Source organism: Pantherophis guttatus, chromosome 1 (assembly GCF_059756535.1).
Source record: "Pantherophis guttatus breed Tessera chromosome 1, ASM5975653v1, whole genome shotgun sequence".
NCBI lineage: Eukaryota > Metazoa > Chordata > Lepidosauria > Squamata > Colubridae > Pantherophis > Pantherophis guttatus.
In genome coordinates, this window is record NC_142063.1 from 249,099,476 (window position 1) to 249,171,564 (window position 72,089).

Below are 72,089 nucleotides of genomic sequence, written 5' to 3' on the forward strand. Positions count from 1 at the left end.
ACCATCACTCAGAGACCTAAGGGTCTCTGAACACATTCTAGCAGAAATAACTGGAATCTTCACTAAATATTCCTCCTAAGACCCAACACAGCCAACTGATGGTACCAAAAACCATTGAGCTGTCCAAGAGAACTTGCTTGGTTACATTCCCATTTAAGTTCCAGTAAGGGTCATCTACTATGACTTTCTACTTCCAGTGAAGGTCATCTACTATGATAACCCAAAGCTATCTTAGTACCATATCCCTCATAAAATCCTAATTCTGGTGTGGGATCAGAAAATCAGTCAGATGCAATCAAGTCTCTCTCTCTCTCTCTCTCTCTCTCTCTCTCTCTCTCTCTCTCTCTCTCTCTCTCTCTCTCTCTCCCTCCCTCCCTCCCTCCCTCCCTCCCTCCCTCCCTCCCTCCCCCTCTCCCTCTCCCTCTCCCTCTCTCTGGACATGCATGCATGCATATCTGTGTGCATGCTAACCAACTTGCCAACCAACTTGCTGGAATACTATAAATGCCTATAAATAGAAAAATCTACTGACTTAATGAAGGGCTTTTTCACTAAAGGACTCATAGCAACTTCCATAAAGCATGCAGACACATTTTCCACTCAAGGAGACAGTTTTCTATATCCATAAATCTAGTCCCAACCTGCTTGATTTAATCAGCTACAAGAGGCAAATGTGAAACAAATATGTGGTGGCCTTCATCATTCTACTCACCTTATCCATATTCTATAGTTCTACAAACTGAATTAAATTCATATGAAATTACAGTAACAAGTTTATCAAGGTGATCTCTTTATGACCTGCCCCAAAACTGTTTCCCAAATCAAGCCAAATCCTTTCCACTTTACCTGCAAAAAACAAAACAAAACCTATGATTTTTGATTTCATAGTCAGCCCTGTAAATTTTGGCTCCACTCCATCCAGTGTCAGATGATATGGAAAAACATCCTTGGCCTGTTCTGTGTAGATGCAATAGATGCAGAACAATGGCTCTCTGTGCTGCACAAACTGCCATTGAGGCAGTTTTTCCTTCGTGGTTGAATTCATCATGAGTGTGCCTTCATTTTCACTAAGCCCCTTAGTTATCTCCTTCATTGTTTTCAGCAATCAGATGAACTAAAGTGCTGAATGAGGACTTTATTAGATGGAATGGACCACTTTGGAGCAATAATGTGAAATGTTCAGACCATCTCCATCTCCCACAGACCAGGCAGAACTTCAATAACTTGTCTATATGTAGAGTGGGAAATTCTTCAAGATGATTCAGAAGTCCATCAAGATCTCTCAGGCACAGGGGGGGATTTTAATTTTATTTTAATTGCAGAGGTTTAGAGCAATTATTCAAAAACTCATAACTAATTTTCACAATAAAAAGATGGATGATAGCACTTAGCAATAGCACTTATATACCGCTTCATAGTGCTTTTATAGCCCTCTCTAAGCAGTTTACAGAGTCAGCATATTGCCCCCAACAATCTGGGTCCTCATTTTACCGACCTCAGAAGGAGGGAAGGTTGAATCAACCTTGAGCCTGGTGAGATTCGAACTGTTAAATTGCAACCAGCCAGCAGGCAGCAGAAGTAAGCTGCAGTACTGCACTCTAACCAGTGCACCACCACGCAGTGAGATAGAGAGAGGGAGGGAGGGAGGGATAGACAATGACAAACAAAGACAGACAGACAGGTGATAGATATAGTACATGTGTGTGTGCATATGTACAGTATGTATATGTATCTATATGCATGTAGGTATATACATATACATACTACATGGTTTGTTCTCTGTACTGTCTCTTTGAAACCCCTTTGCTGTCTTTTATTTCAGTTCTAGTATGGGTTTCTCTATATTCTTTTTAAATTCTTCATTCCCAATTTGTAAACCAACTCTAAATTTCTTCCCTCCATGTATGATTTGATCACCATACTTTCTATTATTTCAAGTCCACCCTTTAATTTTATTCCATTCTGCTAGTATTTTGTTTTTGTCTTGTCTTTATGCTCTGCTCAGTTGCCTGTATTCTGATTCCAGCAGAGTGCAAATAATTTATCTTCCTTTTCAGGTCAGCCGAACTATTTGAGAGTAAGACAGAGCTTGTAAAATGTGAAATGGCAAAGAGATGTATTATTCATTAGCAATGAACTTGGATGGAAAAAAAGTGTTGTGTGCAGAACGATTAATGACAAATGTTCACGGTAGGATAAATAATGAGAGATACAGAAGAGAAGGTAATTCACAAATGGAAAATGGTGGGAATTTGTAAGGCTCTTAAACAAGACAGCAAACATTTCATTTTAAGTCCCTTTAATTTATTGTTTTTATCCTTACTGCCTGAATGCAAGATAAAGTAATATAGAAACCAGATGCAAAATGTTAACAATGAGCATGAAAATTAATAACACTGAATTATTTAACACAAAGGAGAAAACTTGTTTTAAAGTAATGGAAGTGAAATGCCAGTGGACATGCAAGACCATCAGTTTCACCTGGAAAAAGCATAAAAAGATCTTCAAATTTTCCTGACCTGCAAATTCCACTCAGCCCTTTACAGTAATATCTGGTCAAACAAAATAGATTTCTCTATAAGCACAGTCGTCTTCTTAGTTCAACAATTCCTAAACTCCCAAACTACAAGTTATAATTATCCAGAAATCTTAATTTCATTAAAAAAAACATTGAGCGTTACCTCTTCCTTAATCAGCTCATCAATCAGCCTGCATTTGTGTGTGTGTGTGTGTGTGTGTGTGTGTGTGTAAAGCAGGATGCTCAAAACTTTCTATCTCTCTGTAAACATTTATTGATTCATAAATTAAATAATCAAGCCTGAGTAACAAGATGCAGAAGCAAACTCAAAACAATATTGTATTTTATTTTCCAAAACTCAAAATAAGCTTTTTTGGGAAAATCCAACTATAATCCCAACTAAACCTGAAAAAGAAGTATCAGTGACCTGATTCAAAATTCAATACCCAACCACAATAGTCTTCCCGCCCCCCTTTGAAATGAGCAATGTTATGCATAATGCAGAAAAGGTGTAAGAAATGTTAAGCCAAAAAGATTAAGAAATAAGTTTTAAAATACATCAAATTTTAGTTTATGCAAGCATCTGAGTATATCTCTATATATAACCACCTTGAAAATTATCCTTACAAACACCCTGTTCGTACATCATTTTGTATAATGCCTTTTGTTCATTAAATTTATTTCTCTCCTTTCTTATCTGTCTCTCATCAACTTCATCCAACCATGACTGTCTCAGTGTTTCCCTTCCTCTCAATTCATTCACTCTTCAGTCATTTATTTGTTTTATTTATTTATCCAATTTATATGGCTGCCTATCTCATACAAGTCAATTGTGGGTGGCATACAATAACAACAACAGCTAAAACATATTATAAAACCACTTAAAACACATAAATGAAAACAATATTTTTGTATGCCAAAAATCAATATACTTCTTTTCTACTGGTCACTCAATTTTGTATTCAATCAATATTCTTCTTGATCCTCTCTCTTCTTATTTTACACCCTTACTTAATTATCCTATTCTCATTCCATGCACTGTTGTCTAATATACTAAGTCTCCCTTTCATGTAATGGCTTTTATACAGTCATATTTTCATTTTTTTTCATCAAACATTCCTTCTGTCCAACAGCGCATACTATCCACTATCTTTTTGCCAGGATCTGCATGTCTGAAGATGTCTCCATTCATTTCCCATCTTTTGTAAACCATTCTATCAAAGTTCATAAATTCATTTTCTTACTTCATTTTTCACAATTTATATATCTAGCTGGCAATCATTCACTTCCTTTTTCCTGTCAAGCACATCTACCTGGGTCTTTGATATTTACATTTTCAGATTCACATTCTTTGTTGAATTGTTCAGTCTTTGCAACATTCATTGAAAAATACTCAGATTCACAGTAAACAGCATAGCATCCTCTTCATCAAAAAGTACATGTGTATTGAAAGTCCAGCCTAACATGCCATTAATGACAAGACAAATGTGTTATACATTTATTAATGTATCTGCAGAGAGGAGCGGCATGGTGGCCTAGAGGTGAAGATGCCTGCCTCCCACTCAGAAATTTGAGAGTTCAATCCCAGGCCATGGCAGATGTTTCTCTATCAGGAGTCAAAGAGAAAATATCTGCTGCAAACTCCACATAGGCATCAGAAAGGGCATCTGGCCAGTAAATGTTCAGCTCCATTCAGTCACCCCAAATAAAAGCAATACAGGCTCATAAAAAGGAAAAGAAATGTATCTGCAGAGATATACTAGCTACACTCAACTTTCATAGAAAATGTATAGAAGTGAGAGAGACTTAAGCACAAATGCAAAGGTTTCTAATTCCTAACACAATTTCCCCAATACACTTTGGTGTAGTAGTTAAGGACCAGGCTAGAAAGTGGCAGACTGTGAGTTCAAGTCCAGCCTTAGGCATGAAAGCCAGCTGGATGACTTTGGCCAGTCATTCTCAACCCAGTATACTTCACAGGGTTGTTGTGGGAAGAGCAGTGGTGAAATCCATTTTTTTTACTACCGGTTCTGTGGGCAAGGTTGGGTGGGTGTGGTGTGGCTTGGTAGGCATGGCAGGGGAAGGATACTGCAAAATCTCCATTCCCACCCCACTTCAGGGGAAGGATACTGCAAAATCTCCATTCCCACCCCACTCTGGGGCCAGCCAGAGGTGGTATTTGCTGCCTCTCTGAACTGCTCAAAATTTCCACTACCAGTTCTCCAGAAACTGTCAGAACCTGCTGGATTTCACCCCTGGGGAAGAGAAAGATATGTTGGATATTTTCACCCCTTAAATTATTTGTAAAAATAATAAAAGCAGAAAATAAATAGATAAATAAATAAAATAATAACCCAAGCACTGTAAACAAATATTAGCAGATGATTAAGAAGTCAACTAGACAAATTAAAGTGAAGGATTTTTTTTTTTTAATGTATACTGTTGCTTGGAAAAGAGAAAATAATTTTCTTTAGAAATTGCTAAAATATTAAATTGATTTAAAATAAAGTATTTGAATACCAAAGCTGTTAATACAAAATTTAATAAATAATTTATAAATATTTTTCTTTGGTTGGGAGTGGAAATGAACAAATAAGTAGATATTTGTATTTGTGAAAATATTGTTTCTGAGCAAAGATTAGCTTTGCTCAGGATATAAGTGAAATAGACTTATTTTTTATTATTTGTAAAGAGTAGTTTCATAAATATAATTACTTAAAAGGAAAAAAAATCCACAGATGCGCTGCAAAATGGATTTTATTATTTTTTGGGGTTGACCTGATATCTCTATATCTTCTTTTCCTATATAGTGAGTTTCCTGAATGAAACTCTGTCTTAGAACAGAATTGATTTCCTGAGGACAATAAAATCAAATTAGGTGTCATGATCCTCAATAAATTGATGCTTCATCAGGTGGTGTTCTGCAGTACTTAAGTAGACTCTAACCCTTGGAGAATTCCAAAGAAGATATGAGCTGCACAAAATAGTCTCCTTGCTTTGAAGATTTCCACTTCAATCTAATCAGCAGCGTGATCAGGAGCCGTTATTACGATACAGCAATATTGCAAGACAGTTTAATACATTATAGTGCCAGAGAATTTGCTTTGATATTGAACAACTTCTAGACCTGTGGACATTAACTAAATTATTGAAGGTATGTTTAAAATATAGTCCCAGCATACATATTCTATAAAATCAATATAGACTCGCTATATTGACAGCAGGGTTCCCCATCCTTAAAGTCAACATATCTTGTTTGAAAACACTGTATTATCTTCCCAGCTTTAAAGAAATTCAACAAAATCCTGAATTATTTACATAACACTTGTGCCTTCCTTTGAGGATGAAAAGCTCAAGTGAGTAAATCTTTCAAACCAAGTATTGACCACTCAGATGAAAAGGCATTCTGAAGTTAATCATAAAGCCCAGTGTTTGAGTTGAGAATAATCAATATCTCTTTTTTATTCATGGCATTATGCTTACTTCTATTAAATTCTTGTATTTATTTTTATATCCCCAGCATGTTATAAGCCTGCTGATGAGAGCAATGCTTTGCCAAGTTCATGAGTCTTTGGACTTAAGAGAAGCCTTTCAAATGATAAACTGGGTTTGCTGTCTGGAGATGGCAGATATAATTGATCATATTCTGGTAAGAACAGAGCACTGTGAAGATCAATCTATCCCACTCCAAATTTTCTGTTTCTTTATTAGTGATAAATGTATCCATACATTCTGAGGCACAAGGACAGTATTTCACTGAAGATAACTGATGTAGTTTCGTTTTGATTTAATGTATGGGTAGTATATCAGTTCCTCATAAGTGTCCATTGCAGGGGTAGGGGCCAAAGTAAGGCAAATGACCAAAAAAATGTATTCTGAAATGTATTCATATTCTGACCATTTGGGGTTTACATTATAATGTGACACCCAAGTCTGTAAGGAGGGAGGTTTATCATTTTCACACAACTCTCAGCTTTCTTCTGAAGCCCCTGGAGTTCTTCACAACTTCCTAATTTAAATTCCAACACCTTTTATTGTTCACTAGAGTGGGTAATTTATTCTATAGCCCAACTGAGTCCAATGTACTGTATAGGGGCAGGGTATGGGGAAAGAAACAGAACATGTCAGGCAAAAGTTGCTGTATGGAATATAGATTTATCACTTTGGGGGTCTACAAAAGTTTGTTTTCACCTACAGTGTTCCCAATGTCTGGATACCTATCTTTTCTTCCCTTCTCAATAAAATTCAAATATTAAATCTCAAAGTTACCTTTGGGTCTCCTAAAATCCTACCAAGCTCTAGACAACTCAGTCCCAATTTACTAGGAGATTAAAGTTTCTTCCAGATGGTGTTCCTAACTATAGTCCATATGCTACAAGAAAAGGTATATGCGTTGATCCTCTGGTGGTTGTTTGTACATTCTAACTGGTATATCTCGTGTGATAGCCTGTGTTGAGCCTGCTAATCTCTAGACTAGTATTGATCACAGCTGTTCTCCTGTGGCTTTTGAATGACCAGTGCTTTGATTTCAAGCAACCTCTTCACTGAAAACATCATTTCAAGCAAAATCCTACAAGCCAGGAAAACCCGACTCAGCTTTGGGGGGATATATATAAAAACCCTGGAAATCTTTTATTAGGGCCATGCACAGAAATAAGATACTTTCCCTGTGTTGAAATTTATTTTGTGTATTGAAGGAAGATCAGTTCCATTTCTTCCTTTCCCTATCTTTCTTCTTATCTGCAATTTAAAATGAAACAATTCAGACCAGAAAACATTTTCTGGCAGAATATTTTTTTTTCTCCACTGGTAAAAGTTCAGAAAGCGCTCCAGATCCATTATCTGGACTGATCAATGCAAAATTAATCCTGGAAGTTGGGGGAATTCCAGTTCCAGAATCCAGCTGCTCTCTCTGTTCTGCATAAAAATAGACATCAAAACACTTTGTTTGGGAAGAGAGAAAAAAAAAAGAAGAAATCAGCTAAAGAAGATAATGAACATTCCTGTAAGCAGTGTGAGAACCAACATAAATCCATGTTTTCTGTCCAAAATAATCTATCTGTATTGATCTTCTAAGTTAATTTTCTCTTAGAAATTCTGTTTGGAAATGTTGTAAAGTACAACTTTGTTTCATGTTATTAGATCATGTTCAGAGTTTTTTGGGGTGAAAATGGATATATTTTCCCCTATGTATAGGTAAATATAAATATATATATATATATCCAGGGGTGGGTTCTATTTACCTTTACTACCAGTTCGCAACGGGGCCGCGCAGAAGCATTTTGATGACGTTGGAGTCGGTGGGCGGAGCTTCCCACCAATTTTACTGCTGGTTCTATAGAACCGGTATGAACCAGGGGCAACCCACCACTGTATATATCTAGGATAACTACCTGACTTTTGCCAGTCAGTCTGATCTACTGCAGCCAACTTTTAAAGGTAGTTCAAACTCTCAAGATGCTTACTGGAGGAAAACAGAGTAGTGGAATAGATAGGGAAAATCTTTCAAAACTAGAAGCCTCCCCTTTTTTTGAATGGTTGAAAACAAGCATTGCTTCTTTAACCTAATATATTTCAGTTTGTTTGAACAATATTCTGATAACATTAAAGGAGTCTTCCCTAACTTGATCTTCCCCGTAGCTGGCCTTCTTGATTTCCTAGATAACATGGCCAAGAGTTTTTCTTTTCTCAAAGCATCTAGAGAGCATTAGTTTGGGAAGGGCTAATCTAGTTGGTTAGCTTTGACATGACTTGGAATTTAAGTAGGATCACGCCTGGTAAATATTTTGATAAGACATGAGCAGGGAATCCTAAGGCTGTAGACTAGATTGGGAAGTTATTGTATTCTGAATGAGAATAAGATATAGTATAGTATAGGAAAGTGGTTATGGTGTTGAAACAGGGGTGATTCAAATCAATGTTCACCTGTGTGATATTGCTGTAGAGAAGCTGTATAAAACCCAGATGACTCAGTGAGATCCACCATGACTCAATCAGAAGAAAATACAGATACACTGCTTGGAAAGAAGATATAAGTATATAAGTAGCGGGGGGAAGAGGAGGAGGGGGAAGAGGAGGAGGAGGAGGAGGAGGAGGAGGAGGAGGAGGAGGAGGAGGAGGAGGAGGAAATTGTTGTTGTTAGTTGCAAAGTCATGTCCGACCCATCATGACCCTATGGACAATGTTCCTCCAGGCCTTCCTGTCCTCTACCATCCTCTGGAATCCATTTAAGCTCACGCCTACTGCTTCAGTGACTCCATCCAGCCACCTCATTCTCTGTCATCCTGTTCTTCTTTTGCCCTCAATCTTTCCCAGCATTAGGCTCTTCTCCAATGAGTCCTTCCTTCTCATTAGGTGGCCAAAGTATTTGAGTTTCATCTTCAGGATCTGATCTTCTAAAGAGCAGTCAGAGATGATCTCCTCTAGGACTGACCGGTTTGATCGCCTTGCAGTCCAAGGGACTCACAGGAAACTTCTCCAGCACCATAGTTCAAAGGCCTCAATTCTTTGGCGTTCAGCCTTTCTTATGGTCCAACTTTCACAACCATACATTGCAACTGGGAAACCACTAAATTCCTTACATTCAAGATTTGCAATTTTAATATTGGGGTGGGTTTTTTTTTGTTTTTGTTTTGTGGTGTGCTTATGCATAACAGGGACCACCCTTGCATCATCTAATGCTGTCTTATATAGGCTTGATTAAGAAAGAATTACAGAATTATAATGATTATATAAAATATAGTATAGCTATATAAGGTCATAAACATGTGCTCCATTAGATTCATTGGGATTTTATCTTAATAACATTTTAAAATTTTAATTATTTTCTTTGGAAAACAAATTGAAGATTTGTCATTACTCAACAAATGTATATTTTTACCTCATAGTTTTGTTTTGGAATTGATTGAGGAAAAGAAAGCTATTAAAATATGCTGCAATCCATGAACCTTCTCCCAATAAAAGATTACCATACTTAATAAGTCTAAATGTACATCCGTAATTGTTTCAAGAAATGTTGATTGCTTAGATGTTACCTTCTAACTAATTCTCTTAAATTTAGATTATAAAAGTATAAAAACTCGCCAATTTACCCAGTTCAATTTGTAAATAGATACATTTTATGCCTCATTAGCAATTGCAAAACACTCTTCCCTCTTTCTAAGCCATAAATATTTTATAATAGCAAAAAAGATTTTAAAGTAAACTCAGATGCACCATTCAGTCTTCTTTTTTATGGGGTTTTTAATGGTGCATTTAAACTAATGCTGAAATACACTGGGATTCCTATAGAAGTACGTATGACATCCATATTAATATCAAATTCATTCATTATGATTAACGTTGCTACTGTGAAGAGCAAATGAATTAATTAAATCAGACAATTAAAATAAAGTGCTCTATTTTTATTCAGCTATTTCTCCTATTTTAAGCTGTAATTATTTCTCTTGCAGGATTTAACTAGTTTTCTATCTCCTTCAGTGCCTGACACAAATTTAAGAGCAGGTTGGCCCACGGGGGACAATGTTTTTATTCTCTTGAAGTGTTAGGGAAGAAAAATAATTGGTAATTTGAGTTGTGCAAAACAAGAATGTTAATGCTGGAGGAAAAACAAAAATAACCAATATGCAATGACCATTGAGATAACCGTACCCTCCCCAAAAATTTCACCCGAGAGCAGCTACTGAGCACTAATAACTATCAGTTAAGATGGACATAGAGATGTAAAAGCAGTTGGGTTTCTCGTTCCCAGTAGACCCTTGGAAGGATAGATGCCAGTATAATGAAGACTAGATAAGTCATGTGGTCCTTCATACCAGTTTATTAGCCAAGAAGTAGTGTATGTGCAGAGCTTTATAAACAGTAAAACATCTGTGACATGGGAGTTGACAAAGAAAATGGATTTTCTGTACTTTATTTATAGCCAAAGGATTTATTTTTTAGCATTAGAAAGACAAAATATGGCTCCAACTATTCAGTTGCCTGTAGAATTGATTAATATTATATAGATTAGCTATGAAAGACTGTAACAAATTATGGCTTTCATTTATTGAAGAGTTTACTATTCAACATTATACATGTACACATGATTGTGAATACATATCCTGTATCTTTTTGTTACTTTTAAAGCTGTTTTCTTCTTTTATATTTTTTTCCTTCCTTCCTTCTTTCCCTCTTTCTCTCTTTCTCTTTTTTTTTTAGTGAAACCAGTAAAATATATTAGTCAATTCTGCATGTATTGTTTTTTCCTGAAAGCTTCTCTGCTTGGGAAAAATAATTGATGTGATTTTGTAGAAATTTATTTCAAACTCTACATTACAATACTTAATAATTGCATATTTTCTATGCAACAATTACGAATAACATAATGCTAAGAAATCATTACACACAACTAGCCCAATCTAACCATGGATTTTAAAATAGCATATGATGTTATAAACCAAAATAAATTTTAAAATATGGTTTGTAAAAGATGCAACTTCGATATATTTGGGGATATATTTTAAATTTAGAATATGATACAGTTTCTTCCATAATATTCCATTTTCCTACATAGAGAAGTTGAACCCTTTTTTCTTTTTTCTAATTGGTGGCCATGCTATAAAGCCCAACAGTTCTGGAAGATGATCTGTTATTAAATGAAGCAAATTCTAAAGGTTTGAATCTCTTTCAAAACAGTCAGTTTTCCACCATTCCAAGTTCCTTGAATGTTTCCTTTATTTATGTTGATGCAACTTTTCTGTTGTAAATGAAAATTAAACTGCAGCTTTTAGAAGTTCCACACTTTTTATTAAAATAAAAGCATAATTCAGGAGTGTCAGACACTGCTAATGTGTCAGACTCAAACTGTAAGTTCAAGAGATGTTTCATTTGAATACAGTTTTATAAACAATTTTAGATAATCCAAATTATTTTTGCAAGCATAAATGTTTTAAAAGATTGATTAACACTAAATTGATAAAAATTGCACTGCCACTTTTTGCTAAGGAAATTATTAATAGTTTTCAGGCTCAGATTATTCCATACTGTCAGTGTTTTATGAGAATAAGAAATATATTTCATTTTCCTTCCCAGTAGCATCCGTATGTTGTTCTAAATATTGTAAAGATTAAGAGGTGAAATAGGTACCCATGATGAGTTCCAGTAACATCTTTATGAATGAAGAAAAAATTCTAGGTATGATAACTCTGACTAATTGATTAGAGCAGGGGTGTCAAACTTGATTACATTGAGGGCCACATCAGGGTTGTGTTTGACCTCGGAGGGGGGGCATGTCCAGGGTGGGCATGTCCAGCTCAAAGTCACTTGTGTCTGGGGTGCCTGTGGTGGCCCGAGTTCTCTGCCAGAGAAAACAGGCTCCAGAGCTCCAGTTTTGGCTGCAACAACTCCTACAACCCTCTGCCAGTGAAAACGGAGCTCGAGAAGGCCACACGCAGCACTCCCGAGCTCCATTTTCACTGGCAGAGGCACTAGAGGCCAGTCCTTCGCTGTTTACATGATGGACCTGTGGGCCATCTAAGCACCCCAAGGCCCGATTCCAGCCCACGGGCCATGAGTTTGACATCTCTGGATTAGAGCATTACATTTTAATCCAAACAACAAAAAACCCCATATAATTCATATCCTACCGAAGGTTTCTTCTGCCTCTAGCAAAACAACCACAGTGAGTCTAATTTACCTGAATGTATTAACCATAAACACTAAGAGTCTAATATTATTGAAACTTTTATAAAACCAGATTGTGCAACTATTATAATTTGAAGTCTCTGAACTAAGACCAGAGTCAAGAATTTAGCATCTACAGTATGCTTAACATAGAAATTGAGCAGTGACTAACATGTTCCGCAGGATAACTTTACCCACCTTAGATATTATAATTACAAACCTAATTGCTAAAGGAAAAGAGAAAAGTTTTGTACAAGAAAGCGTAACAATAAACTTCCAAGTCAGAAGGTCAATAAATACCTTACTCTAATCTATAAGGCAGCCATCTGGATTTGGTACCTTACCTAGCTATATTGATTTAATAATGTACATTATTTCTTGCAGAGATAATGGTGCAGCTAAATAAATTATTTGATCCTGATTAATATCTATCTTATTAAAAAGAAATTTTAAGCTTCTACATTTCAAACATTGAATCAACACTATAAAGTTGAAAATAATTAAAAAATTCTGATTATTCAAATTTAAATTATTATTGTATATACATTTTGAAATCATAAATTATAGAGAAAATACTATTTTGTTGATATTGTTTCAGTGTAAAAGTAATTAACCAGATTTTTCTGCTCTCTCCCAGTAATTTTGCATCATACAATTAAATAGATTTTCTTTGTCAAGTGCATAAAAATGATTGAACTACATTTTACAGACGTAAAAGCATTATATAATTCCAGTGAAAGTTGCTTTGATACAATTTTTGAAACATTCCTTAATCCTAACTTTCCAATTTTTTTTATCTACCAATGTATGCCTTTAAAATATCTAAATCTAAAATATATAGGTTCTCATGTCTTAAAAAAAACTTGAAGCCCTTATTTTACTTGTTTTATAAAATGTGATACATTTTAATAATGTACTTAAGTACCATTTTCAGGTTTTTTTTCTTTAAAAAATTGTTAACAGAATCAAAAGCTACATTTAAACATATATTGTAATTTCCTACTTGATGAGATGAAAATTGAAAAGTCAACAAGTAATCCACCTAGAAAGGAGTTTAATGAAGAATAGAAAAAAAAACAGTTTAAACAAAATAATATGGATTCAGAAATAAGCATATATTTATCAAATTAAATGCCAATAAATCATTTGTAGTATCATTTGTAACTTCCATGAGTTAATAGCAATAGCAGTTAGACTTATATACCACTTCATAGTGCTTTACAGCACTCTATGAGGAGTTCATAGTGTCAGCATATGGCCTCCAACAATCTGGATCCTAATTTTATTGACCTTGGAAGGCTGAGTCAACCTTGAACCGGTCAGGATCAAACTCCTGGCAGTGGGCAGAATTAGCCTGCAAAGAAGCTTCTTGGATGAGAAGCGAAACTTCTTCAAAGAAAAAACAGAAAATCCAGTTGCCTCTTCCAAAAGCACGACCTGGATGACTGAAAATCTCCATAGACAGTCAGAGAGAATGTAACTTCATAGTACCTCAGCCAATGGGGAATGAGGAGGGATGGGCAGCCAGTGTAGGGAAGGTATAAAGCTATTGAATTGAGATTATGAACTTTGAAGAGAACCAAACTTTGAAAGTTTCTCTTCTGATTATTGCAATAAATGAAACAAAAAGACCTTCATTGAGTCTTGGCTGGTTATTGGTCAGGCGATCTTACCTCTGGTCACGAAGGAAAGTAGCCAGGAACATATAACAAAATAAATCATAAATGTATTTTTTTACATTTTATGCAAAATGTCTGTGAGTTTCCAATCAGCCATAAATGTAGGTATTGTTTTTTCTCTGATCAAATTTAGCATCCCTTCCCTGATCTAATTTAGCATCCCTTCAATTTCCACCATCTTCACTAAATATTTCTTCATTAAGGTAGTATCAGACTTTTCCACTTTTTGAACATAAAGTAGTCTTGCTGCTGGTCATTCATAAATTGATTGCCGATCTAACAAAGACTTAGAAGTTTAAAAAATGCTGCTTGCTCACTCAGCCACTCTGATCCATGTATCATGGATAGCTAATTTAAATTTCATGTACCAAATTTATACTGCATGTGAAAGGAAGAATTGGTAACCCAAATGAAGTGTCCCTAGGCAGCCAACCCACTGGAATTTTGCAGTTAGGTTAATATTGTGATAACGGATAGTCCTCATTTAGCAACTGCCTTATTTAATAACCATTAATTTACATTGACAATAAAGAATAACTTAATGACCAACTCTTGTGCATATGACCTTTGGAGGTCTGTAAAGCAAAGGAAAGTTGAAGTAAAATCATGAGCAAGTCATAGTTTAATTTAGTGACCGCTTTATTTAATGACTGAATTGTCAGGCTCAAGTGTGGTCACTAAATGAGAACTATTTTAATTGTCATTACATGATTATTATTATTATAGTGGCTGTTGTAATTCTGGCTGTTGTTATAAATCAACAGCAAATTGGTGGGGTAAAATTAATACTGTTAAAATGAATATCACTCTAAAATTAATCTATGTACTAAGAGCTACTTCAGTGTTAATCCCAAATAAATATTTACATTGGTTAGGTAAATTATTGAGGAAAACTGTATGGGAAAACAAACCACTTAGGATTTCATTAGCTAAATTAAGATTATTTATTGAGGATAGCAATTTTATTTTACCAAGTTTTCAAAAATATAATTTACCTTATATTATCAATCTACAATCTGTGGAATGAATATCTAATATAACATCAACCTTTGTGAGCTCTGCTGAAAAGTTTTTATGTACTTCCATTAAGGTTCTGGCAATTACAAAAGCTATTACATAATAGGTAATACATATTATTCCTGGTTTTGGACCTTGGATCATAGATTTTGATGTTGAGGCTCATGAATATTTATGAAAAAACTGTTCTAAAAATTGTAGCCAGGACGTCACCCATTCCCAACCATAATGGTCCAGTCAGGTATACTAATATTAAGTAATCTCTGCTTTTTGTAGAATATCCAAATGGATTCATGGAAAGTTCATTTAAGTTTACCTGTTAATGTTCATTTCTTTTGCTTGAAAAAAACCTGACAGATTTTCACTTCTCTGCTGGATTCAGACAGCAACAAGGCGCCTTGGCCACAAATGTGTCAAAGTCAAATGGACCATCAATTTGAAAGTGTCAAAAGAGCCATTGAAAGCAAATAACATTTCCCCTGCTGAAAGTCCTAGTTATGACCAATGCTAATTTCAAGCTTTATGTTTATTAATGTGCATCTAAAATAGCAATATCTCTCACCAAGTGTCATGAACAAATAACTCAGGTGTAAATTAATGTGTGTGCGTGTGCTTTTTTGCATCCTATTAGATTTGTCTTTTAATGTACATTCAGCCTTTAGGAGAGGATCAAATTCCACTTTTGTCAAAATAGCTTCCCCTCCTACTTTGGGTACATGGACTACCATTCCAATTTAAAAAAAATAAAATATGCATCAAAGGCAAACTGGGAGAAGAAATGTCAATTCGTCTAGGTGAACTGGGCATTCAAGCAATGCCTATCACTCAGCCCAAATTGTTAAGGCAGCAGGCAGCTATTGTGAAACTGTCAGCATGAGATTACATAGGCCAAGAACTGGTAAACAACATAGGGAGCATCCATGAGGCAAGCAACACCTGGCAACCAGATTGCGAACGGAGCAGCAGGAGAGCAAGCCAGGAGCAGGTGGATCAGCTGCAGGACACCACACCAAACAGACCATAATTGAGTGGGCAACAATTAGGCCATATACTACAATTGAGAAGCATAATTGGAACAGTGGGGACTGTGAAGCCACAGAGAAGAGTTTTCAGTCCTTGGAGGGGGACAGGGTGATTTCCCACCCCAAAGCTCAGGAACCTTTGTCCTGTACAATACAAGACCTGGTGTCATTTTAACTTTAGGTAGCCAGTGAAGTACTTTTGTTATCCTCAGCATGGATTTTCCTCTAATGAATTTTAAGGAAAATAGAAAACAAAGAAGAGGACCAGAAGCCCCTGAGATATCAGCATCAAAAAAAAACCCCTCCTTCTCCCTTGTGTGTTTACTCTTTACTAAATAAAATCTGCTTTTGAAAGATGATGGATTTGAGAGTCCCCATTTACAGCGGTATTCCATTAACTAAGCTCTGTGGGTGATTTCAGAAATCTTTATTTAGATATAAGTCTCTGGAGTACCTAATGCATTTAACCCACAATACATAAGAAGATAATTGTTGCTCTGAATCACATCTTTAAATCCATAAAAGAGAATTATGGGTGAAACAAATATAAACAACAACAAAACAGAATACAGGCCTGACTGGAAATGGCATGAATCATAGGAGCTCATAAAGTGTATATTTAATTATCTAGATGTAGCCATATCAGATCTGGATCCAAGCTTGCAATATGTTGTCATTGCATTTTGATGGTACGCAGGAATGATGGATCAAAGGCAGGGAAAAACGGAAATCAAATCCTAGATTATTATTTTTTATTTATTAAATTTCTTTGCTACCCATTTCATTAATACCACAACTCTAGATTTAACAGATCATATAAAGTAAAGGAAAGCCAAGCTGTTATGGCAAGAGGAGAGAGAGTATGGATGTTATTTTCAGACTCCTAGAGAGGCTCTGAAGGCTGGGGACAGCAAAAAATGTCACTTCCTGTCCAACTGGGAGTTGGGAAATGTGCCATTTCAGGCCTCCGGAGGGCCTCTGAGGGGGTGGGGAAGGCTGTTTTTGCCTTCCCCAGATGCATAGAGAGGATCTGGAGTCAGGTGAGAAAGAAAAATGGGCCTACCGGGCCATCATGTGCCAGGAGAGGGGGAGAGAGGGGTTGCGTGCGCATGCGCAGGGCAGGGCGCATAAAATTATGGGTGTGGGCACGCGTGCCTGTGAACCCCCCCACCCCCCCTCCTGGCACATGATGGCAAAAAGGTTAGCCATCACTGGCTTAGAGTGTTCCAGAATAATGCTAGTTTAGAAGATAAGGCATTAAAGGGTGGCTGTTAAAAAGTCTAAGTATTTTAAAGTACAGAACTTCTTTCTAAAACCCTATTCAATGGAGTGCTGGTAGACGAAAAATATCTTAAGAATGTGGAAATGTTGCCATGTGAATTTTTAAAAGGACTAAAACTAAACAATCAGGTGTAAAAGCAGAAAAACCATTATACTGTAATTAAGCTAAGAGTGTAACAAAATCAATCCCATACTTTGAATTGTCGGAAAGTCTATAAAATGTAATCCAAATGCACATCCCAGAGGAGGGAGTTTCCAAGCCAGAAAGTTGCTTCAGAAACCTGAAATATGACTTCTTGAAGATATGGCACAGAGTAGGTCCTTCATTGATACTTTAATAGTGAATAGAATCATGTAGTAGGAGGCAATCTTTTCAATACCTTGTTCAAAAGTAATAAAACATTTATGGTAATGATTTAAATAGCATTTGGAGAGTGTTGTTGTCCAAGCCACAATACTCTGAAGGGTTTTGGAGAAGATGGAGGCTATATTGGAAAGAAAGATGGGAAAGCTTCGCTGTAAAAGCTTCAGCCTCTATTTTTATTTCTGTGATGAATGCTTTTAGTGAACCTGTGAATTTTCAAGGATATTGAAGACAAATTTCAGACATTCAATTCATTCAGAAGTGGGCATAGGTCCAAAATCCATATAATTACTGTTCTTTGAAAGCTATTTTTAAAGCTAAGGACTCAAATGGAATGTACACCACAACTGGAGGAGCAAACAGCTGTTGTTTTGATTGCTATTAAACAATGAATCCTGGTGGGTAGGAGATGAAATGGGAGATGACAGTGTACATCTAGTAATTGTTCTTCATTGACAAATACAGTTTAATCAGAGTTGACTGTAAGATCTGAAGTCAGAATGTTCATTCGAACTTTCCCCTCCCCTACAACTTCCTCTTACTCCACCCTACATCAATGAGTTTTTGGGAGGATGTGCCCCACTAAAATCATTTATGAGGTGCGGGGAAACCTGTGATGGGAAAAAAATGTCCACTTAAATAAAGAAAATGTCCACTTAAATAAGGAAACAAAACATTTTGAGACAGATGCAACAAGTATTTTTTTTATTGGCGTCTGCAACTACAGTGATAACTGGGCTTATTAGATACCAACAGAATGTACCATAAACAGACACAATTATTGTCTCCATATGTAGACTTCTTTCACACCAAAGAAAGACAACACTCTAGCTATGTGATGGTGAACCTATGGCATGCATGCCAGAGGTGGCACGCAGAGCCCTCTCTGTGGGCACATGCGGCATCGCCAGCTGGTCTTCGGGGTTCCGGCACGCACACGCCAGAGGTGCGTTTTAGCAGGTCCTGACCAGTTCTGGAGAAACGGTAGTGGAAATTTTGAGTAGTTCAGAGAACCGGTAGTAAAAATTCTGTTTGGCCCCGCCCCCATCTATTCTCTGCCTCCCAAGTCCCAGCTGATCAGGGGGAAATGGGGATTTTGCAGTAACCTTCCCCTGGATTGAGGAGGGAATGGAGATTTTACAGTATCCTTTCCCTGCCACGCCCACCAAGCCACACCCACCAAGCTGTGCCACGCCTACCAAGCCACGCCCACAGAACCGGTAGTAAAAAAATTTGAAACCCACCACTGGCACACGCTCCATTTTTGGCACTCGATACTGAAAAGGTTAACCATCACTGCTCTAGCTATAACACTAATTATAAACTTTAACCAGTATTCTTTTCAGTATTTTTTTCTGGGGCCTTTATTACTCTCTTAGCTATACGCAAGCACTTCCTACACCAGTGATGGCTAACCTTTTTGCCATCGCATGCCAAAAGTGGGGAGAGCGTGGGGGGTCGTGGGTGCGGGTGCCCACATCCATAATTCAATGTGCCCCACCCTCCCGCGCATGCACATGTGACCCCCCCCCACACACACTTCCCCCTGCTTTTGGCACGCGATGGCACGGTGGCCCCAGTAGGCCTGTTTTTCCTCCTCCCCAGGCTCCAGAGGCTTTCTAGGAGCCTGGGGAGGGCAAAAACAGCCTTCCCCATCTCCTCAGAGGCCTCTCCTCAGAGGCCGGAAACAGCCAGTTTCCTGACTTCCGGTGGAACCGGAAGGCCTGAAAATCAGTTGGCCAGTGTGCACTGGAGCTGAGCTAGGGCACACTTGCGTGCCCACCAATATGGCTCCGTGTGCCACCTGTGGCACCCGTGCCATAGGTTCACCATCACGGTCCTACACTATCAGATAGAAATAAAAAATATAAAATATAAGTATTCTGGCAGTCAGATATGTTTTAGGACAATCACATGGTTCATAATGATGCCAGCTATAAGTTTCTCATTTCTTCACAAGAACATTTGGTGGACTTTTTAATTGTTTCAGATAGTGGGTTGCCTTGAGACACCAACACTAGATATGCACAAATGGAAATTCCGAGATGTACCTTATGTGGTAGCCCAAATCTTTCTGCGTAGCCTCCAGAGTTCCTATAAAAATTGCCATTACATTTTAAGATTTCATGTGACAGAAAACACATATGATTAAATACATTAGGAATAATGGCATCATTTTTTGCAAATTAATTTAATTTTAATGGCGTTCAAATTAAATTAGGAGTCACTTTTGACCAGGCCTTCCCTACTTTTCCAAGTATGACTTTCAGCACTCTGTTCAAGTACAACTCATGCCCACCCCAATTGGGCAATTCCACAAACCTCAAAACTATCCTTTTTTTTTTAATATGTGACAAAAAATGACATTCTTTAAAATCTGATTGGTGCCAAGCTCTTGGCAGACCTTCAAAAGGAAGCAAGGCTCTCAAAGAGCTTTTTCTGAGAGGATTCATTGAAAGATTGTAGAAAAGAGTTAAAGAAATCTCAGCAACTGATCTGCTTTCACTTTAGAAGCCAATTTATCTCTCAGTTATTAAGGCAGAGATCTTTTCAATCTTTTAATAATGGCATTTGTGGCTCATCTGAACAGCAAGGAATTACTAGGTAAGGAGGATGTGACTCTTTTGCTCATTCTGTACAACTGGAGGGTAATTGTACTATATTTAATTGTACTAACAATAATCATAAATCAAATCTGTTTTTTGTTTTGTCCTGAATTTATCCACCACTTCTGGAAGACTACTTCCTGGCATGTCACTGAACAGCCAAATGTGACTCACAGACAGCCAAAATCTGTGCACGTCCATGTTAAAAATACACCTTTACAAAATATGTTAAAAATAATATTTTCATCTAAAATAAAATCAATAAAAGTGTGCCTTTTATTTATTATCATAACATCAAGTAAAGGATAATTTTTCCTTTCCATTTTTTTCTTGTTTAATCAACTCCTTCTTCATTGCTGTTTGTTTAAAATCCATTGTGTTAAATGCATACATACATGCGACATATCGCCCAATTTGCCTTAAAATGGATGAGTGCTTTCCCGACCAAAAGTTGCTTGTCTTTCCAAAACCATGCAATTATAAGCATACTTTATGAGGAAGAAATAAATAAAAACAAGCTTATAATTATTTTCATCAAGAACTAGGGGAATCGCAAAAGAAAGCAAAGAGCATTATACAATTTTTCTCTTGATCCAAACAGATCAGAACAGTGTAGGTTTAAATTATTCTTTTCAAATGCTTTGTTCTCAAGAATAGATCTTTTGTAGACCGTTTCAAGAAAACTGCATAAAACAGGGTAAGACTGGATGTACTTCCATGTATGTGCAAACACATATAAAACGTGAATGCAAGAGCGTGAATGCAAATGGCAAATCCTTCTGAGTGCTTCACGTTAACACATAAGCCATCCTAACTGTAACAGCCAAGACAAGTAATATGGTGGTTTTTTTCTCCGACAACAAAAGAAAGAACATTTAGAGACACAAAACATTATCTTGTGGTTTTTCAGGTATCAAAGTGATAGTTTTTCCTATCGCTGAATATTCATGATGCATCATAAAACTAATGATAAACATAAAAACTGATGTGAACGTTTGACTAATCTGTTCTTATTTGTTTGGAAGAGTTGGAGTAATTGCCTGGTTTGTAAATTAAACATCTGCTATGGGAATAAACAAAAACATAACTGAGCGTATTCAAATAAATTGAATTCACAGTGGTTTCATAAATTTTATTTTATGGGATCATCAGTTTTATTACACCTGAGCATTGTGTAGCCATGAAAGATAGCTTGTCATTTTTTAAGATGTTCTATTTGTAAAAATAAATATTGCTGAGTTCCAATAAAAAAAAAAGTTTAACTAAGAACTATTTAAGTGGGTAAGTATAAAAGCAACTCAAGGAGATAAATGTGGTTTAAGTATTTTTTTTTTTAAAAAAAGTCATATAAAATTATAGAAGATTGCCGTATTCAAAAAATAGTGTTCTCATGAAAAGAAAAGGGTCAGTTTTATAGCTTGAGTGCAAAACAAATACACATACAAATAGATACTGATACAGACACCAAGGAATTCAAACATTTTTATGTTTGTGAAAGCCTCTTTTTTCCCCTCATGGTGCTAATTTTTCTCTAGCTTTTGTTATATCTAGTCAGCATCTTATCCAAATTCTATCTGTCATAGAAGCAAGCCCAAGACTCAGAATAAGCTGGCTTTTCCGACAAATCTTTATCCTGGGTGTAATTCTCTCATCAAGGGCATGTCCTTAGAGAAAAGTACAAATAAGACCATTTGAAAAATCCCAATAAATTATGTATAAATCATTCGGTTGATTTTTTTTCAAAGCCTGTCGAAGAATGAGTCCTCCATTCTGAGCTACATTTAATTTTATGACATGGATGTTGCAAGAGGGTAGAAGGCACAAGGAGCACAAAACGTGTAACAATGACATGAACACGATATGATTTAAGGCTTTCATGAGATATCGGCATGCAAGTTCCTAATAGTGGCATTTTGGCTCATGACATCATCATTCCTATGTTGTCTTTTTTTGGCATCATTGCAGCTTGCAGCAGATGCTCTTCACTTTGTACAGCTAGGTTCTGTGGAGACATAGAATGGTTTGAAAGTTCATTTCATATGCCTAAAGCAAATCAAAAGGTATCAATGGTCCCCTTTTCCATGATGATAGGAGAAGATTGGAAAATCATCTGTAATGATCAGAAGCAAGAATAATGTATTTGCATGTCCCTAATCTTATGAAATTCTACAACCACTCTATTGATGGAAACTTCATTAGATCCTAAAAGTTTGGGGAAAAAAACCCCACATAGTACAGATATCTGGGAACTTTATCAGAACAAGCACAGCTTTTTAAAGTGCTGAAATCAAATGAAAGTTTGAGAGTTTTGTGCTGAGCATTTCCCTGTAAATATACATTGTTTTTATAGCTAATTAGACCACACCAGAATCTTTCTATACCCACACTACACCTAGGAAAGGAAGAGGGAAGCGCTAAACACAAAACAGGACAGCCAGGGAAGCCCACAGAATGGGTCTAGATTGCAGAAATCCAGATGATTATTAGATGTCCATAAGAATGGCTCTTATAAAGTTTTGAGACCCCGTTTTAGGAATAATAATGAGGGGCTAGTGCTGCTTTGGCCTGTTTTTGAAGCATTTAGAGTGTTCCTTTGAGGAGCAGAAAGTCAACTCATTTTCCATATTTTTTTTTTAATGCAAATGTTATTTTAAAATAGGACTTGTCAATTTTTATTTATGGCTGTTCCTGCAGGTTTTCACAGAATTTTTATCAAATGTATTTGTACATCACATAATATAAAATATTATAAAAGTATAACAGGCATGCCCAGTGGTGGGATTCAAAAGTTTTTACTACCAGTTCTGTGGGCATCGCTTGGTGGGCGTGGCTTGGTGAGTATGGCAGGGAAGATTACTGTAAAATCTCCATTCCCTCCCTACTCCAGAGGAAGATTACTGCAAAATCCCCATTTCCTCCAGATCAGCTAGGACTCGCGAGGCAAAGAATAGATGGGGGCGGGGCCAGTCAGAGGTGGTATTTACCGGTTCTCCGAACTACTCAAAATTTCCACTGCTGGTTCTCCAGAACTGGTCAGAGCCTGCTGAATACCACCTCTGAGCACACCCCTTCAATTGCCTGAGTCTAAATGTTTATATTATTGATACCTGTACAATTGGTTTCTGGCCATAGTCATGGAAGCAATCTCTCTTTTTTTTTCTTTTTTGTTCCCTATTGAAAATTCTAGTGATTCTTTCAACAATTTAAACTCAGTGTTATTTGTAATGCCCATATCTTCAAACCTGTTTCCCAAATGTCTTCAAAGAATGCTTAGCTTCAAGTCCATTGAATTATTTAGATTCCATAATTCTAAAGGATATATTTTCTTCTCTTTTTTCGTTTGCAAAATCTGACAGACAAGAAGCTCATGTTATGCTTATTGCAGACCTACAGATCTAAAACAGAATGTTTGCAAGTTTAAGTCTCACAGGCTGAAGAAGTCAAATGCAGATATAGTACCTACCGTATTATAACATTAGTTCATTGAATGAAAAACCTACAAATCCCAAACAGGCAATTATTTTTCTTTTTCTTGGTAGAGTTTAAGTTTGTAAACTATGTTGTCAAATAGCCACATCTCCCAATTCACAGTGTCAGCTGTCTCTGATAGGAGGGCTGATCCACAAAACAACAACGTTGCACTTTTTCTTTCCTCATTTGGACAGTGTGATTTAACAGACTGATCACATTGTAAAATAGTAACCATAACAAGCTCACTAATTTCAGCCAATTCTTGTTTATTTTCATTTGATTCAAGCACAGCAGGATCCAGTTGGAATTAGCCTGTGCTTATGTGCGTGCACATGCTACAATGAAGCAGAACTCAATTGAAGCTGAATTTGGAGGGAGAAGTGATAAACAGGATAAAAATTATGAATTGGGCATATATCTGTTGGCATATGTTTGGTAACCTATGCCCTTTCTGGCCTGGTACTCTTTAGAAATGTTGATGTCAATCTTCAAATGGCGTTTTTACTGTTGTAATTATTATCACTTCTCAGTTTGCCAACGAACTATGGGGGGAGGGAAGGGGTAGATAGAGCTAAGCTCCAGACATCAAGATGCCAACCATGGGAACCAAGGACGTTTCAGCAGGTGGTTACAAGAGCCAAGAAAGACTTTCTCACAACAATACCAGAAGTCTCCATTGGACAACGTGACCTGATGTAATAATGGGAGAGGGAAGACCTGAAATTTAACTATGTGGGTTTGCATGGGAAATGGTTAGAACTGGTTTTGCCCTCATCTTTGCCAATATGATGTACTCAATAAAGTTTTGCATTAAGAGATTGGGATCATCTCAGCACTCAGCTGTGCTTGCTTTGGTTGGGTTTGTCAATCAGAACACTGACAGTTGAGATTATAGTAGAACTCTTATCCTGTTTATCTATTGGAAACCCATCTGGAGGAAAGTATGTAGAAGACTTTTTCTTTCTTAAAGTCATAGCTCAAAAAATACTGCACTGATTTATCCAACAGCCCTTTTGCAAGGATGATTTGTGAATCTGATTTATTTATATGGTATTTTGATTTCTTTTTTCCCCTCTTCACTGATAGGGTGGTTTGCTGTTTCATTATGATGATTGGAACTTTTTGTTCATTTGTTTGTTTGATTGATTGATTTTGTGATGTGTCTTAACTCTGAATTGTCACATTAGTATTATGATTAGGTCACTTATATAGCAAATAGATTATTAAGTAAAAATAAAGAAATATGATGGATGTCAAGAACGGAAGATATTATTTTTTATAGATACCAATTTTACTTTGGAAGACACATTGGCTTTTGTAGATTTAATTTTTTTTTGCTGGGGGGTGGGGGATGCTGACAGTTTGGTACCTGACAAGAGGACAATATAAATATTCTATGCTGTTATGATTGCAGAAAATGTGATGTCTAGTAAGTTATCCATTCTTTATCATACAGTGATCTGGAGAACTAACATCTGGAGAACTAACATTCATTTTACCATCAGAAGGGAGAACAATTTGAAAATTTAGGGTTGTATATGTTTTTTTTAATATGCTTCATGTCTAATTTTTCCCACTGTACAATTTACATACAGACTACTGTATTTTTCACACTATAAGACGCTCCGGACTATAAGACTCACATTAGCTTTAGAGTAGGGAAACAAGAATGCTGGAGCCTTTGCTGCTGAGCAGCTGATTGACCGTTGGATTGGCCTCCTGGAATACTGCCAATCAACTGTTCTAGACAGCAGGGATTGCCACTGCTGCCTATCGCCGCTGCCGCCCCCCATTTGCTGCTTCCCATTTACCGCTGATCGCCACTGCCCATTCACCGCTGCCAATCAGCAGTGAATGGGCAGCACCAAATGGTGGCGGTGACGAACAGTGGCAATGGCGAATGAGCGATGGGAGCGATGGTGAATGGGCGGCAATAGGCAGTGAAAGCTATCCCTGCCACCAAGAACAGCTGATCGGAGGTATTCCGGGGGGCTGGATCCAACCGCCAATCAACTGCTTGGCAGCGAAGGCTCCAGTGTTCCCCGGTGGAATAGGTTGGAACACCAATCCTCTTCCCCCCGCCACAATATTCACTGTATAAAATGCACAGACATTTCCACCCACTTTTTTGGAGGGCAAAGTGCATTTTATAGTGCAAAAAAATGGTAATTGAGTTAATAAATGCATGGTTTTGTATTTTTCTTTTATATTTTTGTATAAAACAATTTGGAGATGAGGTTTGATTTTATGCAAAGCTTATTTAACTGTAACTATTTTGGACTTCTGTTTGGGAGGCAAGATGGCAACAAAGTGAAATAAATAAATAAAAGTTAATAATTACAATCTAACTCCAAACCTCTTTCAGGTTTCATTTTAACAAGTACACCAAATTATATTCATTTCCATTGCTTCAGATCTGAGAACAACTTGTGTATAAACACACACTTCTCAAAATTAACTGGGAAGATATATTTCAATGGTATTGTCTTCCTTATCTGTTTGTACATTACTTTTCTTTGGAACTGTATGTTAAAAACAATCAATTACATGGTTGCCTCAACAGATACCTCTCTAATTATGTTTCTGTTCTGCAGTTTAGCACATGAATTTAAAGGGGGGGAAAGGACAAATAAAGCTTCCTCTGTCTTCTGACTTGCTATTTAACAGTACCCAGAGCCTTGTGAAAGAGGGAGATAGTTGTTGGGGTGCAAATGAGAAGGTAAAGGAAAGAAAATTGCTATCAATATAAGTAGCTGCTAATCTGATGGAGTCTGGAAGTTATATCTTAGATAGAGAATTAAAACTGTAAGTTTCCCTGTATAATAAGGCTTCTGTATGTGATGTAAGGGTTCCTTTTCAACTTTAATATATAAAACAAGACACAGTAGTTGCATTATTACTTTTTACCTGGTTCCTAATTTTGTGTCAGTCATTGGAGATTTAAAACTTTTAGTTCAAATACACATCTTTAACCTGGAATCAGTGAGGTGTAGAAATTAAGGTGTTGGGCAGAAGCTAATTGGCAGGAGTCTGGTAGCCCCTATTCATATTAACACATTTTATTAAAAGACATTTGTTTTCATGAATTGTAGCACTCTTTCTCAGTTTCATGGGCTGGTTCAACTGATGTAGGATTTAAATTGGGAGTGGGGGAAAGGAGGGAAACACAGTATGGCTATTCAGGTTACATGAGACATAAATTCTCAACAATTAGCAATTTATTGTGTGACAAAATTCATCCTTTTTGTTAAAACCTCCTGAAATAGCCTAAAATCCACTGATCTAGGGGAGTGCCACAGTCTCTTACTCAATATTACTGGTCCAGTTTCTTTGTTCCAAAACAACTACCTTGAAATCAAGTACTTGGGAGGTTAAAACATTCTAATGTTACTTTGGTTTTGAGTCTGATGTCAAACTTTCATTAAATCTTTTGTGAAAAACTTGTCCTACAGAGGGGCATAAATGAGGGCATGTACCACATTAGAGGAAAAGCTGAAGAAGTTGTCTCTAACGTTCTGTATGACTTCGTTGGAACATGTGATGATATTGTTGCTGCAAATGTAGGGACAAAAGTAAACATCTACATATCATTAGAGACACAGTCCTATATGCAGTTAGGACATTCTTTCATCAGTTTGCACTTTTTTCTGATAGATTGCTATGGAATCAGAGGATAAGAATTTGTAGAATGTAGTTGTTCTGTTCCCCTTCCTCACACAGGCAAACGTAATACCAAGCACGCCTGCCAATTTTTTATTAGTTAAACAGATTAGAATTCTTGGCAGACCAAGGTTTTGGCAGCAAACTGCCGAATGCCTGCCAAGACAGGTTTCACTCCCATAAATCAGAAGAGGATTTATCTTCAGTTTGTTCCAGGAGCAATGAATTATCCATGAGACAAGAGTTTAGTCAATGTTCAGTCCAAAATATATCCAAGCCGAATTTCAGAGATCACGATGTGACTTTCAGGGTTTAACTTTGTCCGTCACAAAGCCTGAAGAGCAATCCCACCCACTTTTATTCCTGGTGGGCGTGGCTCCGTGACTCAGCTCAATCTCTGGCCCTCCCATGCCTCTTCCGTTGCTGCACATGCTTCTCCCTCCAACGCTGCCTGGGATCAAGCCAGGATTCATCCTCCTCGCTCCCTATCAATTGGTGCTCCGATATGCCTTCCTCCTGGCACATCCCAGGCTGTTCCTCCTGGCCTTCGGATGGAACCTGAGGCATTGCCAGAAAGGAGGGTCCTGGAGAGGGAGGCCTTGTCAGTTCCTCCCCATCACCTTCTGAGTCCTCTTCTTCTGTTAGGACAGGCTCGGGAGTCGGGGTCACAACAGTAGTATAGAATACTTTCTTTCTGGGTTTTTTTTTAACACAAGTCCCCTTATTCTTTGTCAGCTTGTTTGATTATGATCTTGTTGGTCTTAAGATCTTGGATGGTACAAGTGGTTGATTCTGGAACCCCTTCACTTACTTTCAGTGCAAACAATCTCAAATAGATTTGTTTGTAGGAAAGAATGGAAGAAGGAAGTGCTATGTATATCAACTTAAATTCCTGAATTAAAAATCACAATACATATTTAACAAGAAAATAAATGAATAGTAGTAAAAGACAGTAATCTGTTTCTTCTACTTATACTTGTTTACTGACACTTAGAGCAGAAGATATCTTTAAATATACACCAGTTTACAGAAAAAGCTGTCTTAAATCATTGCTAGATTTTTAAGAGCTATAAGGGAGGAAGAAAGTTTTAGATGAACCACACACATTTGTATTCTCGTGAATTGAAGCCTTGGGGCAATCAAAAGGTATAGCTTTATCACATCATGACAACACCTTATGAAAAAATTATTAATTTATGATGTCTGTGCTATTCATAACAATTCATTAAAAAAAAGGCTCTGAGCAATAGTGTAATTATGGAAGCGTTATTCTATCAAATTAGTAAGCTATCAGATAATTTGTGTTTTAAATTACATACTCCACATCTTTATTTTATGAATAAGTAAGGTATGTGATTGTCATGTTCAATTTGAATGAGTTTTTACCTTTTTTAACAGTTTGGGAAATTAGAGATAATGACTGATATACTGTAGTCAGTTACCTGAGTAAGCCTGTACGAATAGGTTAGATTTTGAAGTTCTTGAAGCTGCAGTAATGATTCAGGAGAACTTTCATTGTGTGCAGAGGTGTGCGTAGACTTTTTAGAATGCCTTGTTTCTAGCTAGAAATCTTGTTTTTCCACAATATAAGAGCCGTGTTTGGGAACACCTTATGAAGAATGTAGGTAAAATCAGAGTGAAGAAATTGAGAGAAAAGCATGAAAATTTTGGAGCTTTCAGTCGAAGTTGTCATATTTGAAAACTTGCTAGTGGAACACTAACTATACTATTTAAAGCACAAATTTATATTATGGAAATAGGCAAGAGTGAACATCCAGGTAGTCCTCGACTTAGGACTGTCATGGAGCCCATTACGGTTGCATGTCATGATGGCCATTAAATGAAGCATCTCACTTAATGGTCCCTGTCCCTGGTTTCCAAACAAAAACAATTGTTAAGCGTAGGAGAAATTTATAAATTCTACTAATTAATTTATTTTCTGAATCTAATATACTTTTATCTATTTCTTATTTTTGATTATAAATTTCATATGTTTTTATATGTTCTCTATATTTGGATTGTATTTGACTGTAAGTCCACCAGTCTATTCCTCTGTGTAAATTTATCTCCAATTATTGTTTTGTCTTTAGTTTGCCTTGATAGTCAATTATATCTTTATATCTAATTATTTTTGTCTTATCTGTTAAGTTTGGGTGCCTAATTGATTCAGCCGGTGCTAGCCAATTTGGTATCTTCATATAATGTTGTTTTTTAATTTTAAGCCAAATTTGTAATAGTGAGTTCCTTATTGTATGTGTTTTAAAATATGAATGTGTTTTGTATTTCTCATCCCACATAAAGGAGTGCCAGCCAGTTTGAAGTTCGTGTCCCTCAATTGTTAAAATTCTAGAATCCTTTAATTCTATCCAATCTTTGACCCACGATAGTACTGCTGCTTGGTAGTATATCTCCCAGTCAGGGAGTGCAGCTCCTCCTCTATCTTTTGTATCCTGAAGCAGTTTAAATTTTATTCGTGGCCTTTTCCCTTGCCATATAAATTTAGATGTTATTTTATTCAGCTTTTCAAAAAACGGTTTATCTATTTTAATTGGGGTGACCTGAAACAAATATAAAAATTTAGGTAATATAGTCATTTTGATGGCCGAAATTCTTCCTAGGAATGAAATGTGTAAATTTTCCCATTTTTCTAAGTCTTTCTTTGTTTGTTCTAGTAATTTATCATAATTGTTTTCTTTAATTGCTGATGTTCTTGTAGATAAGTAGATTCCTAGATATTTTATTTTTTTTGTTGTTTGAATTTGTATATTATCTGTCAAATCTTTTGTTTGGATTTCCGTAAGGTTTTTAACAATTAGCTTTGATTTACTTTTATTGATTTTTAGTCCAGCCACTTCTCCAAATTCTTCTATTTTTCTTCTCCTACGCTATAAATTGGAAGAAGAGACAGTCAAAGAAACGATGATCAAGTGGGCTCAAAATATCAAACACATAATACCTTTGGAAAAATGGGAAAAGTTCTAGCAGGTAAACCTAAAGTTAACGAAAGCAACCGCGTACAAGGAAAACCAACTGAAAATGTTTTATCGGTGGCATATGTCTCCAACCAGATTGGCAAAAATACAACCTAAAAATAGCCCAATTTGTTGGAAGTGCAAAAAGGCACAAGGGACTTTCTATCATTTATGGTGGACGTGCCCGGCAGCAAAGAAATTTTGGTCTAACATCAAAAAATGGTTGGAACAAATAACAAAAACACAGATTGAAAAAGAACCAGAAACATTTTTATTAGGAATATTTAACAAATCATACCCTAAGGATATCAAATATCTTACAATCCACATATTAACTGCTGCAAGAATAACCTACGCAAGAAATTGGAAACAAGAAAAAATACCAAGTGAAACAGAAGTAATAGGGAAAATTTTAGAATGCGCTGAAATGGATAGGTTAACCAAAGAATTACAAGAAAAAGAAGAATCAGACTATTATAAAATATGGAATAATTGGTATAATTGGTTAAAAATTAGAAATATACAAAAAATATAGGGGATATATTACCGATCGATACATATATATGTAATGAAAAATATTATTAGATTAAAGAGAGGTGAAGGAATATATTATAAGTAGAATTGTAGAACATCACTCTGAAAAAATGCTTAAGAAGAAATTACACTCTTTTTGTGTATATGTTGTATAAATGTTTGTTGTGTATATGTTATGTATGTCTTTTTTAATATTTATATTCAATAAAAACTATTTTAAAATAAAAAAAACAATTGTTAAATGAATATGTAGGACATTAAGTGGAGTTTAGGGTGCCTCAGGGATGGGAGAGGCCCTTGAAAGTCTAGCACAGGCCTGCTTGCCTGGGCCTTCCAAGGCCTCCCCCACCCACGAGGCACCCAGTGGTCTGCTCCCTGTCCTTTAGTGTTCCCCATGCTTTAGTCTGCTCCCAACCTGGCTATTCGGCCAGGCAAGAGCGCCTAAAGCAAGGCAGCAAAAGCAAACAGCCTCTAGAGAGGCTGGGGACTATTTCTTATCCCAAGGGACTTGCAGGACTTGGCCTGCTTCTCACCCAGTTCCAAGGTCCAGCAACACCCAATTTACCTTTTTGTTTTTTTTACAGAGGAGCCTGGCCAATACAATGCAATGCAAGGCCAGGATTGGTCAGGGAGATAGATAGGAGGGGCACTACAGCATCTCTGTGGTCAGTCATAAGGGTGAACAATGGTGAGGGCACTGTGGCAGCCATTACTTTGAAACTGGGTCATGTTGGCGAAATGTGGTTTCTAGGAAAGTATTGTGGTATGCTGGAACCCAATTATGCTACAGAGACGAGGAAGATCATTTAATTTATGATTTATTTGAAAACATTTCAAATAAAAGAAATCTCTTATAATCTTTTTAATATTACAAGAGAGAGCAAATGATTATACATTTGAATAGAACAAATTAAAATACTTGAAAATCCAGTGCAATAGTACTACAAAACACACATTGCAAGTATTACAAAGACCATCCTATGTGGCCCTCAGCCATAAGTACCTTTGGAGTGGGGTCTATTGTACCTTCAAATGGTAACTAAGCAACCGATCGTAAATCAAGGACTACCTGTATATGGTTTTAATAAGCCAAACATTTATTGTTGTTATTGAGAAAACTGGCTTATTTATTTATTTATTTATTTATTTATTTATTTATTATTTATTTATTTATTTATTGGTTCGATTTATATGCCGCCCTTCTCCGGAGACTCAAGGTGGCTTATAATGCGTTAAGCAATAGCCTTCATACTTTTGTATATACCTGCTTAGTAGGGCTTTCGGCTCCCCCAAGCGGTGTTCTTTTTTATACAAAGTCAGCTTATTGCTCCCACAATCTGGGTCCTCATTTTACCTACCTTGGAAGGATGGAAGGCTGAGTCAACCTTGAGCCTAGTGAGATTTGAACTCGCAGTAGTTGCAGGCAGCTGGCAGCTAAGTGCTACTTAACAGCACTTTAGTCCGCTGCGCCACCAAAGCTCATCTTGGGATGAAAATTGTCACTTGGACCATTAAACTTTTCATTACCTGAAAAACCTGTACTCTAGGTTTGTCAACATTGAAGTTGATTGCATTCCTAAACTACAGAGTTTCATAAAACAGCCATATTAAATGGATCTTCTTTCGGTCAATTTCTGCCACCTAATTTCAGCATACTTCATAGCCTGCCTGAAAATGAAATTTTTGTTGCTTGTAGGATAACTGCACAATTTGCAAACATACATCTCTCATGAAATGCTTGCTAAAACCAACATTTTAAGGATATAATGGAATTAACTGCAGTTTAATAATCTTGCTGGACCAAGACAAATGTGGTTAGATTTGAGTATGGCTTCTAGAAATTGTTGAAACTGTAGTATAGGAAACTGTTCTGTTTCAGAAAAGTTCAGTTAACATTAATTACCATTTAAGATTATAGGGCTATTTATTTACTATATTTGTATATTGTGATAATAAAAACTGACTCCAGATGATGCTAAACTGCAGTTAATTGAAAAAAGAGGTAATGCTTCAAATTTCCGTTTCTTAACAACACTTCAAATAAAGAGTGGAAAATAACAAAATGAACTGAAGATGTATTCCTATTTCTCTAATTCAGCTTAGTATTTCATTCAAACGAGTTTATAGTTATTGATCTACATCAATAAATATGATCAACAGTGGCTGTGTGATGACAGATAATACAGCTGTCACTTGTATCCATACATACTGTATATAAAAAACTACACATGAACAATAACTGATACTAATAATAGCATATATCTTGAATGCTGATATAATAGCTTTTGAAAATTTAGGACCAGATTCAGGAAGGTACGAATAAAGTATAACACTAGATATATAATTTTTTCCACCACTTAAGTCATGAAGAAAATTATTTTAGTAATGTGTCTGGAAACGTGCCAAATCTGTGGAGTCACATTTCCTACTAATTATAATCTGTGAATCTCATTTGCAAAATGTTCATCTGACAGTACTTGTTATGTACAGTTTCTAAATGGCTTTGAACACTGATTGTGATAAATTTGTTATTTCAAATTAAGTACAATTCTTCAGTTCACACAATGAGCATAACAATTTGGATACGATCAAACTACATGGTGTAAGTAACCTGAATTTTGTAAAGTCTGAGGACAGTAATCCAATTCAGTTTAATTAATTAACCTCTCAAAAATTGCAGCACTGATCAGTGGATTGAGAGGGAGAACAACTAATGTCTGCTACAAATTATGTCAACATTCTGGTATGTTTTATTCATACACAACTTCACATAATGTAATTAGAGATTAAAAGCTTCTAATTCTACCATTATTTATACCCCTCATGTTATACTTTTCCCTGATTAATGTAACAAAAGAAGCTACTATTCCACTTTCTCATTTAAATTACCTAAGAACACAATTCTCCTACCAACAAATATTATGTTTGTGAAGAACATTGTTTCCTGTCAATGGAGCACAGGATGGTATGGCGAAAGAAATCCAGGCAAAGCACAAGAAAAGGTCAAATTTTCCCCACAAGAACAAAGCAGTCATCTAGAAGCAGTGATTAGTGGAAAGGAAATTAGAGTGAATGTTCATAATTGCTCCCACCTTAGAATTGTGAATTGAAACTTTATGTGGAAAGTATTCTGTATTCATTCTATATAACTTATAACCACAGTTCTGTCTAAAGCTTTATCATTAACAGATAATAATACTATTATTATATATTACAATACTATTATTATAAAATAGAAATGAATAATTCTAAAGCAATAATATTCTCGAAGTAGACATAGGGCAGAAAGTGTGAAATGTGTCATGGCTGAAAACAAAAGGACCAAGGAAAATGGTAGAAGTCTAATGAGCCCAGGAATCACAGGAATCAGAGACAGAATTTCTGGTGAAATAATTGTGAGAAGGACTAACCATCCCTACATTCTATTGCTGTTCCTACGAAGAAGCAGACTGGTCTTACAAATGACTTTATTCGTTCTAACTTTCCATATCAGTTGGGGAAGAAAAACAAATAAAAACAAAGCAATTTAGCTTTGGATCATCTATTTAGAACAGAATATAAGGGAAAGCAATTCTGCTTGTTATTTAAGTTGACATAATTCCAAAGAGACTCTTTTTTTCAACCCCAAATGATGTTTCTTTTATAAATGAAGTACAATTAAATTAAAAAGGTAAATGTTTTCCTACCCAGTCATTTCTGACTCTAGGAGGTAGTGCTCATCTCAGTTTTCTAGCTGAGGGAGCCAGCATTGTCCGAAGATGCTTCTGCATGTGGCTGACATGACTATATGCCGTGGTGCATGGAACACTGTACCTATCCACCAAAGTGGTACTTATTTATCTACTTGTATTTGAATAGCAATAGCACTTAGACTTATATACTACTTCACAGTGCTTTATAGCAGTTTTACAGAGTCAACATATTACCCCAAAAAATCTGGGTCCTCGTTTTACCAACCTCGGAAGGATAGAATGCTTTCGAATTGCTAGGTTGGCAGAAACTTGGACTGGAATGGAGCTCAACCCATTATGCTGTGCTTATCTGCCTAACTTCTGATTGACAAGTCCACCATCTTAACCGCATCCTCATACAATTAAATTAGTATTCCCCAATTCACATTATTATAGCTTTTTCATTGTCTCATGTTTTTGAAAAAATCCCCACCCGGATTCCAGAGCTCTCAAATTACTGAAAAATCACTATTTTACAACCTCGTTGTGGGCAGACTCTGTGTGGAGTAAACTTGTGGGTGATTCTAGTTCTCTCCATGATCTGTAAAGGAGTTCTGGGGAACTGATCTGTTCATGTTCAAAGAGTCCTTTTATTGCTGCTGTTGTCAGGTCCATTCTCATGGAACAGTCTTCATTTTGCCATTGCTTTCCTTTTAAATGACAGGAAAGCTGGTAATCGGTTCCCTGGAAGCTGAATACCAGCTTCCCTAATATCTGCTAGAGATGTTAAGTTTTTGCCTCTCCCATGTTCCTTTGCTAACACAAATCTTTCCTTACTTGTATTTCTGCCCAGATTGTGATCTTTCACTTTCCGAGTTCTCAGCAATGACCATGCTGGCTGAGGAGTTAAAGGCCATCCATCTGGAGAATGCCCTAAAATAGTTCCTCTTTTCCAATTGTACCAAGGCTGTATTCCTATCATCTCTTACATGAGTACAGAATGGATTTTACTGCTACAAAATAGTATGTAGTATTATACTGGGAGAGGCAAAAATGGGAGCCAAGAAGGTCACTAAATACTAAACAAAGAGGACTGCATTGACAGGGGCGATATACAAGTTGTTATAAACTATGCCTGGTGACAGTTGTGACAAGAACATTGGAGAGAATACAATATGCTGGTTGGCAAGCAGCTAGCTTTGTATCAGTAATAAAAAAATTTAAATTGAAAAATCAAAGATTTAATAAATCAATGAGATACAGAACTAAAACAACATTCTAGTGTTTTAAAAAGGCATTTCAATAAATCCCAGCTCTCCTGCATCATTGCCCACATGTTCTGTGCCATTATTTTTCTGAAATGACTAGCAATCTGATTTTTTTTCCCCTGCCTATTCAAATTAAATCTCCTCCCTGCCTTCTGTTAAGCTGGGCGTTATCTTTTGAGTGACTTTCAAACTTACAGGGTGCTGCTGACATCAATATGGCTCCAAGTTGGGTTTTTTTTGTTTTTGTTTTTAAAAAGTCAACATTCAGGATGCATTGACTTTCCACTCCATAAATCCCCTATGCTGCCTCCCAATGGCCTCAGCTTTCCTTTCCTTTATTTGTGAAAGCACTCACTGAGCACTATGCAAGATGATGTAGTAGACCAACTCTCTGTGGTCTTGTTTTTTTTCTCTAGAAACTTAACACAGTTATAAAGAAAGGCTTCAATCTCATGCCATGTCTGTGAATGCAAGATTATTCCAAGCTCAAATGCTTAACATACTGTATGGTTGATCTCAAACAAGGGAACTCAACAAATTCATATAGCTATAATGAAAGGGGGTGATAATTGACTTCTTCACTCTGATTCTCACTATTTCAATCAAAAAATAATCTATATCAGCCCTGAAGCCATTTTGGGGCCATCTTCAGGGCTGCCACAGCGAGGCCAGGTGGAGCTGTGAGAAATAACATTCTTTCTCATGGGAGCCAAGGATGCTCTGCCAGGTGTTGGAAGGGTGTGGACCAAAGCCAGATGGAATTGGGACTACAACCTGATTGGACAATGTGATGGACAGGAGGCAGGGACTTTGGACTTTGATTTGGGTGGGGAAAACCCTGGGTCTTTCAGATTTGGGTTTTCACCAGCTGTGCCAATATAACATCCCAAATAAATATATTCTTTGAGGAAATTCCAGGCCTCAGAGTTTTGATTGCTTTGGAGTTATTACTTGGAACCCTGACACTATAAAATTTGAGCTTAATCTTGATGCAGAAACATGAACCTAAAGCAGAGTCCATGGTATCATACATAATCAGAGGTGGTATTCAGACTCTTCTGACTGGTTCTAGCGAACCGGTATCAGAAATTTTGAGTAGTTCGGAGAACCAGCTAATAGCACGTCTGGTTGGCCCCGCCCCCACCCAGTCACCGGCTTGCCACTTTTCCCGGCTGCCTGGTTGCTGTTTGCCCCACCCACCCTGCCCTGCCCCACCCCGCCCCTCCCTATATATCTTGCTTTCACCACTCGGCCCAGCTAATCTCCATACCTCGCCTCTGCACCTCACCTGCTCTGCTCACCAAAAGTAAACATGCTACCCGCTTGCCCTTCGCCTTGGATCAAGGCCCACGGATATGCCATTTCCCGGCTCCAGCCTTGCCTTGGAGCCTCTACCTGCTCACCCTTCACCATGGCTGGGTCAGGGAAAGCGTCATTCCTCAGATCCATCCTTGCCCTGGGCCTCCACCCACATGCTGCCGCCCCCCTATGGCCTCAAACTATGCCCCCCCCCAGGCCGAACCAATTTATTCAGCCTGTGGCCTGTTGCTTGTAGGCCAAAGGGCCATGGAGGGACATGGGTACAGGATGGCCGAAGTGGTTTGGGAATGGACTGGACGGTTCTTCTTACCTGTAAGAAGTCCCATCCGGAAAGCGCTGCAGTGGAGATCTTGCAGCTGCTTCTTCCATACCTTGCCAAGCCTCAGTTGCTCAGGAAGATGCTCCATGTGTTCTCCAGGACAGCAGCTGCTTATCTCCACTACTGTTCTTGCTGGGAGAGCATCTTGTGCAATTTAGCAGCTGTGAGCCACACTTTTCTCTAAGTCCCATCCAGAAAGTGCTGCGGCTGAGAGAAACAGCTGTTTCTCTCAGCCGCAGCACTTTCTGGATGGGACTTAGAGGAAAGCGGTGGCTCACAGCTGCTAAATTGCACAAGACGCTCTCCCAGCAGTGCGCTCCAGCCGCTGCTCCAGAGAGCAGAGATGGAGAGGAGCAGGCCACGAAAGGCTGCTTGGTCAAGCCTCACCACGTGGCGGAAGCCGTGCATGTGCGGAAGCTGTGCACGCACAGATATGCGGAACCCATGCACACGTGCATGCACATGCTCACATTTTTGGTGAACCGGTGGTGGGATTATTTGAATCCCACCACTGTACATAATAGGGTATTAGAAAACACATTATTTTTGGTTTCTAGCAATAGCAATAGCAGTTATACTTACCACTTCATAGTGCTTTATAGCCCCTTCTAAGCAGTTTACAAAGCTCAGCATATTGTCTCCAACAATCTGGGTCCTCATTTTACTGGCCTTGGAAGGATGGAAGGCTGTGTCAACCTTGAGCCAGTGAGAATGGAATTGCTGGTAGTCAGCAGAATTAGCCTGCAGTACTGCATTTTAACCACTGCGCCACCATGGCTCATCTTTTCTAGTACTCTGCTAAAGACAAAAAAAGAAAGAAAGAAAAGAAATTTCAGCCTACAGATTCAATATCAGCAAATCCTTGACCTTAATTCATGATATAATGAATATGCCTGACCGCAATATCTGGAACAGCCACAATGGTAAGAGAAAACGTAAGCAATGTGATTTTGCAGAACATTCAATAAGCAGCCACTAAGAGTGGAGGGCTCAGAAAATATGCATCTATTTTAGAGAATGCCTTTTCCAAGGGATGTTTATCAGGCCCCAATGTTGTACTCTGGAGGAGTAACAGAAACCAATTCTAAAACTTGGAATCTTTTATCTAATTTCACCTTTTCTTAATAGTAAGAAACTGAAGTAGTTAAAATTATTCCCTCATTACAAAATTTTATATTGGGCAGTTTTATGTTTATGCTATTTCATTCTGTATGCTCCTTGATCTCACTTTGTGAAAAAATGTTCAAGTACATCCTTATCTATGTTTACTATTTGAACTTCAGTCTGTTTGAAGCAAGGGACAGGAAGCAAATCTAAGGTTCTTGGCTAACCCAGCTTTCAATATACTAGAATGAATATCTACCATGCAAATTGGAAAATTGCAAAGAATGGGGTTCAAACTATAGATATAGAAACTGTAGTAATTTTTATTTAAAAGTAACAGTTTTCTTCTTTAGTCTAAGTTTTATTGGTTCAGATCCAACAGTTTATCCCTACATCACAGTGGCTCTCTCACTTTGTCAAAAAATGTGATAATGTTTAACATGACTTTTTCCACACTCAAGATTCTGGAAATCAATGCTGCATTGAAATAGTATATAAGTGGTTCCCATGGTATTTAAAGGAATTAAATAAAAATATTAAAAGTTAAATCAAACTACAGTGAATCCAACCAAATATTAATCACATGGATGTGGATTAGAGGGAAAAAAGCTTCAGCCCTATATAATACTTCTCTAGGCAACTCAGTGCAACTTATTTCTATCTATACTTTCTGGAACAAAGCTGTTGTTGGGTGGAACTCGTAGCAAGAGATGTGTTCCACTATGTCAATGACATAAACTTACTCTATTTGCATTAAATAAATTTGTTTTATCACAACCAGTTTCAGTGTGATGATGCTCCAGGAAGTCAAATAGGGTTAAAGCCAATCTTCACCCTTAATTGAAGATTCCTCAATGAGACAATAAGTAATCAGTCTTCAATCATTTTAAGAGAGGTAACTGATCACTTCAATGATTCCTGTATAACATACACCCATATAATAAAGGACACTTTAGTATTCAATATCATTTTGCATTGGGCAATTTTATTCCAGTAGACTTTGAGCTCTGTGGCAGGTATTTTCTTAAAAAAGAAAAGAAAAGAGGAAGACATTAAGAAAGAAGATAGGAAGCATTGTAAATCCTCCAAACACACATACACAAGGTCTTTTTATAAAATATTTGATTTTAAGTTATTTTATGGGTGTGATATAAGGCCCACTTTGTTGTTTTATTTTAATGAACTAAAGATTTGTGCTTTGATTTGATTCTGATCATTTCATTTAAATAATGAAATCCTTTTGGGTATATAGAAATTGTGATAGTTCTGCCGATAGTGAAAATATATGCAAATGCCGATTAACAAAGCTCAACAGATCTTTTCAAATATCAAAGGTTGATTGATCGTAGATATGAGGGTACATTTCTCAAGGTATTATCCTTGAATTTTTTTCTGGTGATGTCCTGCTAACATTCACATTTCAAACTTATCATATCTTTCAACATTAATTGTGGCAATGACTTTCAAAACTATGGAATATTCTTTAAAAATGCATTTCTTTTCATACTGAAAGCAATAGGCTAGTTCTGAAACCTAATTTAGGGCATGTATGCCATTGTCCCCATAAATCTTCACTCTGGCCTTCAGATGAACCATGCATAGCGCTTCCTACAGATTGTAACTACTGTATATAAAATACAAGGCAGTATCAAAGTCTTTCTGAAATAATCAGATTCAAGACAGCTCTTATTTTTAAAAGATCATACAGCTGGGAGGGCGGGGAGGAATAATAGCATATTATAAAAATTCCAAATACTGTTAGGATGACTTATACCTTGCAGACGCTCTTTGGAGGCTGACTTCATCATATGTAGATCTAAATTTTGTGTCAGTCTAAGTTACCTTCTTGACAGCCTTCAGGGAGAAAATGTAAGAAGGAGACCTCCAAACATTTCAAGAGCTTTAGCCTATTTCCAATCCCATGATTTCTTTCATTTTATTATGACTGTCCATATATGAACATCACTTCCACATTTGAGCAAACATTGTGGGGGGGGACCAGAAAGCTGGATGGTCTCGGGGTATGAGCCATATTTCTCCCCCTTTTTGTAATTGCTTTTCATTATACCGCACACTTGAATATGAAAGGATTTCCTTCAGTCCATAAACCAAGCTGGCTTTTTAACCCCATTCATTTCAGCAAAGAAAGCCAGGTTGGCTCTCTTGAAATGGTTTATAACTCCAGGTGCATAAAGCATTTGTGTATGTGTATTTATTAACAGCCGATCTAGGCAATAACCTGACACATTTTATTCCTCAAAACTTTATTTCACACATATTACATTAGCAGACAAAATGGAGAAGGATTGCAGAGAAAGGTGTTGCGTGAAGACTGGGGTGGGGTGGGGGAGAAGCAGGGGTAGAGGTTATTGTGGATCAAGAATTGAAGTAATTATTTCATAACCCTCATTCAAAAGGAGTTTTAGGCTATCAGTCACCAGGTGCTTTATTGTTTCTCAATCCAATAAGCCACTGTTGTGAGATAGGCTACCATTACCTTGATTTTATGGGTCTGCAGATTAATGATTTGCTCGTGACACCTACTCAACCCCCTCTAAAGAAATCTGTCTGCATACTCCCCCTTCCAAAAGCTCAAGGTAATACTTAGCCCTTTATTTAAAAGAAAAAGATAAAAGAGAAATCCCTTTCAGATAAATCAAGGGTCAACTCAGCAATATGCTCTTTTTAAAGAGAAACCCTCACTTGTTATTTTCATTTGCAATGAAAATAAGAATGATCCATTGATGTCCTCTATTATATTCTCCTTGTGGCAGTGAAGCCTCGGATCCTGGTTCATTGAGCAGGAAGGAACATTTCAGCCATGAGGCAACAGGGCTGTCAGTCTGCTTGCAGATGAAGCAGGCAGTGGAGCAGAAGTTCCAGGCCAAAAGCAGAGAGCTACCTTATGTGAAAGCTACCGTGTATTCTCATTTCTATGATTGCCATTTGACTCAGCAGGACAGCTTCACATACAATATCTTCCCACAAAACCAATAGGACTACAGCCTCCACCCTTACATAATCTTTAGACTGGCTTCTACAAAACAGCAACTCTTTGGTGTTTCTCACTTTAGGGTCATTGTCATCAGGACATCAGGCTTCTCCACAATTAATACTGGGACCGGAAGCCTTATGAGCTGACACTGAAAGACACTGTGGTTGATAAGCTAATTGCTATTGCATGCACTACAAAACCCATGAATGAAAAAATCCAGGAAGTGCTGTATGTAAGATGCCAGAGGTATATATAGCATAAACAGAGTTCAGTTCCTGCATTTCTTTCGTCTGACAGTTTGAATTAACAGATTGGAAATTTCTTACTTTGGGGTAAAAGGAGTCATTTACACCTGTGCATTATTATTGCAATGGAGCAGTTTGTATGATGTTGTTTGCTTTTGATCTCATGAATCTAGTCTTTACACTAGCTTTGAATGCAGCCATCTCCAAGTAGCAGCCAATGGAAAGTTGCTAAATACCTCTAAATAAAGTCTTCCAACTGGTTCTGAGTAATGGCATTTCAAATTCAGAGAAAAAGAAGATAATTTAGGAAGGGGCAGAGAAAGACACATAGCCCAAGATTTTAACTGGGATATGGAAGGAAAGACTGAGCAGAGAACTGAGAACTTTGTGGACCAAAAAACAGACAGTCATCTCATTAACACTGTTGACATAGTTGATCTGTGTAGACCAGGGGTGTCAAACTCACGGTGTCACATTGTCATCATGTGACATATTGCAACTTTTTCTCCCTTCGCTAAACTAGGAGTGGGGGTGGCCAGCGGGTGACACATTTGGCCCACAGGCCATGAGTTTGACACCCCTGGTATAGATAGTTTCATTTATTTATTTATTTATAATTAAATTTATATACCGCCCTACTCCCGAAGGACTCAGGGCGGTGAACAGCCAGAAAGTAAAATATACATAATACAAACATTAAAAACCATTTAAAAAACATTAAATACTTTGGCCAATTATAAAACCAATTTAAACCCCAATTATAAAAACAATTATAAAAACAATTTAAAAACAATTAAAAAGGGAGGTTAGGCCAGACCAGCCTGCTGGAATAAGAATCCTCCGTATCTCCGGGGGGAGCTCGTTCCAGATGGCAGGTACCCCCACAGAGAAGGCTCTCCCCCTGGGGGCTGCCAGTTGACATTGTTTGACCGACGGCACTCTGAGAAGACCCTCTTATTGGGAGCGTACTGGTTGGTGAGAGGCTATTGGTGGCAGAAGGCGGTCTCGTAAATACCCCGGTCCTAAGCCATGGAGCGCTTTAAAGGTGGTAACCAAAACCTTGTAGCGCACCCGGAAGACCACCAGAAGCCAGTGCAGCTTGCGCAGGAAGGGAATCACATGGGAGCGCCACGTCGCTCCAATAACCACCCGCGCGGCCGCATTCTGGGGAGCCTCCGGGTGCTCCTCAAGGGGAGCCCCATGTAGAGAGCATTACAGTAGTCCAGGCACGAGGGCATGAGTGACCATGTATAACGAGTCCCGATCCAGAAAGGGACGCAACTGGTGGATCAGGTGAACCTGATAAAAAGTCCTCCTGGCCACAGCCATCAAATGCTCTTCTAAAGACAGCCGTGAGTCCAGGAGGACACCAAAGTTATATTAAACAATTTTCTGTACATTTAAAAAAGAATCTGCCATGGGAGAAGAAATTTTTGGGAAACAGCATTTTGCTAGTACTGTGGGATTTTCATCATGTTGGAAGAATTGGTCTGGAATATAGCAGTTGCCATATCTGTAATCTTGGGGCCGGGGGGTGACAGACTTGTTCCTCATTCATGAGATGTTTAGAAGGTGAATCGGAAATATGTTCTACTATTTCTGCAGTATTGCAGACAATTAAACTTGGGGTGTGGGGTTGGGAATGAAGAACAAAAAGAAAATGAAGATTTCCTATACAGATTGAACAGATTCCATGACTGCAGGCATCTAGTAAAATCACGTTGTGAAATGTTGTAAACACGGGAATATTGTTAACAGGAATTTAACAGTCCATGGCTTTTTTTGCTGGCACCTGAAGCTCACATCTTTGGACTCACCAAGCAGCTGTTGATTTGCCAATTTTGTTGTTCTTTTCCCCAAGTGCTGAAGTTAATATCATTGCAAAGCGGAGCAAGAATGCCTGGTGCAACATGATCAAAAACCAGCTTGTATTAAATCATTTCCTAAGGCTATTACTTTTGCTCTTATTTTTGTACTTAATCAATATTGGATTTTTCTGTTCTTATGCCCTATATAACGTGTGTCAATTTTTCATAAATATTGAATGCCAATAGTTTCTGAATTGTTTTAGATGCAGTTTGGCTTTGGTAGTATACAACCACATATGTTGGAATTCAGTGGCATTTTCCATGGGACTTGAACATGTGGAAATTCATTAATATTTGGAAAATTAAATTGGCAATATATTTTCATTTGTTCTTTTAACAGAACATTCATTTTGTTTGGTTTGTAGCTTCCTCTTCCATTTGAAATTCCACTGGGTATCGGTGCTAAAATATTCTAGCAACATAATAACATCTTGCCAGAAAGCAGAGACCTTGACAAAGCAAGGGCTGTATTTATAATGAGGATAATGTACCAAGCACAGCTTCCCATTCATTCAAATGAATTCTTCCTACTGCAAATGACATCAATACTTGATTTCCCAGAGAAGGAAAACAAAATCATACCAATTGTTAGATCATGGGTGCTAAAAAGGACTGGACACACAATCAGCTTAAGTACTTTATTAACTCCGTAACAGCAATGGCAATCCCAGCCGCAGCAGCTCCTTTTAATGGGAGCTGTCCCCGACTTCAGCCACTGATGCTTCTCCAAATTTCCCACTCTCAGGATCCGCTCCTGATTGGCTCATTTAAACTGTCACTTAATACTTAACACTCCTCCCCTCTAGTTCACCAATCTAGTGAACTAGAGGGGGGGACACCCCTCTAGTGTCCACCAATCCGGTGTCCGTTTAAGCAATGTAATCCTGCAAGTAGGCGGTTCATCTTGGGGCTCGACTGGACCTACGCAGATCAGTCGTTCCGGCGTTCTTGGAGTGAGAGGTCGAGTTCTGCTGCTCTCCTGGGGTCGCCTCCAACTCTGGCGCTGGGTTGGATTTACTCTGCTCGTTTTCTTTTCTCACTTCCCCCGGCTGTCCTCGTGGATTTTCTCTGGCGCCTGGCTCCTTCTCCTGGATCCCAGATAAGTGTTTGCTGTTTCATTCCGGGGTTGAGTTTTCACTCTCTTGCACTGGTGTTTGTGGTAGGGCCTGACCTGTTGCTGTTTCCTTGTCTTTCCTTCTCTCCTGGCAGTCTCTTTGCAGCTTATTCTTGTTTCTCGCTACCCTTCCTCTGATCTGATCTATGTGTCTTTTCCAGTGCTGTCCGTCTTCCATTTGGATTCTGTATGATAAAGGGCCTATTACTTGTGTTATCTCTGCCGGTACCCAGAGGGGGTTTCCGCTAAAGTTCTTGGCGTATATTTTGTCTCCTGCCTGGAACTGTTGGACCTGGCTTGTAGAATCAGTTGGCTTCTCCATGCTGTACTGTGGGTGTAGTCTGTCTAGTGGAGATCTCAGCTTCCTCCCCATCAGTAGTTCTGCCGGGCTCCGGTGAGTTGTAGCGCTTGGCGTGATGTGTTTTATCGCCAGTAATTTATCTATTTTGGCTTGTATGTCCCCGGGCCCTAACCTCATCAGTGTCTCTTTCATGGATCTTACCATTCGTTCAACAAGTCCATTCGTAGACAGTTTTCCCAGTGCTGACAAGGCGTGTCATATTCCTTGATCAGCTAGGAACATTTCAAAAGAGTTCGCTGTGAATTGGGGTCAGTTATCGAAGACTACAAGATCTGGCAGGCCATGTGTGGCAAATAGTCTTTTCAGTACCTTTATAACTGCTTCAGATGTGGAAGATGTCATGAGAGCCACTTCCAGCCATTTCGAGAATGCGTCTACGATAATCAGGAATGTATTCCCCTTGCATGGCCCTGCGAAGTCAATATGTAATCTGGATCAAGGTGCTCCCGGGTTCTCCCAGTCGTGAGTGGGTGCTCATTTCGGGGCTGCTCTGGATTCTTGACAGGGTTCGCAGGTAGACACCCATGCTTCAATTTCTTTGTCCATCCCGGGCCACCACACGTAGCTCCTAGCCAAAGCCTTCATTTTTACGATTCCTGGGTGCCCTTCATGTAGCAGCTTCAGAGTATCCTGTATTAGTGTCCCTGGTACAACAACCCTGTCTCCCCACAGCACACAACCACTGAGTCCCGAGAGTTCGTTCTGTCTCGTTTTGAACAGCTGGAATTCTGGGTCCACACCTTTCTCCAGCCATCCTTTCCAGATCCAATTTAAAACCCGTGCCAATGTTCTGTCTTTTGTGGTGGCTCTCACGTTGTCTGTTGCCAATATCTGGGTTTCCTCCATGGTCTCGATGAGGAGTGTGGTCATTGCTGGAGCTGGATCTTCTCCTGTTTCCGGAAGTGGGCATCTGCTGAGCGCATCTGCATGGTCGATGGTCTTTCCGGGTTTGTGTTGGAGTGTGTAGATATAGGCTGCTAAAAATTCGATCCACCTAAGCATTCAGGGTAACAGGATGGGCGGTGTGGGTCTGTCCCCTGCTATGATGCCCAGTAGCAGTTTGTGTTCGGTTATGAGTTCGAATTTCCGATCATAGAAATATTCATGAAATCTTTTAATTCTGGCTACCGTGACCAATGCTTCTTTGTCCAATTGGCTGTAGTTTTGTTCTGGTTTTGACAGAGTTCGGGAGAAAAACGCGATGGGGGCTTCTTTTCCGTTTGGCATGGGGTGACTCAATACAGCTCCGATGCCAAAAGGGGATGCATCACACATTAGTCTTATAGGCAATGTCCTGCTGTATTGTACTAGTATTCTGTCCGAAGTTAGTAGTGTTTTGATGTCTTTGAATGCCCTCTTTTCTTTATTCCCCCATCTCCATTCTGCCGTTCTGTCCAGTAGCCGGTGGAGCGGTTCAGGAGTAGTAGCTTTCTGCGGCAGGAATATATTATAAAAATTAAGCAAACCCAAAAATACCTGCAGCTCCATTCTCTTCTTGGGTGTGGGTGCCTCTTTGATGTCTCTCAGCTTTCCTGGTGTGGGCCTGATCCCCGACCCATCGATTAGGTACCCCAAGAATTCAACCTGCTTTTCTGCTAAATGGCACTTGTCTCTCTTCACTTTAAGCCCCACCTTCTGAAACCTTGCCAGTACCTCCCACAATCTCTGCTTCAATTGGGGTAGGTCCCTTGCTGATATGAGGACATCATCGAAGTAAGGGACGACTCCATTGATTCCTTGCAGCAGACATTCCATCAGGCTCTGGAACAGTCCGGGTGTTATGCTCACCCCGAATTGCAATCTTTTGCACTTAAATGCCCCCCTGTGAGTGACGATCATTTGGGCTTCGGCAGTGGCCTCATCTACTGGAAGTTGCTGGTACGCCTGTGCTAGGTCCAGTTTCGCAAAATCTTTCCTCGGCCCAACGAATGCAGCAGATGCTGCACCACTGGCACAGTATATGCACTTTGCTGGAGTGCCTTTTTAATGGTACTTTTGTAGTCCCCGCACAAGCGTACTGGCCCATCTGGCTTGATGGGTGTCAATATAGGGGTTTCCCATCTTGTGTGATCGGTAGGCTCTAAGACTCCCTGAGTGACGAGCTTGTCTAACTGCTCATCTATCTTAGGCCTTAGAGCAAATGGGACCCTTTGGGGCTTTATCTGGACAGGGGTTACCTGGGGGTCTAGGCTAAATGTAATTGGGGACCCTTTGTACTTACCTAGCTCGCCGTTGAAAACTTCTGCAAACTCCTTCATCAGATCTTCCTCCCAGCTGTCGTCTCTGATGTGGTCGATGCCGGTAAGTCCAAGCGGTTCAAACCACTCCATACCCAATAGGCTGGGTCTGTCTTTGTCCGCTATTGTGAGAGGCAACTTGGCTTTGAAGTTTTTGTACACGACGTTGAACATGCCAGTGCTCACTACAGGAATTCGATTCCCCTGGTAGTCGATGAGTGTTAGGCGTTGTCATTTGAGATCGTGGCTGGTGATGCGCGGGATTAGCTTCTTCATTGTTGTCCAGGATACCATTGATAGGCAGGACCCCGGGTCAACCTCCATCTTGCAGGGTCTCCCTTCTATGAGGATGGTCACCGCCATCTTGTTCGCTCTTCCAGCGCTGGCCCACCACAATGGTCTGGTGGGTCTCCCCTTGGTCTGCCCTGTGGTCCTCGCTCCTCTGGCCTCATCCAAATGGCTACTTTCTTCCTCCAGACTGGAATTTCTTGTTACTGGGTGGTGAACGGGGTGGGCGGTTTCTTCTGGAAGCTGGCTGAGATGCCCTGCAGGCTCTTGCTATGTGCCCCTTCTGCTCACATCTCTGGCATGTAGCATCGCAAAACCTGCATTCAGATCGTGGGTGGTTGCCTTCGCCTCCTGAGCACCAGATTTCTTTCCTTCTTTCCCTTGTGGCTTCTCCCTGCACTCAGATCGTAGGTGATGGACCTCGTCTTCCTCTTCATCTTCCTCCGATTCTGTCCCTACTTCCTCATACTGCACTGAGGCTTCATCCTTTACTGGTGGCCCATTTTTCATCTTTTTCATAGCTGCCGCGGATTTCTGGCATGCTTCGGTTGCTGATGCCTCTTCTAAAGCCTCCTTGAACGTGATTTGAGGACTGGCTAGCAACCTGCTCTGCAGTGTAAGATCTCTCAGTCCCAGTAAACGGTCCCTCATGGCCTCCTCCAGGCTCACGAAATCGCATGCGGTGGCTATCTCCCTTAATGTCGCCATGAACTCGCTGATCATTTCTGGTCCCTCTGATAAAATTCGTGCCTTCTTACCAGAGAGGACGCTTGTGGAGCATAGTGTGCCTTTAGGATGTCTTGCAGGGTTGGCCAAGTCATTGTTCTCAGATTGGCCAGGGCGGCTAGTGCTTTGGCCATCTTGAAAACTGCCAGCCCGCAATGCGTGAGGAAGAGGGCTCTTTTCCTCTGCTCCAATAAGCTTAACAGATCATTCGCCTCCATGAACATATAGAAGCGCTCCATGTATGCTTCCCAATCTTCTCCAGCTGGGTTGAACGAGGCGGGTGAACTGATGGCAGACATCTCTGTAGCCTATGATCTAACCGGTATGGTGTCATCGATCTGGTGGCTGTTGATTGCTTGTGGAGTTCGAAGTTCATCTTGTCCTTCAATCCCACCTTCGTCGTCAGTGTTAGATCGTGGGCACTAAGAAGGACTGGACACACAATCAGCTTAAGTACTTTATTAACTCCGTAACAGCAATGGCAATCCCAGCCGCAACAGCTCCTTTTAACGGGAGCTGTCCCTGGCTTTAGCCACTGACGCTTCTCCGAATTTCCCGCCCTCAGGATCCGCTCCTGATTGGCTCATTTAAACTGTCACTTAATACTTAACACAAATCTATTGTTATGTAATACTTTACTAGGAAATAAGAAGTCTGTGTCCATGTGTTTTAGTCTGTTTTCATTCTATGTTGTCTACTATGAAGTATGGAGACCTTTACAGATAATATCATGTAGGCCTACATGATCCTATCAAGGTCCAATCAGCTTCAGTACGTATGTGGACTCAAGAATCTTCCATTTTTGGAGACAGCCAGCAATTCAGTTTTTCATTATTTTGGTTCAGCAACTTCCTCCCACTGCCCATTCCCTATACTTTCAAAGAACTCCACAGCAGTACAAGTAGCTATTTCCAGATTCATCAACATTCTGAGGCTTAGCACCAGGTATGAAAATTTGCCCTGACCAGGTATGAGCTTTTGGCCAATAAAGAAATAGGGCTAAATAATGCTTGCTGTATTAAATATACTTTAATAAAATAAATAAATAAAACTCCAATTCCCAATTCCTAAAAACAAGAAGAGAAAAAAAAGTGTAACATGTTGGGTATGTTGTTATAGAAACATGCCATCTATTTCTTTCATTGCTTGCCCCAAATGGATGATATGTGTGGCACCAAGACAACAACGAACCCTTAGAATTTGTGACCCTTGATCTGCATACTTCCTGAAGTTAAATTACACCAAGGCTTATTTCAGATATATACTTCATCATTATTTGAGCAAATTACTATTTGAATACTTATTTTAGGGCATTTTTGGGGGGCATGACGTTGTTGGATATGATGTCCATACTGATTGCATTACTTTGAGAGCTGCTCAGAAGTACTGTATTTTTCAGAGTATAAGACACACCTTTTTCCCCCAAAAAAGAGGGTGAAAATCTGGGTGCATTTTATACTCTGAATGTAGCCCCGCCTAGCTTCTCAAACGGAGGTTTCAGAGGCTGAAAAAAGCATCAGAAAAGAAGCTTCAGAAAAGAAGCCCCCAGACAGAGCTTCAGAGGCTTTTTTTCTGAAGCTCTGTTTCGGAGGCTTTCAGAGGCAGAAAAAAAAGTTTTTTTTCTGAAAAGGAGTTTCAGAAGTTTCAGAGGCAGAAAAAAAAGCAAGGCACAGAGCTCAGAACCAAGGAACCTGTTGCTAAATTTCACCTCTGGGAACAGCTGATTGGGAGTATTCTGGGAGGCTGATCCACCTGCCAATCAGCTTTTTTCTTATTTTCCTCTCCAAAAACTAAGGTGTGTCTTATACTCCGGTGCATCTTATACTCTGAAAGATACGGTATGTATAAAAAGTCCTAATAGATAGTGTTGTGTGTGACAATTTATATACTACCCCATCCTTTTTATATTCAATTTTTCTAACTTGATACCTTTCAGATTTATAAGGTACCAAACCCCAGCTGGATGACTAAAATCCAACTCTTTGGAGACAGGTTGTTCTACAGAATGGTCCTTAGCGCACTTTCTATCAAACAGTAACTAAAGTTTTAGTGCAGTGGGCAATTACAGAAAATTGTGTCTCAGCACTCCAACTCTCAGAAATACTCCAGGAGCCACATTAATCTAACACATGTTAAGAAACATAATCAGATCCCTTCCTGGCTGTTATTTTTTTATCGCGTTTAAGTCTCTCTTCCTCTCAAAAGACCTAAAAAGTCTCTAATATTATTCTTGAGCTTGCATGCTATGCAGTGAACAGATTGGTGTTGTCAGGAAATTACATCCAATCTGTGTTGAACTGTGAAGGGGAATTGTTTATGATTAGGTGATTTACACGTGAAGTAGGCAGAAGATGGCAAGGCCTGTAATTAAGAGGAGGGAAATTTATTTCTCAACAGCATGTTCCCCCTTTTGAGCAGAACCCTGGAGTCAGTCAAGGGCAGATTCAGGCACATTTCTCCTCAAGCTCGCTGAATCTGCACATGGACCCAACTGAGTGCACTGAACAGTTGCCAGCAGCAACATTTGGCCCTTGTCCTGCTTCCAAAAGCAAAACTCAGATGGTTCTTACATCTTCTGTGAGCTCTTCAGTGCTGTATATAAAGGAGCTTTGTACATACCCATCTGTCTTTTTCTCACCTTGTTGGCTTCAAATTTCTGGATTGGTTGCACATGCTTGGATTTTAAATTACAAGCCAGAACTTGCTGTCATTTCAGGGCATGCAAAAGTCAGCAATAGCGATGGGGTATATGCATATGTATCTTGGACTTGGATAATATTATTCTAGTTACAACAAACCCAGTTATTCTTCTAAAAAGAGACTGAGGGGAAAGATGTGGAAGCAATATCTCCACATCTGCAATGAGGTGCACATCTGAATCTGATTTTTTAAAAAAACTTTTGAAAGTCATCAGTTTGGGTCTCTGATAGAATTCATCGTTTGCCTAGAAACCTGTTGTATAGGAAACAAAGCATTTCAGAGTAAAAGAAATAGAATAAAAAAAAAGAGGAGGGAGGCAATAAGTTATGCCACACACTTTGGGCTTCGGCCCTGTCCGCATTTGCTTCATTGTCTCCCACAATTTGCATGCAGCCTCTGGAAGATTATTCTTAAAATAATGTGTCCCTTAAAAGAAAACGTTGTCAATCCTTTTCTAGAACAATAGAATCATCTGATGGTCATATTGTACATCTTCTTTTTTTCTGATGGAAGCATCCAATCTCTTTTTAGCTTAGTCAGCCACACAAGCATAAAAAGATAATTATTCCAGTGGTGAAATCTAATTTTTTTACTACTGGTTCTGTGGGTGTGGCTTGGTGGGTGTGGCAGGGGAAGGATACTGCAAAATCTCCATTCCCTCCCCACACTGGGGCCAGCCAAAGGTGGCATTTCCCAGTTCTCTGAACTCAAAATTTCTGCTACCGGTTCTCCAGAACCTGTCAGAACCTGCTGGATTTTACGCCTGAATTATTCTCATCTAAAGTCAAGAGTTTGATTTTAAGTTTTTTTTTTTCCTTCCTTGCTGAATTTTGAATTGTGCTGCAAAGTGTGGAGAAATGTTCAATGAGTAAGATCAAGAATCAGTTTTCCAAAGAAAGGGAAAAATTCTCTTCCCAAGAGACTTATGATTTATTAGAGAAATCCAGTTAGGGCAGAACATGGACTCTGTAGTTAGGGAAGAGATGCTAGGGAAATAGATAAAGGATTAGTTTCTCCTTATTTGTCAGTAGATGCATCTTCATTCTAATCAATAGTTGGCCTTCAGGGGAAGCCAGTGAGGTGATACAAGGGACTGGTTGTGATGCTATAGCACAAGAAGCCATTACAACCACTTTACTCAAAGAAAAACTCTGGCAAATGCCTATGAGAGCATTTGCTTCACTCAGTTGAAAACACATAAAAAATGAAAGTAGAAAAATAGGGACCACCTTTGGTGGGAAGGTAACAGCATTCCATGCGCCTTTGGTGTTGAGTCATGCCGGCCACATGAGCACAGAGATGTCTTCGGACAGCGCTGGCTCTTCGGCTTTGAAATGGAGATGAGCACTGCCCCCTAGAGTCGGGAACGACTAGCACATATATGCAAGGGGAACCTTTACCTTTACCTTTATTAAGATAGGCACTCTAAGTGGATCCAGGAAATATGCAGAGGGGGATTAGCCTCAATATATTTTTCTGGCCTTTTCTTAAATGAATGTTTCATCCTGCCCTGTGGTATGGTTGACCTCAACATTCTCCCAGCATTTGAAAAATACTGCAATGCTGTATTGCAATTTATATTTCCAGAGTCCTTTCTATCCTGTATGTAAGGAAATACTTCCACTTATCACTTCCATTTAAGATAGTTCAAGCCAGCCAGCACAGCTAACTCTCTTGCACAATGCTGCATGTCTAGAACTTGGTGAAAATCAGGGTATAGGGCAGTGGTGAAATCCAATTTTTTTTTACTACCAGTTCTGTGGGCATGGCTTGGTGGGCATGGTATGGCTTGGTGGGCATGGCAGGAGAAGGATACTGCAAAATCTTCATTCCCACCCCATTCCAGGGGAAGGATATTGCAAAATCTCCATTCTCACCCCACTCTGGGGCCAGCCAGAGGTGGTATTTGTTGGTTCTCCAAACTACTCAAAATTTCCCCTACCGGTTCTCCAAACTGCTCAAAATTTCCACTACCGGTTCTCCAGAACTTGTCAAAACCTGCTGGATTTCACCTCATTGTTGAGAGATGTTTTTTCATGCTGGATTTTTATACTGGATTCAGTGACAATATTGCCAATTTTGTGCTTTGGGATCAGATTCCAAGATGCAGTTGGATACATGTCAGCTTGAACAAACAGCAAAACTTTGACTGAAATTAATTGCTACTGCAGGCTGTAAGACAGGAAGACAAATCTGAGGAAGAAACCCTCCTCAGTATTTATGCATGCATGTGTTGGACAGTATAATCTCACAAGTGAATCTCAACAGTATTATATAAAAGTATGTCAAAATAAATTAGTGAAATAGCAGTCTTTGTTACATTTGGCCTGATTCATCTGACTGTGCCAGCTGGGAAATTATTTTGTACAAAGATCTCATGCAACAGAACTCCATCATTTGAGATTTGGATTAAATACCGAAAATAACTTCTACATCAGGATATTTATACCATGTAAAGCATGGACTTTTCTAAAACCTGACTGAATAAAACTGGTTTCTTTTCTATTTTTTTTTTTAAACTTGACTTTTCCTACCGTTCAGAGCAGATGGAATTAAAGCGGCCCCACCATACTTGTGATTCAGCCACACTAACATCACTTATGTAATTTAATGGATCAAACAATAGACTATGAATCAATTTCATTAACAGTAAATAAAGCTCTTTTTTTTAAAAAAAAACCATATATATTAAACTGGTTTTCAGAGTTTAAGGACTGCAGAAAAACCAATTGCAACCAATTGCAACCAATTGAGGACCTGCATACCGCACAAGTCAAAAAGAAGGAAGAGAAAATATCTATAGACCCCTCATATGCTGGACATAAATTGTTTCAACTCTTCCCTTTGGGACGCCACTATGGGGCAACTAGATATAAACAACTAAACAGAGACATCTCACCCCTTCACTCTGCTGAATACTTAATTGCCACAGTATTGTCCTATGTCTAAATATATTTGCCCATGTAGTATCGCTGTATTACTATTATCCTTCTCATCCACTACCTTCTCTTATTATAATTATTACTTTGTTGTTTTGTACACTGAGAGCTTATGCACCTGAGACAAATTCTTTGTGTGTCTAACCACAATTGGCCAATAAAACTGTTCTTCTCTCTCTCCCTCCCTTTCTCTCTCTCCTTTCTCTCTATCTTTCTTTCTTTCTTCTCTTTTTGCTTTGTCTGTCATTTCTCTTCTATTTGCTTACTTTACTTTTCATTTCCTTTTTGTTTCTTTACATTTGTAGTGTTTTTACTTTGTAAAAAATATTTAATAAAAATTAATTTAAAGAAAACAGTAAAAGAGAAGGGAGGTCCTTTTGCAACTAGAGAGTTTCTGGACCATGCATGCTGTTAAGTCACATTTTAATTGGAACATGCGTGTTTTCAGTTTTTGTTCCAAAATAATGTGCAAAAAAAATTCCCCCAAATCCCTTCTCAAAAGCACAAAAACCAGGGAAAAAATCCAAATATGGGAATGTGTAGATTCCAAATTAATGTCATGGAATTTCTATTTCCAAGTCAGCCTATCTGATTTTGGAGAAGACGTAAGACTGCTTTTGTTTTCTGTCCCTCCTCTGATTAAAAAAAAAAAAAACAACAGACAATTTATATAATAGCTTCACATGGTCCAATACCTATAATATTTACAGTAGATTTATGATAATATAAGATCTGTTGGTGCCATTGTTCTGTGGTTGCATCTTTCAGCTCTTTGATTATACTAAAGCAGTCTGGAAATTACTTTCTCACAGGAGTGATCAGTCTCCCAAAGACATGAAGCCTATATAATTAAAAGAAATTAGATTCAACACTACCTAACCAAATTAATATTTGTTATGGAAAAACAGGCTCCATTGTAATGTTCCTGTATTGCATCCTAAGTAAAAAGCACTCTACTTATCTTCAGTGGGAGTTGACATAGATAATTTTCAGCTGAGTTTATTCAGAACTTTTAAAAAGATTAAGGGGTTGAAGTAATGCAAAGCCAAGCTCCAATCAATGTCCAAACGTACATGAATAAGCAATAATGGCCTTCTCCTGCCATACCGGATCAGAACTGAGGTAAATTTAATGCTAACCATATTTCATATTTGAATAAATATGACAAATGTAATTTTAATTCTTCTCTATATATGCCAAATCGTACATTAAAATTCTTTCATTTTTTACTTATCTAGAAAACCATGGCAACCCAAATGCAAGCACTAAGCCATTAAGAGTAAGTTGATTTAATTCAGCAAAAGACTACATTCAGATATATTTTATTTCAGTTTAGAGTTCTGGAATGACTGGAAAAGTAGTGAGTGAGTGAGGATGCCATTTATGGTATATATAAATAAAGAATACCTTTTTCTACAGCTGTGAAAATCTTCTATATCTCTAAGGCTCTATTCAACCTACCCTTACTTGGCAATGCAAAAAGTTTCAAGAATAGATTTCCAAGGCTATGAAAGCTCCAATAAGGTTTTGCAGAAAAAAACATGATGCCTTTATTTCAGAAAGCAATACTAAAACCCAGCAATTGCTATGTATCAAATGCACACTCTGTATTGAAATCAAGCTGTGAAGACCTTTTTATTCCATCAGGCGGGCTTGGCCTAATCTCTTCCCTTTTTTAAATATGTAAATTTTAATCTGTTTTTAAATTATTGGGGTGTTTTAATCTGTCTGGGCCAAAATGATTTAATTTGATTTTATCTGGTTTTTAAATTTTTTGTATCTATGTATTTTATTGTTTGGCTGTTCACCGCCCTGAGTCCTTCGGGAGTAGGGCGGTATACAAATCAAATAAACTAAACTAAACTAAACTAAGGTTCAAAATTCTTTTGCCTGTTTCTCCAGCTCAACTAATGTAATAGATAGATATCCGTCTGTTTGGGGCAGGAGGTCCAATTTCCATATGTCTCTTGTTTTGGTAATTGATCTGATGTCAGGCTAATTATTGCTGGTTGTGTGAAAATTAGCTCTCATGCCCCCTACCAGTACATCTCGTGGTGTCATGTTGTCACGTGATGTATCATGACTTTTCCTTCACTAAACTGGGGGTGGGCGTGGCCAGCACGTGACACATCCAGCCCGCGGGCCATGAGTTTGATACCCGTGCTTTACAGTATCATGTTAATGCCTGTTACTGAATTGCTTTCATCATTTGCAAACCCACTAAATCTGCTTGAAGCGATAGGGAACTTTAGAAAAAGGTTGCATATTTTTCTGTGAAGATCAGGAATTTTATATCTGAGTTTTTCAGATTCTGAGAAAGATATGTCTGGACCTACAGATTTGTTTATTGTTAATTTATCAATAGGCCTATAATTTTATCTCTTCACAAGTTCGTTGGCATCAATTCTTACAACCTCCATCAATTCAGACATTGTATCTGCTTTATGTCCTTCAAGTGAAGCAGTAATTGGGTTCCAGCACTTCCCATGGTTGTCATTAAGAAAGGATTGCAGGTTGTTAAATGAGTCACAGATGGCTCACAAGCAGACCAGTAGACAGGTAATTGACTGCCACCGGGCTTCTGAGGGGGTGCAGATGCCTGTCTATGGACAAACAACAGTAAAGAAATTACCGTCTTTATGTTGCTCATGGTTTCTTGTGCCTGACATTAATTTTGCCAAACTCAATTTTTTACCAAAATCAATCTTCATAACTATTAGCTACACCCTGTAAAAGAATAGGGAATATCCACTCTGGCCCAGATCTCAGGCTGAATTGCCTCTTCGTTCCTTGGGAAAGATCCACTCCCTTCTGTGACTTCACATTCCACCACAGGTAGCCAGTCTAAAGTGCCACAACTATGACTGAGCAAGGAAGCATAAAACATTAAGCCACTTTAAACTTCATTTCATTGTTAGAACATTTGGAAGCAGGCTATAATGTGAGATTGTGCATTTGGGGAAGCATGTTTTGCCCTTCCAAACTTGCTTCTTGGAAGAGTGCAACACTGTGAATTATCTAAGATGAGAGAAAAGAGCATTCAAAGGCATTTTCTCTTGTACAAAAATACTTTATTTGGAATTGCTGTTAAAGTGAAGCATGCGCATGTCTGAGAACCAGTTTGGCATCATGGTTAAGGCACCTGATGACAGTCTTCCTAGGTAATCCAGGCGGGAAACAACACAAGATGAATTAATTCTACTTAATTGTTGCTTTATAATATAACAGAATATTGCAGGCCTGAAAGCATAAATGTTACGCCTCCATTTTTAACTACTTGATCCGTTAGGGCAGGCAAGTCCTTCCTAAATTTCTTTCTCCCAAGGTTATTCATATTCATCCAGTCCACTCCATTAGGCTAGAAACTAGGAGACAATTAGGCATGAAAACAACTGGGAAACTTTGAGCCAATCAGTCTCTCTTAGTCTTCAGGAAGAGGCAATGGAAAACCACTTCTGAAGATTTGGCCATGAAAATTGCAGAGACTGGTCTATGTAGTTATCAGTAATTAAGATTGACTCAAAGACCCAAAAATAAACCAACGATCCCATGCACGATTAGATAACATAGGGAGGTTGGGAAATAGATACATCAATCCTGTAGGAGGATGAAATCCTTTAAACAACGTAGTGTGCATTTTATAAACAGCCTCTGAAAATGACTTATATATCCTTACTGTATTCTTCCAAGTCTGAAACAAAGCTAATGTTCCCCTCTGTATTTGGCTCTATCCAGGCCTGTCAAACTGGTGGCCTGCTGGCCGGATGCCTCATGCCCACCCCTGTCTCCGCAAAGGGAAAAAACACCCCAATATATCATGATACGTCATGTGACGCAATCGAGTTTGACACCTGTGCTCTATATGGTTTTATCCTTGTCCTTTACAAACACACTGAACAGATTTATTGAAATATTCTTTTTGTTTCCTTGAGAAGTGGGATGTTTTTTTACGAGTATAATTCCTCACATGTCTTAAAAAGAACTGATGTTGTTGATTAAATCCATCCTTTCCTCACCAAAAAAGAAAGAAAGAAAGAAAGAAAAAGGAAAAATTTATGAGATGTCAAGCATATTTTAATGTATTCAAAACTGTAAGACTAGCATGCAAAAAACCTGGATATATGTTATTTAGCAGGATTCCATCAATCATAGAAATGAGCTTCCTGTAGATCTGGGTCAATACCTTACAGCCCATTAAACAGAAGAAAGGGAAGGATTTTTTTTATGTTCAATATGACAGACAGTGAGAATGAATGAATAATAATAATAATAATAATAATAATAATAATAATAATAATAATATATGTTCATAGTTTCAGCTGTCAATATCAAAATGAAAAATTATCAAACATTAATCCATCAAATAAAATTAACTTTGCCATTCTTGATTATTACTTGCCACCTGAACTAACGTGAATTACAAAAGCTTTATTTTAAAATATGAAATGGTTTTAATGTTTCATTTGAATAGCTCAGTTTGCTGGACTACGAGCAAATACCAAATGCTTTATAGCTGCCAGAATAATTGCAAATTAAAAAGAAACATTTAAGCTAATTTAGAAAGAAAACAGAAACCAAAGCACACCATATAATGGTTCAGTAACTGTAGCATTCAGTTATTTGTGGTAATGATAATTTATTATACTGTTAATAACTAATTCTTAATAATGTTTCAATTAGGAACATTCTTGTTTTCAATTTATTAAAATATTAATTCCTAAGAGAAGGAAATTTGATTATCAACATGAAACTGATTCAGCAGTAAGGAACCACCAAGACTACTCCCACCAACACAGAGAGAGCAAGCCACTAATATATAAAATGAGAGCAAACCCCACTCCCTTCTGGCATTGATAATGTTACCTAGTTTGGTAATGAAATGTCTGCAAGAAAGCTCAGAGGACCCCACTGCTCAGAAGTCCATCTGCACCAATAAGAAAGAATGTTCTGCATAGCAGAGGCTAGAGTGGACAGTGTTGGTGGCAAGCTTAGGTTGAGAGTCTGATACTACTCTCTGGTAAATAACCAAATAACAGAATAACAAGAGTTGGAAGAGGCATTGGAGGTCTTCTAGTCCAACCTCCTGCACAAGCAGGAGATCCTAAATCAGTGGTGGGTTGCTACCAGTTCCCCCTGGATCAGGCGAACTGGTAGTGGCGGTGGCGGGAGGCTTCGCCCACCCACCCGGATGCTTCTGCGCATGTGCAGAAGTGGTGCGTGCATGCAAGAGCTCCCGCACGCCCACAAGCAAACCAGTAGTGACAGGTTTTGAAAACCACTACTGCCCTATATCATTCCAGACAAGTGGCTGTCCAGTCTCTTCTTAAAAAACTCCAGTGATGAAGCACCCACAACTTCTGAAGGCAAGCCATCCCACTGTTAATTGTCTTCACTGTTAGGAAATTTGTCCTTAGTTTTAGGTTGGTTGGTAGATTCCTTTGGTATATGATGTCCATGCAATACAAACTTGGACCTTTCATTTAATTTAATTTACAGATATCAGGTTAGGTATTTTCATCTGTAACAGATACTTTGTAATTTAAAACTTGTAAGTAGCCCAGTTTTTTCACCCCATCTCTAATTTGAATTTTGTTTCAGTAAAATCAGAACAAAACTGATGTTCAACCTGCCGAAAAAGCATAACATAACTCAGGAACAAGAAAGAACACTTAAAGCTCATACACAGACACTGGAAATCTCAATTCTATTCCTTTGAATTGCATTTTCATTAAATAACATTGAGTCAAGGACTCTTTAGCCATCCTTTTTAAAAAAATATATTTTATTTATTTATTTTATTTTATATATGGGAAATAACACATACTAAAAGGGGAAAAAACCCTAAGTAACAAAAACAAAAGCACCAAAATAATTACAGGAACTTGTATAAATATATTGCTATTTTTGTATAGTAAAACCTAATTCAGACATTAATAATAGCAACAAGTGGCTCAGAGATCAGGGCACTGATTAAGCCCTGAGCTCATTGAATTTCTGGCTCCCAGCCTGTAGATTGTTGATAACTTGCTCTCCTCCTTTTCTGTGTAAGGCAAACTCAAGGCAATCTGACATCATTTTAAATAAAACAAAACCTAAATTAAAATATGTTATATTAATGGAGAAAAAACACAGTGGAGAAGGCATTTATTATTTAAAAATAAAATAGATCTGCTCTGGGGAGCTTGATTTACCAAGCATTGGAATCTGAATGGCTTCACTAGAATAGCAAGCTGTTTTGTTTAAAGTGCCTGCATTATTAAGCCTTGTCCATCTGTTCTGTTGCTCATATGTGACATTTCACACTGTCGGGGCATTTCAAAGGTAAACAATGGAAGCAAGTTGTTAAGGACAGTTTAATATGATTATTAAAATTCCGACATATGGACTATATGGACTGCTGCAACGCTCTCTACATGGGGCTCTCCTTGAAGAGCACTCGGAGGCTCCAGCTGGTCCAGAATGAGGCCACACAGGTGGTAATGGGTGCGACCCAGCGTACCCATGTAACACCCCTGCTGCACGAGCTGCACTGGCTCCCGTTGGACTTCCGAGTGCGATTCAAGGTGTTGGTCACCACCTTTAAAGCGCTCCATGGCTTAGGACCGGGGTATATACGAGACTGCCTTCTGCCAGCAACAACCTCCCACCGGTCAATACGCTCCCACAGAGAGGGTCTCCTCAGGGTGCCGTCAGCCAAACAATGCTGATTGGCGACACCCAGGGGGAGAGCCTTCTCTGTGGGGGCACCAACCCTTTGGAATGAGCTGCCCCTAGAGCTTTGTCTTAGCCCCGACCTGCGCACTTTTCGCCGCACCCTTAAGACCCTTCTGTTTCAGCAACTGGACTGGCCTAATATGAATTTTAAATGGGTGTATGTGTGTTTTAAATTGAGGGCCAAACTTTATATATTTGATTTTAATTGGTTTTAAATTTTATAAATTCATGTGTTTTAATATGGCTGTACACCGCCCTGAGTCCCTGGGGAGAAGGGCGGAATAGAAATTAAATAAAACCTAAAACCTAAACCTATATGACTTCTTTCCTATTTACGTCTAAACAATATCTAGCTAAATTTAAAATTTGATTGTCCCTGGAGAAATTGAGGGGGAAAAATGTCAGACACAAGACTTACATGAATCTAACCATTTGTACATATGATATGCATGTGGTATTGTAACCATCTGATTTCATCTCTTATTGTAATGCTAATGGGAAATAGGTTGGTTCAGGTTCAGGACTGCTTATGGCCTTTGACCTGTGCTTTGTTTTGTTTTGCAATTTTCTAGAGTCAGGTATAACCATAGTTACCTAATATTGGTGATATAGGTTTCTGCCACTATGTGGCATGAACAGTTAATCATTTGAGTATAATCCCTAAAACATGTCATCATTAACAATTGTTGGTCATGCAGAATAATAAGGGAAACATGTTGTAGACTATTCTAAGTCATTGTAACGCCTCTCTTGGTATATATGATACTTCTCTATATTTGATGAACACTTCACTATAAAATTCCCCTGTGTTTACTATAAAATTCAACTTGTTCATCTGCCCCCAGATGTCCTGCTATTGTTCCAACAAAATTCAACGAAGACTGTGCCCCCAAAAATATATATATATATATTATGCTGTGCCTAGTTGCAAAGCCATTGGTCAAGTATCAAGGCATCTATATCCATCAAAGGTTTGTCATGGCCATTCCAAGGCCCTTTCCTGATCTTCTGAGGTTCTGTCGAATGCACCAAAGAGACTTCTATCAGGTTGGAATGAATACCTTGGCTGCAGGTATACTGATAGTCAGCAAACCATAAAAGGATCTTGAAGTGACTGTGCTGAGACTAGGGGACATGGGCATCTGTGTCCAACGATATGAAGAGGTGCTTTACAGAGTCACAGAATCAACGCTTGGTACAATTTTGTAATCAATATTCCATAAAATCAACATAATTATATCTGGCAGATTCTGTGTCTATTTATCCCTCTTATTGCAATATGCTGTCCAAATTAGAAGCATGTTTGTTCCCACTCTTTAACTTTGGGCAGACCAAATAGTGCCTTTGAAAAGCACTGAAGGTTAAAAAACATATTAGAGTAATAGTCATTAGTCTCCCAAACACAAATATGTGCTTTTAAAACAATCTCTAAAGTACATAATCATAGCTGATTACTCAACAGAATCATTGCCACCCATTAACCCCTAGAGAACCAATTTCCCATAGGATGTCTAGAGCCATGTCATCTCAGATGCCCCTATTACTTTAAATGATGCAACAGCAGTAGAAGCAGGCCATGCAAAAATGCCATGCAGTATGTGGATCGAGAACTACCAGAAGTGCAGGCAGGATTTTGAAGAGGCAGAGGAACTAGAGATCAAATTGCCAACATATGCTGGATCATGGAGAAAGCCGATCATGAGCCGAGATGGCGTAGTGGTTAGAGTGCAGTACTGCAGCTACTTCAGCTGACTGCTAGTTCAGCAGATCAGCGGATCAAATCTCACCGGCTCAAGGTTGACTCAGCCTTCCATCCTTCCGAGGTGGGTAAAATGAGAACCCAGATTGTTAGGGGGCAATATGCTAGAAATATGACAAGTAAATAAATAAATCAAGCAAGCAAGCAAGCAAGCAAGCAAGCAAGCAAGCAAGCAAGCAAGCAAGCAAGCAAGCTAGGGAATTCCAGAAAAACATCTACTTCTGCTTCATTGATTATGTTAAAGCCTTTGATTGTGTGGATCACAACAAATTGTGGCAAGTTCTTAAAGAGATGAGTGTACCAGACCATCTCTTGAGAAACCTATATGCAGATCAAGAAGCAACAGTGAGAATTAGACACAGAACCACTGATTAGTTCAAAATGGGGAAAGGAGTCCGGCAAGGCTGTATACTGTCGCCCTGCCTATTTAACTTATATGCAGAGCACATCATCAAAAAGGTGGGGCTAGATGAATCAAAAGTTGGAATTAAGATTTGCAACCTCAGATATGCAAATGATACCACTCTAATGGCAGAAAGTGAAGAGGAACTAAAGAGCCTCTTGATGCAAGTGAAGAAGGAGAGTGCAAAAGTTTGTTTGAAACTCAACATTAAGAAAACTAAGATCATGGCATCTGGCCCTTTCAATTCCTGGCAAATAGATGGGGAAGTGACAGATTTTATTTTCCTGGGCTCCAAGATCACCACAGATGGGGACTGCAGCCAAGAAATTACAAGACGCTTGCTCCTGGGGAGGAAAGCTATGGCAAATCTAGATAGCATGCTAAAAAGCAGAAAGATCACCCTGCCAATAAAAGTGTGTTTAGTCAAGGCCATGGTTTTCCCAGTTGTTTCCCAGACTGTGAAAGTTGGACCATAAGAAAGATTGAGCACCAAAGAATTGAGTCCTTTGAACTATGGTGCTGGAGAAGACTCCTGTGAGTCTCTTAGACTGCAAGGTGATCAAACCGGTCAGTCCTAGAGGAGATCAACCCTGATTGCTCTTTAGAAGGCCAGAACCTAAAGTTGAAACTCAAATACTTTGGCCACCTAAAGAGAAGGAAAGACTCACTGGAGAAGAGCCTAATGCTGGGAAAGATTGAGTGCAAAAGAAGAAGAGGATGATAAGAGATAAGTTTCACATTTGAAAGTGGAAATACTATTTATTTTATTTATTTATGCATTAAGTGTATACTATATGCTGCTTATCTCACTGTCCAGTGACTCTGGATGGCTTACAGTCATAAAAACATTGGCACAAACATTAAAACATTAAATAAACAGAAATTAAATGAGATAGTACTAGTTAGAATTTTTATGCAGTCATTCTAATGTTATTTTTTTAACATAATCAAATAATAAGAGTGCAGAAAAACTTGTTTCCTTTCTTGATTTGTTCCAGTAGGGACGGTTGTTATAGACTTCTGATAATAAGGTCATTTAAATGAATATTAATGTAATAAGTCTCAAATTAAAACAGTTTCATGAGGTAATAGTATCTGGAGTTAGAAGATATATTATGCGATATTAAAATTTTGCTGATTTCTGAACCAATTTGATTCTAGTAAAGTATAATGATCTAGGATTTTGTTTGTGAGATCTCATTATCAGAGGTTAAATCTAATAATAATACTGCTCAATAGAAGCAATTTTGCTTATTTGATTTTGCATATGTTTGGATGATTCATCTTTTCAATACGCACTTGTTGATGATATATTTGTTTATCACATTTAAAAATACATACAATTATTTTCTCAAAACTTCAGAAAGCCAAAGAAATAAAAGCATATTGTGGCAAGTTGAAGTGCCAGGCAGAAGGAAAGTAGCTAGATCTCTGCCACGGTCATGAAGTTTTTTCAGGAAAACAAATGACTCAGCACTTGACCAAGACCACATAGGCAGAAAGGGGAAATGCTTGCAGGTACCTATACAGAGACACATATATATCTGGCCTATAGAATAGAAAATGGGCAAGGAGAAGGAGAGAAGGAGTATATTGAAGCAGGACATGCTGCTGGAGTGGACACAGACTAATAAATTTGGAGTGCAGGGGAACCTGACAAGTTCAGACAATCTGGCCCTGAGATAAAGAGAAAAACTGGGAGGAAAATCTTGGTGTGGTTTGTGAAAATGTGAGACTGGGATGCCAAATTGTGTTGTATCTAAGGAGATTCAGATACTGGACAGTGGCATCTTGTGAGTTAAAGGCTTTGTTTGACAGCAAAACTGCCAGGAGAAAACAGAGAGATACTCATTATCAGTAATTGAAATAGGGAGGGGAGAAAAAAAAATCAAAGTGAAAGCTGAAAGTGCAAGAAAGAAAGAAAAAAAAACACATAAAGAAAAAAAGAGAGAGACACAGAAATAGCTTCCGATCTTCTTTACGACAGTTATAGTTACAATTATAAATTTGCCTTTCACTCTAACCTCACAAAATAACTCTCTTCTTTCTATAATCTATTCTGTCTAATCATCGAAACCATAAATCATATGTTCATTTTTTTCTGTTTCACACAAAAAGTCTATAAGGGTTTCCCAGTCAGCAATAAACACATTGTCTTTTCTCTGATCAAATAAGTCAATTTAACCACCTCCGCAAGTTCCATCATATTCATCAACCATTCCTCTATTGCTGATAGTGTTGAATCTTCCTATGTTTGTGCATAAAATAATCTTGCTGCGGTTATCATATATAATACAAAGTTATATGACATTTTTCCAACTGTTTATCTATCAGTCCCAAAAGGGGGAAAAAACCCTTTTTTACAAAATCAACAAACATGACAAAGTATTCCTTCCTGTTTACATTTTCAGGATAAATTTGAAGTGGCTTTATATATTCTATTCTAACCTTTTTGCCATCATGTGTCAGGAGGGGGGAGGGGGGTTGCACGCGTGCCCACACCCATAATTCTATGCGCCCCACCTGTGCATGTGCACACAACCCGCCCCCCGCTCCTGGTACGTGATGGCCCAGTAGGCCCGTTTTTCTTTCTCACCTGACTCGAGATCCTCTCTAGGAGTCTGGGGAGGGCGAAAACGACCTTCCCCACCCCCCCTGGAGGCCCTCCAGAAGCCAGAAACGGTCCATTTGCCAACTTCCGGTGGGTCTGGAAGGCCCATTTTTTGCTGTCCTCAGCCTCCAGAGCCTCTCTAGGAGTCTGGTGAGGGCGAAAATGGCTTTCCCCACCCACCCACCCGGAGGCCCTCCAAAGGCCAGAAATGGCCCGTTTGCCAACTTCTGGTGGGACTGGAAGTTACATGGCTGTTTCACCTGGCCGCCCTGGACTGATGGGGGTTTTAATAGAATTTTAACTGGGTTTTATTGAATTTTTGTTAATTTTAACTTGGATTTTTGTTTTAATGGTTTGTTTGCTTTGTTTTAATTGTTGTGAGCCGCCCCGAGAACATTGGAGATAGGGCGGCATACCAGTTCCATTAATAAAATAAATCTTGTAGTACCGAATATTTAACTTCTGTTTTTCTCCTCCAGTAAAACAGACGTGTTTTATTGGATCTGAATGCTTTATTGAAAGAAAAGGATATGATGAAACTGAGGAAAATAGGGATACATACAACGAGAACCAAATACAAGATAGATAGTATTAAATTACTGCTGAACATAACAATTAATAAATACAAGCCATTTAAATCTCATCAGAGATGCTCTGTGTGGGGTGTGGGTTTTCCTTGGATGACCATGTGCCACAGATTAAGATGGATGCTTCCTTGTCCTTCTGCCTTCTCCAAATGCTAAAGGAAATGGAGTCTGACTTCCCAGTGTGCACTTGGTTGAGAGTGCGGGTTGATGGGTAAATGGATGGGATCAGCTTCAAACAATATACTTGGAGCATATTTGTCTCTCTGGCCACTACCGTGTTTCCCCGAAAATAAAACCCTGTCTTATATTTTTTTGAACCCTGAAATAAGTGTTTGGCTTATTGCCATGTGCTGAAAAGCCTGATTGGGCTTATTATCAGGGGATGTTATTTTGGGGAAAACAGGGTAGATGGGGCTAAAGGGCAACAACAGTATATAAAGATCATATGTTAGGGCATGTTTGCCCCTCTGGCCACTAGATGGAGCTAGAGAGCAACCACAGTATATAAAGTTATATGGTGTGGCATGACAGACCCTCACCCCAATTGTTCTACCCACAGCTTGTGGCCATTTGCTTACAATGCATCAGTCACTTTTCCAATGTTTTTGCTGATAAATATACGTAGGGCTATTGGGACCTTTACAGTTATTACAACTTTTGTAGACACACAAATGCACCAGATCAAGGCAATGAACATCAGCTGAATTATATCTCAAAGATATTTGCTAAAAATGATTCTTTTTTTTTTTACATTTTTTTTGAAAACAGATCGGTTCAGATACCATTCAACAAATTTTATCAGTTAAAAATACTCTATTTATGTAATATAATTTTGCAGGATCCAATCTGGGCTGGTCACTGGGGCCAGAAGTTTTAGTCTTTCGAGCTTTTGGACTTGTGCTGGAGCCCATCTTCATCTCTGTCTGACAGTCTGCTAGAGTGAAGTTCCCTAAGGTGGCATTGAGTCTGAAAGTTCAGAAGACTAAATCTCTGGTCCTGGTGACCGACCCAGATTGGATCCTGCAACATTATCCTGGGACATGTATAACCCGCCTTTATTGTTAATATAATTTTGCTGGTTGGATTTCCATTGTAATGTGAAGATATAAGAAAAACTAGAAACTGTTCACAGTGACAATGATGTTATTTAGCTTAGTATCCATTTTGGTTGTACATTAATAGCATAAAAGAGATTCATAAGTTAAACTTTCATGGATGGAATTGCTATAAAATGTACATTCTATTTTAGACATATAAAACCACAAGCTTCACAAATTAGACTTTCATGGAAGTCAATGAAAATGAGATCGTTCCCTCCCTTAAGTCAGGGTTGAATTTAGTGAGACCTTTTGATGAAAGTTGTGTGTGTAAGGGGGGAAATACTCCCATTGTTTACAGACTATGAATCACATGCAGGTGTCAGAATGTATCTGAGCAAAGGACAAGCTGTTTTCCCAGCTGATTTTTTTTAAAAAGAAAAAAAAAATCAATATTAGATTCAGACTCACAGAAAAAAGGACTCTTTGGGAGATTCAGGGCAGTGGTTACCCTTGGACATGAAAGCCGATAGGTATGCTGCCTCTCCATTCATCCATATAATATAATACTTTTCTATTGCCATTAAAAGGCTTACTCTGTACGATATCATGCATTTCATAATATTTCCATCTAAATGCAGATTTCTGTGTTCCTTGTGTACCATCCAGTCAGGTTTTCCATAAAAATACCAGCAGGAGACAACATTGAAATTCATTTTGCACATTAACAAAATCTCTCTAAGGTTCTTTCTTTTATTTGTTTTATCAACTCAAGCAATAACCAGGAAAATTAGAGTTCTAGTAATGATAGGAAAGCTATTTATGATTTTATCAGGGTTGACTCCTTCCCCCTCCCCCCCCCCCGCGCCTCTCAGACAATATACAGGCTCTTAAGGGCCAGTAATTTTACAATGCTCCATTAAAAAATGAAATAAGTTCCTCTGTATCACTTAACCCAAATCCTGCAGTAATAGATGGGGCCCAAAGAAAATGCACTTTGTGTAACGTGGAACATTAATGCCTTCCCCTACGATACTCATGCTACATTTATTATAGGTCTTAGGGGAATTTGTTGTTCTTGAAAGCATTGTTGTAAATGTCATAATATTTTCTACCACCTCTGTTTGCAGCATACAGGTGAAAACAGACGTAGAAGAGAAAAGGCAACAAAGCAGTCTTTTGAAACAGTTTCATTGAACTATTTGGAACCCTCAAATCAAACCAGCCTGATAGGACTATTTGCTTTGTGTTTTTTCAGAAGTAAGTCCTATGCTCAGTGCAACCTATTCTCTAGTCAGTCTGGAGCTCATCTAGACACTTTTTGTTACAGTGCTAAGGGCACCTGTTATGAGGACATGTCCTTGTAATGGCATCTCCATTTCCATACCAGCCTGTGTCCATAGCAGCCTGTCCATCCTGAAGGAACTACTGACCTATGGCAATTGACCCATTGAAGGATCACTCTGCCATACGGCTGAAGGGCTCTATGCCTCTATGGCCATTTGTGTTTTGGCTGATGGAAAGACAGAACCTCTCCGGAAATCAAAGATTTTTTTTTTCCTTGTGTCTGTAGAATATCAAACTGGTAAAACTCTACTCCCCTCATAGCCTTGTGCTTAATGGAGACAGAGGAAAGAGTTCTTCAGGAATTCTACTTCTCTTCTGGCTTCTTCTCTTCGGAGAGTAAGGAAGAGATTTATGTGTCATCAAGCCATTGTTAACTTTTAGTGACCATACAAATAGATGTTCTCCATGACAATCTGTCTCTAACCTCATCTTACAGGTCTTCCAATGGTGCACTCATGCCCACTGTAATTTAATCCTTCCACCTTGCTGTTGGTCATCCTCTTCTCTTTCCTTCATCTTTCCAAGCATCTGGAGAGCTAGGTGTTCACAGAGTGTATCAAAAGTAGGATAATTTGAGCCTGGTCATTTGTGCCTTAAGGGACAATTTGGGGTTGATTTGTTTGTTTCATTCATTCATTCATTCATTCATAAAATTTATTGTCTGCCCATCTTACCGGAAGTTAACTATGGGAAACGTACAATCATAAAAGGTAAATATATACAAGTGACATTATCTTCTTTTTCCATGTCAGGACTCTCTCCTTTTACAAGGAATCTTTTAAGAAACTGGCTGCCCACAACCTTATCAGGAATTTTCTCCAATAGCAATGTTTAAAAGAGTCTATTCTCTTCCCATTTGGCTTCTTCAAAGTACAACAGTGTCACAGGGAATACTATTGCTTGGGCAGAGAAGGAGTTAAATAGTGCTTCAAAATTTATTTAGGTTTTTGACTTTTTAATCAGATAATTCATAATAGTTTCTGTTATATCCCATAACATTTTTTTGAAAAAAAAATAATGTACCCTAATTTTATTTTAAGAGTGGAACACACTGACCTTCTGCAAGAAAAACTGGAATGAGAACCATACAAAAGTCACATGAGGTCGCCCTTACCTACATAAAACAGGAACCTGGGGAAAGAGAATGGCTGAGATTGTTCCTTTGTTCCAGGAGTGTTGCACATTTAAATGAGCAAATCTTTTCAGAGAAGGTAAGACAAATATTTTTTTAGAGAAATATATTTTCAGAGAAAGCACAAAAAATAGATATTTGTCTCTATATGGCTGAAGTTTTTTTTATAGATGTTAGAACAATGTTTCTCGACCTTAGTAACTTTAAATGTATGGATTTCCCACTCCTAGAATTCCCCATCCAGACCCCATGGTGGCTGGGGACTTCCTGGAAATGAAGTCCACACAATTCAAGTTGCTAGGGTTGAGAGACACTGTGTTAGATCTCAGGAAAGTGCCTTTCATTTCCAGAAAGAGCTTCCTCCTTTCCTCCATTAAGAAGTCTCTCTTAGGAGCAGGTTCTGACAGGTTCTGGAGAACTGGTAGCAGAAATTTTGAGTAGTTCGGAGAACTGGCAAATACCACCTCTGGCTGGTCCCAGAGTGGGGTGGGAATGGAGATTTTGCAGTATCCTTCCCCCAATAGTGTGGTGGGAATGGAGATTTTGTAGTATCCTACCACGCCCACCAAGCCATGCCCACCAAGCCACACCTACAGAATAGGTAGTAAAAAAAATTGGATTTCACCACTGCTTAGGAGCCACATTTGCCTTTCTGCAAAAGCCAGTAATGCTGTGCAAATCTTCCTACATGCCTGCCCCAAAGAATGGAACATGCTCATTTATTTCAGCCTGATGAGAGAGAAGAAAGGAATTCCATATTTCTGTTGTTAGCCACTATTGGTCCTCATTTTTCTTTTTCTTTTTCTATTTTTTTTAGCTCTGGATGTCTGTTCAAAGCTTGGTGAACCAGCAGATGGAAAGTCTTCCCAGTGCCTTGAATATTTATTAAAATATATTTGCCATGCAATGGACTCCAGGTGGCATACAAAAGTAGGGGGGGAGCCCCATTAAAATACAAGCATTATGTCACATAGCCATCCCACATTAAAATATTTCATTTTTGTTTTCTTGCCATCTGTTCAGTATGAAGCAGGGATGAAGAATAGCTCCAACAGTTGTAATACTGTCACTATTCTACTTCAGTCTTTGAACCATTGTCATTGGTTACAATGTAACCGATACTCTAGAACAGGGTCAGCAACCTGTGGCTCCAGAGCCCCATGTGGCTCTTTGGGCCCTTTGCTGTGGCTCCCTGTCATGTGATCCCACCACTGGCTGGCCCTCCCCTCCCAGTCACTCCTCACCTGGCCTGAGAAGGTAAGGGCGACGGTGGGGGATGGAGAAGCAGCCAAGGCAGAGACAAGAGATACAGAGAGAGGGGGAGAGAGACAGACAGAGAGAGAAGGAGAGGGGGGGAGAGGGAGGGGAAGAGAGATGTGTCAAAAGGATTTTGTGGTTTCCAGTGTTTTTTAAACAACTGGTTCTCTGCGCCTAATGACTGGCTGGGTTGGGAATACAGGCAAAGCAGAAAAGCAGGCAGGGAGAGAGTCTTGGAAGCTAACAGGCCAAGAATCTGAAGGGGTGGCTATTTTAAGACTTTGAAGAAAGTTGAGTGCTTGCTTCAGTGCTTTTTCCAAAGAGAACCTTTCAAATGCTTTGCACATCTGTAGTACAAACCATTGTTGAAATTCCCTCCCCAGCCATGGAAGCCTGTCAGATATAAGGCAGATATATGCAAATTATACATAAACAGCTAGGATGTATTTGTATCTAACCAGTGGTGGGATTCAAAAATTTTTACTACCAGTTCTGTGGGTGTGGCTTGGTGGGAGTGGTATGGCTTGGTGGGTGTGGCTTGGTGGGCATGGCAGGGGAAGGATACTGTAAAATCTCCATTCCCTCCCCACTCCAGGGGAAGGATACTGTAAAATCTCCATCCCGATCAGCTGGGACTTGGAAGGCAGAGAATAAATGGTGGTGGGGCCAGTCAGAGGTGGTATTTACCGGTTCTCCAAACTACTCCAAATTTCCGCTACCGGTTCTCCAGAACTGGTCAGAAGCTGCTGAATACCACCTCTGCATCTTACCCTGTATCAGGGAAAGGAAGGGAAGGGATCTTTTCAGAATTACAACTGGAAACACAATAGTATATACGATCTTTCCCGGAGAAGCCAAAAGATTTAATTCCATTCTTTAGTTCATGTTGTAAGCTGTTGGAGAGGTATAATTCTTACATATCTTCATAGTGACCTGGGAAATATTTGCCTCTTCTTCATAGCAGCCTTAACTGTTTTCTAGCCTTTGAAGCAGCAGAAAATGCTGGAGATGCTGCCAGGTAAGAATAACTGTTCCACTGGCCAAAATAGAATGGCCTTGGAAAATGTTAGGGGAGGGGAGAAGCTTAAAATGGCTAGTGAGAACTGACTTGATCCCATCCCCTGACCACACCATCAACAGCATCACCACCCAAAATGTATCCAGAGTCAAAATTATATTGAAAGAAGAGGAAAACCAACGTCATGAGTTGCAGTGATGTGTCATTTTTCATTCAGTCATCATCTTCTCTGTCTCCCTTCCTCTCCTCTCCTCCCCCCTACCCCCTTTTCAATGTTTCTTT